This window comes from Megalobrama amblycephala, linkage group LG18, assembly GCF_018812025.1.
Source record: "Megalobrama amblycephala isolate DHTTF-2021 linkage group LG18, ASM1881202v1, whole genome shotgun sequence".
NCBI classification, from domain to species: Eukaryota; Metazoa; Chordata; class Actinopteri; order Cypriniformes; family Xenocyprididae; genus Megalobrama; species Megalobrama amblycephala.
Genome location: NC_063061.1, coordinates 23527584 through 23599423, shown reverse-complemented (window position 1 = coordinate 23599423; position 71840 = coordinate 23527584). Strand labels below are relative to the sequence as shown.

The following is a 71840-nucleotide window of genomic DNA, read 5'->3' as shown; positions in this document are numbered from 1 at the left end:
ATAATGGTCAATCATCACTCAATTAATCACTTATTTATCTCATTAACTTTAACACCGCTTCAGTGGGTGGAATAAAAATATGGCAGGACTTTTACTTTCTGACCCCTGGACTTTCCACCTCTGTTTGTATGAAGCATGTCACCATTGTTGAGATTCATACGCTGATTCTTGATGTCTGTGTGTGAATAAATCTTGCAGGTGTTTTGAAGTGTTTAGTGTACATTATATTTTCAGATGTATTATTTTGATCTGGTTTATTCAACTGTTTTGTTATTCTAGAAAAGCTCCAGCTCAAATTTAATAACACTTTTTCATATAAAATTCAGTCATTAGATCAGTAAATAAAGCCACTACATGATGACAATCACATTCTCATCACCAATCAGCTGACAACAGCTAAACATTCTGGTAATTCTCAATAACAACTTATGTAGATGTTTGTCAGAAATAAAGTCAATCTGGTTTGTAATGTGAAGCTGGTAATGCTGTTTTTGGAGTTGTTTAATGACACTGGAGCTTGACATCAAAACAATTTTGTGTTTAGACATCAACCTGATTTTCATTTTCAATCAAAGTTTGACATCTATGGGTGATGTTGAAGTCCACATCCAGCGCCCGATGGGAAACTTCCCTCTTAAAACTTTATAAGAACGTTAGGGGATAATGTTCTAACAATGTTATCATTAAACATTTTTTTTAAATAATGTTATCCTACCTTTTTAGGAGAATATTCTGGTAACAAAAATAAAACTTGCCACTGAAAACATTACCAGAACATAGCATAATGTTCTCAAAACATTCTTATAACAATCACATTTCTAGCTGGATTAGCATCATTTTAACTTTGTACGGAGGTTCAATGAACGTCTATATCGGACATGCAGAAGACGTCAAAAAAATACGTCTTAAAAACTTTTATTCTGGCTCCTCAGTGGACGTCTGTTCAACGTCTGACTTTTGTGACAAAGACATTGAAAAGATGTCTTCTGGACATAGCTTTGTTCAGTGGGACATCATCCATTCTAGGCCAAAATACAAAAAAGTCCAAATAAAAGTGGGGGGAATAGGATGGAATAAAGAATAGAGACAAAAAAGTATGTCCTACAACAGTACAACACCCCATATCCATAATGGAAAGAAAAATGATGGAAGTAAAAGATTTTCCTTTTCTCTCTTCAACCAACAGGACAATTAGTATCTATACCAACAGGGCTGCGATCAAAGCAGGTGTGGAGATGCTGAAGAGGATGTTCACATGCTTCATATGCTCATATGCACAATAATGTGTGATAGGTGTGGGTTATTGGGTCAGTGGGTTTTGCTTAGTGGCCCATGGGAAATAGTGACCACAGCACATGGCTTTCTTACTTAATACATGGGATTTTATATCTATATTCTTTGCCCATCCTTGGGCTCTGAGTGGTATATGTATATTTATACAGTACTGTGCACCATTAGATTTTAACAATGATATAATGACAATATACCAAACTGACTGTCATTGAGATCTTGTAACTGAACAAAACCGATCGAACTCTTAACGGAACTAAACAAGACGTCAGTAAGATCTCGTCACCGAACTAAGCAGGCTGTCAGTAGATCTCGTCAAAAAACAAAACCAGCAGCCTGTACAATCTTGTAAAGAAAACATCTTTGAGAACCGAAACCATCTTTGAAATCTAATGACAGAACAGCCACTTAATACTGACTGCCCGTAAGATCTCGTAAACTGAACTAAACAAGCTGTCAATATGATCTCGTCACTGAACTAAACAGGCTGTCAGTGAAATCTCATCAAGGAACAAAAACGCATTTGCAATCTTGTAAAGAAAACCATCTTTGAGAAACATGGCCATCTTTGAAGTCACATGACAGAACAGATCTATCAGCCACTGAACGCTGAATGCCTGTAAGATCTCGTAATCGAACTAAACTGGCCGTCAATGAAATCTTGTCAAGGAACAAAACCAACCGCCTTTGCAATCTCATAAAAAAAAAAAACATCTTTGAAAAACATGGTTATGTTTAAAATCTAATGACAGAACAGGGCCGAGAGCCACTGAATGGTGACCGCCCGTGAGATCTCGTAATGGAACTAAACTGACTGCCTTTACAATCTCGTAAAGAAAACCATCTTTGAGAAACATAGCCGTCTTTGAAATCTAATGACAGAACAACCACTGAACCCTGACTGCCATGAGATCTTGTAATTGAACTAAACTGGCTGTCAGTGAGATCTCATGAAGTAACAAAACTGCCTTTGCAATTCTGTAAAGACAACCAAAAACAACCGTCTTTGAAATCAAATGACAGAGCAGAGCTGACAGTCAAAGAATGCTCACAGCCCATGTGATCTTGTAACAGAACTAAACCGGCTGTCAGTGAAATCTTTTCAAGGAACAAAACCAGTCGCCCATGTGATCTTGTAACGGAACTAAACCGGCTGTCAAGGAACAAAACCATCCTCCTTTGAAATCTTGTAAAAAAAAACATCTTTGAGAACGTGGCAGTCTTTGAAATCACATGACAGAACAGATCCCACAGCCACTGAACGCAGACTGCCCGTAAGATCTTGTAACCGAACTAAACAAGCCATCAGTAAGATCTCATCACTGAACTAAACAGGCCGTCATTAAGATCTCGTCAAGGAACAAAATCGGCCGCTTTTGCAATCTTGTAAAGAAAACCATTTTTGAGAACCATAGTCGTCAGTGAAATCTAATGACAGAACAGCCACTGGACGCCAACTGCCCGTAAGAACTCGTAACCGAACTAAACAGGCCATTGGTGAAATCTCGTCAAGGAGCAAAAATGTCCGCCTTTACAATCTTGTAAAGAAAACCATCTTTGAGAATCATAGCCATCTTTGAAATCTAATGACAGAAAAGAACCAATAGCCTCTGAATGCTGATTGCCCATGAGCTCTTGTAATTGAACTAAAGCAGCTGTCAGTAAAATCTCATCAAGGAACAAAACCAGCCGCTTTTTCAATCTTGTAAAGAAAACCATCTTTGAGAACCATAGTCGTCATTGAAATCTAATGATAAAACAGAGCTGACAACCACTGAACGCTCACTGCCCATCAGATCTCGTAATCTAACTAAACTGGCCATCAGTAAAATCTCGTCACAAAACAAAACTGGCTGCCTTTGCAATCTTGTAAAGAAAACCATCTTTGAGAACCATAGTCGTCTTTGAAATCTAATGACAGAACAGCCATTGAAGGCTGGCTGCCCGTGAGATCTCGTAATTGAACTAAACCGGTCGTCAGTGAGATTTCGTGAAAGAACAAAACTAGATGCCTTTGAAATCTCGTAAAGAGAACCAAAAATGACCGTCTTTGAAATCACATGACAGAACAGAGCGGACAGCCAAAGAATGCTGACCGCCCATGTGATCTCGTAACTGAACTAAACCGCCCGTCAGTGAAATCTCGTCGAGGAACAAAAACCGGCCGCCTTTGCAATCTTGTAAAGAAAACCATTTTTGAGAACCATAGCCTTCTTTGAAATCTAATGACAGAACAGCAACTGAATGTCGACCGCCTGTAAGATCTCGTAACCAAACTAAACAAACCGTCAATATGATCTCATCACTGAACTAAACCGGCCGTCAGTGAAATCTTGTCGAGGAACTAAACCGGCCGCCTTTGGAATCTTGTAAAAAAAAAAGACATCTTTAAGAACCATAGCAGTCTTTGAAATCACATGACAGAACTGATCCCACAGCCACTGAACGCAGACTGCCCGCAAGATCTCGTAACCGAACTGAACAAGCCATCAGTAAGATCTTGCCAGAGGTGGAAAGTCCAGGGGTCAGAAAGTAAAAGTCCTGCCATATTTTTATTCCACCCACTGAAGCGGTGTTAAAGTTAATGAGATAAATAAGTGTTTAATTGAGTGATGATTGACCATTATTGAAGACACCTGATGTTAACAAGCAGAATCGCCAAAGGAGAAAAATCACAATTTTTAAGACACCATCACAGAGATCAGGGTTTGCTTTAGTTGAGCTCTTGACCCTTGACTTTTTAATGTTAGAATTTGTTTGGGCTGTAATAAGTGAGTTATAACAGCCAGACAAGCAAAGAGAAAAGATGATCGGGTGGTGTTGGTTATGTTTTCACATAATCATTATTTGACCTGAATCACCAAACTCATTTAGAGCTCAATCTCTGAGTTAGATTTACATTATTGATTACAGCAGCACTGTGATTCTACAGCAGAATATCCAGTTTTTTCAAAATAATCCAAAGGTTTTATCAAAAATCACTCTTATTTAGACACACAGAGATCAAGAATCAGAGTATGAATCTCAACAGTGGTGACTGTCAAAAAGACTGTTGCAATGCATTCTGGGTGCCACCAATCAAAATTCATCCATGCCTCCCATCATGCATTGCTGCATGAATAAATTATGTGCTGAATTGTCTTAGTAATTTTCTTTATTTTCACTATTTTATTTTTTGCTGTTTTTATGTGACTTTTTAGTAGCTTGTTTTCTAATGTTCAGAGTAGATCTGTTTATCAGAATATGTTGCTTGTCACCATCGTTGAGATTCATACGCTGATATTCTTGATGTCTGAGTGTGCCTTAAAGAAGAATTTTTTTTATTTTTTTGGTCAGAACTTTAAGAAATCTTTTAGATTATATTGAAAAAGCTGATCTTCTGAATCACAATGCTGCTGTAATCAATAATGTAAATCTGACTCAGAGATTGAGCTCTAAATGAGTTTGGTGATTCAGGTCAAATAATGATTATGTGAAAACATAACCAACACCACCTGACCATCTTTTTTCTTTACTTGTCTGGTTATTTTCAATTATAACAGCCCAAACAAATTTTAACTTTAAAAAGTCAAGGGTCAAGGGTTTTTCTCCTTTGGTGATTCTGCTTGTTTTCATCAGGTGTCTTCAATAATGGTCAATCATCACTCACTTAAACACTTATTAATCTCATTAACTTTAACACCGCTTCAGTGGGTGGAATAAAAATATGGCAGGACTTTTACTTTCTGACCCCTGGACTTTCCACCTCTGGATCTCGCCAAGGAACAAAACCAGCCACCTTTGCAATCTTGTAAATAAAACCATCTTTGAGAATCATAGCCATCTTTGAAATCTAATGAAAGAACAGTGCCCATAACCTCTGAACGCTGATTGCCCATGAGATCTCATAATTGAATTAAATCGGCAGTTAGTGAAATCTCGTGAAGCAACAAAGTTGGCCATCTTTGCAATCTTGTAAAGAAAATCTTCTCTGTCAGACTGCCAACTGCCCGTAAGATCTTATAATCAAACTAAACCGGCGGTCAGAGAAATCTCATCAAGGAACAAAACCGGCTGCCTTTGCGATCTCGTAAAGAAAAACATCTTTGAGAACCATAGCCGTCTTTGAAATCTAATGACAAAACAGATCTGACAGCCACTGAACGCCGACCACCCGTAAGATCTTGTAACCGAAATAAACCAGCAGTCAGTGAAATCTTGTGACACATCAAAACCGGACACCTTTGCAATCTCGTAAAGAGAACCAAAAACGACCATCTTTGAAAACACGACAGAACAGCCAAAGAACACTGACCACCCATGTGATCTTGTAACCGAACTAAACTGGCCGTCAGTGAAATCTCGTCGAGGAACAAAACCGGCCGCCTTTGCAATCTTGTAAAGAAAACCATTTGTGAGAACCATAGCCTTCTTTGAAATCAAATGATAGAACAGCCACTGAATGCTGACCGCCCCGTATGATCTCGTAACCGAACTAAACAAGCCGTCAGTATGATCTCGTCACCTAACTAAACTGGCCGTTAGTGAAATCTTATCAAAGAACAAAAACGTCCGCCTTTGCAATCTTGTAAAGGAAACCATCTTTGAGAATCATAGCCATCTTTGAAATCTAATGACAGAACAGAGCTGATAGTCTCTGAATGCTGATTACCTGTGAGATCTCAAAATTGAACTAAACCGGCAGTCAGTGAAATCTTGTAAATTAACAAAACCAGCCGCCTTTGCAATCCCGTAAAGAAAACCATCTTTGAGAACCGTGGTCGTCTTTGAAATCACATGACAGAACAGATCTGACAGCCATTGACTACCAACCTCCCATAAGATCTTGTAACTGAACTAAACTGGCTGTCAGTGAAATCTTGTCAAGGAACAAAACGGCCACCTTTGCAATCTTGTAAAGAAAACTTTGAGAAACATGGTTATATTTAAAATGTAGTGACAGAACAGAGCCAAGAGCCACTGAACGCTGACCGCCCGTGAGATCAAAGATAAAATGCTGATTCATTCAGGAAGAATATAAGTAACCATTGTCTTTATGAATAAATCACTGATTTATATGACCGAGTTGTTCAAAAATCCTGATTTATTCAGGCACAAAACAATTGAATTAGTGAATCTTTGCATCATTAGTTCAAAACAATGATTCACTGAGGAATAAAACAAGTGATCTTTATGAGCAATTCAGAATTCCAACTTTCCAACATACTGAAATCTCACAATCCAGTCCACAAATAATTAATAATGGTACAAGTTCATATATTACATTCCATTTCCTTTATTGCTGATGATGGCATTGAGAATGACCGAAGCTAATATTTGCCAAAGGTAATATTAATTAAAACTCCAGCAGTCACTCCAATAGATTAGTGCCTCAAGGCAAACAGCCGTGATTGCATACATTTCAGGATACATTAAAAACCGAGAAAAAAAATGGTGCACATTTAAAATAGACTACTGACATTTAAAGAGGGGCAAAACATTTGTATATCTTCAAACAGGCCAACTATTCCATGTAGGAAATCTCACTTGGATGCCAATCAGTTGCTCCGCCTCATGCTGTATCAGCGTGATTTCTGAGCCAATTAAGAATAATGAACAACACCTATCTCACATTGCACCATATGATGCCTGTTTTAACAGCACAAATTTACAGAGGAAATACAACACAAAGTAATATTTCTAAATTGAAATTGTGCTTGTCCCCTGTTGCTCCACATGTTCTGTTCATCTTCCATTGTACAATTGTCATGGTCTCTGGTTGCAGGACAAAGAAAAATTGTCAGGATCTTGATGCAGCTTCTTTTATTAAAAAAAACTCAAAACCTTTACAAAAGACTCTTGGGAACAGAACAACCAACATATCAATGACAAGGACAGACAGAGAACTGAAAGAAACACAGGGTTTAAATACAAGGGCAAACAGAGGAACTGATTAGCTAATTAATGAAACACACCTGAACTAAATTAACACAATCAGTGTCCATGGAAACGAACTGACCTGATCTAATAAACAGATTAGAAGATAACAGAAACTCAAACATGAACGGAACTCAAAACGTGACAACAGTTCACCAGCACAAAGATGAATCGGATATTGGTATTATAAGCTAGTTATACAAGTTATAAAATGTGGAGGTGAATTTCAGACAAAAAGAAAACATTCAGTCAAAGTCCCCTGACTGAAAGAAACATTCAGTCCCAGCCTGTGCTTTCAGAAGTCCATCAAAAGTAATCTCAAAAGCACCACATCAAAGCGGCAATGAATCTCACCTTGGATGAAATAAGTATAGCTTGATGTGAACTGTGAATGCTTGCAAAGTGTCAGAGTAACTTACAGTTCCTGTGTAAATGTGATGGCTATAAAGGCTTTTAAATACATCCCCAGCTGCTCAGATACAAAGTCAACTCTGCAGCTGACATCCTTGTAATTAAGTGATAGTGTGACGGATATTTCAAAATGCTCTCTGATGGTTCACTAAACAAAACATATTCCCCTTGTTCCCTGTGATTAGCAATTTTCAGAATAAATGACTAGTGATTACTGTTCTTCGACATGTCAAACAAAAATACATACTGAGACAGAAAAAAACTAAATTGTATGTATAACAATTGCTTTTGATTTGCAATTTACTTCTGAATAATCATGCCCCTCTTTGTATAAATAATAGATTATTATTCATCATATTCAACAACCCACGTATATATTCTATCTCAGATATTTTTTTATTCAACCGAGTTATTTGAACAGTTATCAAGGCAAATATTAAATCTCTAAAATTGGTTTTCAAACATTGGTAATAGGAAATAGAACTGAAGTGTTAAAGGTGCCCTAGAACTTTTTTTTAAAAGATGTAATATAAGTCTAAGGTGTCCCCTGAATGTGTCTGTGAAGTTTCAGCTCAAAATACCCCATAGATTTTTTTTAATTCATTTTTTTAACTGCCTATTTTGGGGCATAATTAGAAATGAGCCGATTCAGGGTGTGTGGCCCTTAATTCTCATGCTCCACGCCCCAAGAGCTCGCGCTTGCCTTAAACAACATAAAAAAGTTCAAACAGCTAATATAACCCTCAAAATGGATCTTTACAAAGTGTTCGTCATGCAGCATGTCTAATCGCGTATGTACAGTGTTTATTTTGATGTTTACATTGATTCTGAATGAGTTTAAGGCTATGCTCCGTGGCTAACGGCTAATGCTACACTGTTGGAGAGATTTATAAAGAATGAAGTTGTGTTTATGCATTATACAGACTGCAAGTGTTTAAAAATGAAAATAGCGACGGCTCTCTTGTCTCCGTGAATACAGTAAGAAACGATGGTAAATTTAACCACATTTAACAGTACATTAGCAACATGCTAACGAAACATTTAGAAAGACAATTTACAAATATCACTAAAAATATCATGTTATCATGAATCATGTCAGTTATTATTGCTCCATCTGCCATTTTTTGCTATTGTCCTTGCTTGCTTACCTAGTCTGATGATTCACCTGTGCACATCCAGACGTTCTGCCCTTGTCTAATGCCTTTCATTATGTTTAGAACATGGGCTGGCATATGCAAATATTGGGGGCGTACACCCCGACTGTTACGTAACAGTCGGAGTTATGTTGAGATTCGCCTGTTCTTCTGAGGTCTTTTAAACAAATGAGATTTATATAAGTAATTTCCATGTACTGAACTCTTGTTATTTAACTATGCCGAGGTAAATTCAATTTTTGAATCTAGGGCACCTTTAATCAATTAAAATAATTATTAATGCGGTGTAACCATGAAGTTTCAAAAACTATGTTTTTAATTAAAATAAGTAATATGACATCAGTACATGTTGTACACTTTGATATTAAGCTGTCTGAATTACATTCAATTATTTTAATATCTAAATAATTCAACAATTAAGTCTCATTTGGTCTTCTTTAGAAGGCCAACTAGTGCGCCCCATGCAAACCCCTGCTTTAGATCTCTCCCTTGGTTTCTGACTAAAAATATATGATAAGTAGTGTATTTTCAAGTCAGTGTTTGTGAAGGAACATGATATTTCATCTGTCTCTGAGATAAACAGCACTTCTGACTATGTTCATTCTGCACAATTTCAATTTATTTTGCTGTTACCATGACAATTTAAAGCAGCCATCAGGCTGTAGACCTCAAAACTATTTATATCGGCTAAATGAACTCAAAATATTTAAGCTACAAGAAGAGCTTAAAATAATACAAACCCTATTCCAAAAAAGTTGGGACACTGTACAAATTGTGAATAAAAACAGAATGCAATGATGTGGAAGTTTCAAATTTCAATATTTTATTCAAGAATACAACATAGATTACATATCAAATGTTTAAACTGAGAAAATGTATCATTTTAAGGGAAAAATAATGGCATCAACACATCTCAAAAAAGTTGGGACAAGGCCATGTTTACCACTGTGGCATCCCCTCTTCTTTTTATAACAGTCTGTAAACGTCTGGGGACTGAGGAGACAAGTTGCTCAAATTTAGGAATAGGAATGTTGTTCCATTCTTGTCTAATACAGGCTTCTAGTTGCTCAACTGTCTTAGGTCTTCTTTGTCGCACCTTCCTCTTTAAGATGCGCCAAATGTTTTCTATGGGTGAAAGATCTGGACTGCAGGCTGGCCATTTCAGTACCCAGATCCTTCTTCTACGCAGCCATGATGTTGTAATTGATGCAGTATGTGGCCTGGCATTGTCCTGTTGGAAAATGCAAGGTCTTCCCTGAAAGAGACGACGTCTGGATTGGAGCAAGTGTTGTTCTAGAACTTGGATATACCTTTCAGCATTGATGGTGCCTTTCCAGATGTGTAAGCTGCCCATGCCACACGCACTCACGCAACCCCATACCATCAGAGATGCAGGCTTCTGAACTGAGCGCTGATAACAACTTGGGTTGTCCTTGTCCTCTTTAGTCCGGATGACATGGCGTCCCAGTTTTCCAAAAAGAACTTCAAATTTTGATTAGTCTGACCACAGAACAGTTTTCCACTTTGCCACAGTCCATTTAAAATGAGCCTTGGCCCAGAGAAAACGCCTGCGCTTCTGGATCACGTTTAGATATGGCTTCTTTTTTGACCTATAGAGTTTTAGGCGAATGGCACGGTGGATTGTGTTCACCGACAATGTTTTCTGGAAGTATTCCTGAGCCCATGTTGTGATTTCCATTACAGTAGCATTCCTGTATGTGATGCAGTGCCGTCTAAGGGCCCGAAGATCACAGGCATCCTGTATGGTTTTCCCGGCCTTGACCCTTACGCACAGAGATTGTTCCAGATTCTCTGAATCTTTGGATGATATTATGCACTGTAGATGATGATAACTTCAAACTCTTTGCAGTTTTTCTCTGAGAAACTCCTTTCTGATATTGCTCCACTATTTTTCGCCACAGCATTGGTGAATTGGTGATCCTCTGCCCATCTTGACTTCTGAGAGACACTGCCACTCTAAAAGGCTCTTTTTATACCCAATCATGTTGCCAATTGACCTAATAAGTTGCAAATTGGTCCTCCAGCTGTTCCTTATATGTACATTTAACTTTTCCGGCGTCTTATTACTACCTGTCCCAACTTTTTTGGAATGTGTAGCTCTCATGAAATCCAAAATGAGCCAATATTTGGCATGACATTTCAAAATGTCTCACTTTCAACATTTGATATGTTATCTATATTCTATTGTGAATAAAATATAAGTTTATGAGATTTGTATATTATTGCATTCCTTTTTTATTCACAATTTGTACAGTGTCCCAACTTTTTTGGAATTGGGCTTGTATGTATTTTAAATGTTTATTTATTTACATTTATATTTAAAATTTGGTATTTTTAATAAAGACCGCATCATCACTTGGTGGATCATGATTGAGCCTTGTCTGTTTTTTTTTTTTTTTTTTTAAATCTTTTTTGGTAGTTTAATATTAAATCATCCTCAAACAGACTCCATTTAAAATTGTTTCACATCATTGCCTAAAAATAACAGCTATTTCAGATAACCTTGACATTCACTGGTTTTTTTATTTAACCCTCCATTACCGTATTGATCACTTGTTATTGTAGAAGGGAATTGCTTCTACAGTCACCTCTTGCTCTATCTTTGCCCTAATATAAGGTGTGTGAGTCATGCTGACAATCCCATATACTGTTACACACTAGAAGCATGAGAAGGAATGAAACATCATTCACCTTTAAGACCATGTCAAGATCAGTTCAAAAGACCTTGAGAATAATATAAAGAACCAGGTTTAAACCACACAATTTAGAGTCTGCCAAATGGACCAGATCCCTATTCACTGGGTCAAAGCATGGTCAATTTCTCAAAGCCACCTGCTACAAGAGCAATCTTGAGTTCTGGTCAAGCTCTCCACAACTTTCTGGCAAAAAGCAGATGGACTTCCAGCTGTGCTATGATTATGAAAGTGGTAATGAGGTGTGAATGAAAGAATTGCACCAGTTCCCCTAGAGAAACACAAGAGCAATAAGAGACGTTTCTGACCCTCAGGGTAACACAAGTTTAAGTGTAGGAGTAAGTGAGAACAAAGGAAAGATTACACATTTGTTAATTAGCTTGCACAAGAACTTCTCTTGTTGTCCTGTAGATGGCAGTGTATTCTCTTTAAAAATGACAAGGAGTCAATTTAAATTTAAAATTTAAAGCAGCGGTTCACCCAAAAATTAACATTCTGTCATTTTTTAATTGGCTTTTTACCTTCATGCCATTTCAAACCTGTATGACTTTGTTTCTTCAGTGGAACACAAGAGGTTCATTTCCAGCAGTCTTTTCAACAGAGTGCTGCAGTGATGACGTAGGTAAACCCAGAAGTTAATATCATCCTGGCTCCCTTGACAAAAAACCCAATAGGATTTTCTATTGGCTTTTGGATTATTGCAGAAAATATGTTCTGTGACCAACAAAAGCTTATTATGTTTACACGTTTTGTTCATCAAGAATAAAAAAATGATACAACTTTTAAGAATTTTGAACCCAAAAATACAATCAGAATTAAAAAGCTAAACATGCGCTAAAAACAAAGTACACCACGGTCACATGACTTCAGCCTCACCAATCACCATCACTAAGCTTCCACTGTAAATGTGGACTAGTGTGTAAATGAGTTTACCTGTTGTTTGGCGCGATGACATTTGTGTTCCTGACAACCTCTGTAGTCCCATTTAGCCACTTGTTAGCAAAAGCCTTTTATAAGTATGTTAAAAAAAAAAAATCACAAGAGGGTTTTACTGATGTATTTTATGCCATAGAACAGTGGTTCCCAAACGGGGATACGTGAGGTGACAAAAGGGGGTACGCGAAAAAAAATGCTGAGTAGTTCATTTAATTCTACCTTAAAATAATATTAAAACCGAGCATGTTTTTCTAACTGCCAAAATGCCGTAAATCCAGTACATTTAATCAAATTACCTCATAATTTGCAGTCAAAAATGACTGTATCCACATATGATAGATTGCGTGCAGTCTGCTGCCTTAAATCGCGCTAAATTACTGCCGTTCTCGACAATGCACCTTTGTAAAAGTGGGAACTTAGTGCTCAAATGAAGAACAAATAGACACATATAGTGGATTAATTTCGATTTAAGACTCGAACTTTCTCCGATACAAAAACATACCTTGTTGTGCGAGTTCTTGTATTTAATGATGATAACGAGCAAGAACGAAATTGTATATCCACATGACTGCAAACGTGACATTATTATACAACAGGCCAAAAATCAACAGGCCAAAAAAACAAAACATACATTATTAAACACAGTACTGTCAGTATTTGCTCTATTTTACAATGAAATAATAGCTCTAACGAAAACCACAGCAGAACTACAACACACGTTTGTGTTTCGCGAACAATTCTGCGGCTTTGAACGAATCGTGAGAGTCAATGATTCAATGATTCATTCACAGACACTTGCTTCGTTACTGAATGAATGACTCGATGACTCACTCATAAAAACAGTGACTTGCTGCCACCTACTGGCGGTTTTAGTTTAATATTTAAAAGTTTTATTTAGTTCCATCATTGCATATTTCTTTATTGAACATTTTTATTTAAAACATTATTTATTTTATAGTTATTCATAAAGGTAAAAATATGCACTGGAAAATCAATTTAGGGGGCAAATATTGTCCCTTAATGGTAAAGGTGTGACTGCAGTCTAAGTGGAAGAGAGGGGGTACGCAGAAGGATGGTAATCCCTTAAGGGGGTAGGCTACTCCAAGCTAAAAAGTTTGGGAACCACTGCCATAGAATAAAACATTTAAGAGATTTAACCAAAAAAACCAATTGGCTGCATCTGAAATCGCATACTCTCGAGTTTATTTTGAAAAATTACTTCACAACGGCTAAAAAAACAGTGTTCTGTATAGTATGAGTGTGTGTAGTATGAACATAATCCGGATGTACTACATTCGCTATGTTTTCATTATCACGTGACCTACCAGCATCAGTTGCATCGCTTCACTGCCATACACAAATCGTTTCCTGTGGCCTCATGGGATAGTAAAGCGTCCTTCCTATGTAGCAGGTAATAGTAGGTCATCCGGGTACTTTTTGCTTACTCTTTTATCAGTACTGCGAATTCAGACAGATATCTTTTTTCACATACTGTTTTTCACATATATATACAGTAGTAGAGAAGTATGCGATTTTGGATGCAACCATTGACTACAGGGCAAAGGAACCGTGTAAGTGCTAAAATGCTGACTTGTTTCAGGGTTTTGGCCTACAAAAATATGTCATCCTGCAGCACTTTATATGAAATTGAATTAAACTCCAAAATCCCAAAAGCAATATTTAAAGTCTTATGAAGCAATTAATTAGCTTAATTAAATCATTAGTCACTGAACATCTAGTTCAATTAAAAGCTATTCATAAGAATTGATTTTTTTTTTACTTCAAAAGCAGTCGAGTGATTCATTCACAAATTGGGCTAATTCTCGAGTTCAACTAACTGTCTCACTGATGAAGATATCATATGGCTTCAGAATACCTAGAAAAAAAGGTGAGATCAGAGTGATCTCTTATCCCCTGCAAAACGAGTGTTGTATCGGTTACCTATTTCATTCACTTTGAGACACGCCTTCCTTTTTCATTTCCTGCTGAATGAAACATTCGTCACAGGTCATTGCTACGCTAGTGGAACAGAAGGCCTCAGATCATATGATCTATCACAGCCTTTATATCTTGCAACAAAAATACTTTAAAATATCTGTAGCTTCATGCTTGAAATCAGTGCATATTGTTGTCTTGGTTAAGCGATGTTCTGTTGAAACCTGACACAGCTCTGATAAATATCATGGAAAACATCTGCCTCACAAGATCCTACCAACTGAGGTGCTGCATTCCTGTCGTTCTCCAATCACTGACATGAGGCCAAGACGGGCTATTTATGGCTGTGCTGAAACACGAGGTCTGCCCGTGCTGGTCACACCGGCCAGTTTCTATTGGCATCAGCACAGACTGAGGCTTCAAAAACGTACGAGTAATAAAAGTTCTTAAGACAAGGCGGCTCTTCAAAGCTTTATCTATAATGATAACGGTTAAATAATCCCTCAGACTGGATGTTTGAGGGCAGCCGTAACTAGGGCGAAAAACAAACAATAAAGCAGACGGAACATTTCTTGGAAGCAGGGTTGGTAGATAGTTTATTCTAACTAAGCACCTTTGCACATTCCATGGACATTTTCCACCTTGGTGTGAAAAATAATCAGCTTATGTGCCATATTCACCGTGTTTACAGAACATAATGCAAGCATTTTCATATCACAAAAATCCATCTCTTAAAACCCATGAAAATCAAACTTTCTTGTGTAATATAACATTAAAGAAATAAAAATACTCACATGAATTACTTTATAAAGACATTGTATGGTATAAAGTAAATACAGCTTTGCATTTAAAGAAAATCTCAAAAACGTTAAGTACTTACAATATAAATCTGAACAGCATGTGCAACATACATCTAACTTTACACCATCAACAAATTAAATCTTTCCAAACTGTACTTAACAAAACACAAATATATAAAGTTATTCTAATTTTTCATAAAAAAAAAAAAATGTTTGTTGTCACTAAATATTTTTGACCAAACATATGATTGCAAAACATTATTTGTTTATTTATTATGGCTAATACTTCTCTGTCAAAAAAGCTCAATAAAGAAAACAAAAATACATTATACATGGTAATTTTTCTCCAAAATGTACTTAATATATTCTTTTAAAATCAAAGAAAGCAAACCTTTTCTATTTACATGTTAATAAATAAATCAATGTTAAGAGTAGATTTTGGTCCGTCAATGTCAGGAGAACTACTTCCAGAAACAGTTGAAACTGTCAATATGACAATTTATTATTTAATTTTCACTTTATTATTATACAGAAACTTTTTTCAATATTCTGTGCTTCATATGCAATACAAATAGGCCTATATCTAAACCAACATGGATAGGCTTTGTTTGCATTCAGCATATTGCACGGCACCTTTTAATATATTTGAATTATGATACACTTTGTCATTGTAGCCACTCTGAAGGCATATTTGTTCAGTTCATCTACACTTTTTCTTACAAAGTGTGAAAATCATTTGTGGCATGAAGAATGAGGTAAACAGTAGCACACAGAATGGCAAAGGTTGCCTGGCATACCATATCTCCCAAATTCTTTTAAAGTACACGCAGGATTGCTGTAAAACACTGCTATCATCACTCGGCAAGTCCACGTTTCCTGGCCATTACCAACCCTGGCAGGATCACTTCACTGTTTTAATGAAACAAAAAGATCATTAGACCCATCTCTTAGCAACCTAGCAACCAAGGTCTGAACACTGTCACAATAGCTACACATTTCAAACAAGCATTTAGCTTATGTTGTCTATACTTTTCTTTAAACAGCTTGCTGCACACTTCTAAAATGCTTTTAGCATGAACTAAGAGAGGATGACGACAAGTCAATGTCCTTGGATGGTATGGAAAAACTGTCATGCAGTTTTATAGAGTTTGGTTGAGATCAATTTCTGATTGGAGCAAATATTTAATTTAATTTCAATCAGAGGAGAAGTGGTTATAATGGCAAGTCAAAAGCAAGAGAAAAAAATATATATATATATTCAGTAATTAAATGGAGAAAACTGACGTCAACACTCGTGCATCCAAATTAGATTTTTTTAATATCAAATCAGATATCTTCTTTTATGGTCATAAATTCATAAACAACATAAAGGAGTGTAAATGATAGAATTTTCATTTTTTGGGGTGCACTATCTCTTTAATAGTGGCAAGACAAATTGATCAACTGCTAATATAGACATCCTAAAAAACAATGAACAAAACTATGCCAGATAAAAGAAAGGCACTAAGTAAGCAAATAGTGATAGATTCTATTTACACTGTACAAAGCAATTAGATGCTATTTACACTAAGTGAAAATAGCATATTTTCTTAGCGATCGATGTCATTTACACTAAGTGCAAAAAGCAATATATTCTATTTACACTAAGTGACAATAGCAGCATTTTCTTAGTGATTTTTTTAAATAAATGCGAGCTCGCCAAAAAGCATATTCGTGTCGATCATGTTAATAGCCAGGTCTGTGAGCCTTACTCGCTACTGTTGCCCACTGAAGACATTGACTTCAGCGCATCATTTTTAAAACTTGAGTGGTCCAAGCAGACATTGGTGGGCGGAGCTAGTGTAAATAGCATTTGCCAACAAGGGACGCTATTTGCACTTAGTGTTAATAGACACTCCGTAAAAGAAAATATGACACAGATTTCATTAACCATCTGGGCCTATTTGGGCATAAATGAACAAAAAAAAAAAGAATGTTTTGAAATTTTTGTTTTGTTTTTGCGGACAAAAAGTATTCTCGTTGCTTCATAAAATTAAAGGTGCCCTAGAATCAAAAATTGAATTTACCTCGGCATAGTTGAATAACAAGAGTTCAGTACATGGAAAAGACATACATTAGGTTTCAAACTCCATTGCTTCCTCCTTCTTATATAAATCTCATTTGTTTAAAAGACCTCAGAAGAACAGGCGAATCTCAACATAACACCGTCTGTTACGTAACAGTCGGGATCATTAATATGTATGACCCCAATATTTGCATATGCCAGCCCATGTTCAAGGTATTACACAAGGGCAGCCAGTATTAACGTCTGGATCTGTGCACAGCTGAATCATCAGACTAGGTAAGCAAGCAAGAACAATAGCGAAAAATGGCGCATGGAGCGATAATAACTGACATGATCCATGATTACATGATATTTTTAGTGATATTTGTAGATTGTCTTTCTAAATGTTTCGTTAGCATGTTGCTAATGTACTGTTAAATGTGGTTAAAGTTACCATCGTTTCTTACTGTATTCACAGAGACAAGAGAGCCGTCGCTATTTTCATTTTTAAACACGTGCAGTCTGTATAATGCATAAACACATCTTCATTCTTTATAAATCTCTTCAACAGTGTGTAATGTTAGCTTTAGCCACAAAGCACTATCAAACTCATTCATAACCAAATGTAAACATCCAAATAAATACTATACTCACATGATCTGAAGCATGCATGCAGCATGCATGACGAACATCTTGTAAAGATCCATTTGAGGGTTATATTAGCTGTGTGAACTTTGTTTATGCACTGTAATAGTCGAGAGCCCGGGGGGGCAGGGAGCGCGAGATTTAAAGGGGTCGCGCAGCCTGAATCGGTGTATAGTTAATGATGCCTCAAAATAGGCAGTTAAAAAAATTATTTAAAAAAATCTATGGGGTATTTTGAGCTGAAACTTCACAGACACATTCAGGGGACACCTTAGACTTATATTACATCTTGTGAAGGAATTCGAGTTCTGAAGAGTTTATTTGAGTTCTGAAGATGAACGAAGGTCTTACGGGTGTGGGACGACGTGAGGGTGAGTAATTAATGACAACTGCAACTGCAGTCCTAAACTATTTGAGAACCACTGGTTTACATGATCTGAACATTAAGTGGCCCTAATGCAATATGCTGTTAATGTAAAATGAATAAGGCAGGAGAAGAAAACTCACTTCATACAGCATTAGTGTCAGATGTGTCAACTGGTGCAGCTGAAGCTTCGTGTGTGTTTAGTGAACTGAGTTTCGCCTCTTCATCACTTGTTTCCTTTTTCCTCTTCTTCTTTCTACATGGTTTATATCGTTTACTGTGAAACAAAATAGGAAGATGGTAAAAAAAAAAAAAAAAAAAACAACATTAAAGATTAAATAAACACTGAAGACCAACAATTTTAAGCTTGAACAAGTTTGAATCATAATAGCGTAACACATCACTCACTGTGTACAGACACATATGAAGACGATGAGCAGAATCAGAAAGACCAATCCTGCGACCACACATGCGATGACTATTTTTCTTCGTTCTCCCACATGAAAACCAAGATCAAGATATTCACACCTAGTCCCAATATATCCTGTTTCACATCTGTGCAAATGTATTTAACATTATTTTTATTTAAAAATTTCTATAAAAATTATTTAACATTTACTTGAGCTCTGATTGGTTGAGTTATGGACAGGTCAAAGTCTCACCTGCATGAAGGAGTGTTCTGCTCCTTCACAAAACGGCAAACGCCTTGGATACAGTAATGCTGGTATTCTTTTGGACACTTCGAGAAGTGCCCACCCCAAGTGTGGTCATCTTTTGAATCTGTATACATTTTAAGCATACATATCACATCACCATCAAACACATCCACAAATGTTCAAAAGCATAGGGTCGATGATTTTTTTGAAAGTTATGCTGTTATACCAAAGCTGCATTTATTTGGTCAAAATACAGAAATATTGTGAACTGTTTTCTAATGTAATATATATACATTCAGTCTTCAGTGTCATATGATTCTTCAGAAATCATTTTAATATGCTGATTTGGTGCTCAAGAAACACTTCTTATTTTTTATCAATGCTGAAAACAGTTGTGCTGCTTAAATACTTTTTTTCTGGATTCTTTGATTAATAAAAAGTTCAAAAGAACAACATTTATTTGCAATAGAAATCATCTGTAACATTATAATTGTCTTTACTGTCACTTTTGATCAATATATTTACATACTAATATTCTATCCAATACTTATTTTCATGTTATTATGGTTGATATTAAAATAAATATATTAAAAATACCATTAAAAAAAACTAAAATCAGTCACAAGAATTTAGGCATCACAACATTATAATGTACAGCATGAAAAAAAAAGATTGTTTAAAGAGCGTTAGCTAATGGCAAAGCTAATCCAAATGTAAAAATAACAGAAAATGTGAATGCACAATTAAATATCCATCAATGTAATACATTAAGAAGTATCTAAGTCAATAACTAATATCCTTAAAATACAGAGTAATTACCTAGACAGCAACATAGTGTGGCCCAGATCCGGCCCACATCAGGTACAGTTGTGGTCAGAATTATTGGCACCCTTGGTAAATATGATCAAAGATGACTATAAAAATAAATCTGCATTGTTTATCCTTTTGATCTTTAATTCATAAAATTAGCAAAAATCGAATCTTTCATTGAAGGAAAAGAATTGAAAGTGGGGGGAAAATCACATTATGAAATAAATGGTTTTCTCCAAAACACATTGGCCACAATTATTGGCACCCTTTTATTCAGTACTTTTTCCTCCTTTTGCCAAGATAACAGCTCTGAGTTTTCTCCTATAATGTCTGACGAGTTTGGAGAACACCTGACGAGATCAGAGACCATTCCTTCATACAGAATCTCTCCAGATCCTTCAGATTCCCAGCTCCATGTTGGATGCTTCTTCTCTTCAGTTCACCCCACTCATTTTCTTTAGGGTTCAGGTCAGGGGACTGGGATGGCCATGGCAGAAGCTTCATTTTGTGCTCAGAGACACATTTTTGTGTTGGTTTTGATGTTTGTTTTGGATCATTGTCCTGATGGAAGCTCCAACCACGGCCCATTATTGGATTTCTAGCAGAAGCGGCCAGGGTTTGATTTTTTTTATGTTGGTATTTGATAGAATCCATGATGCCATGTATCTGAACAAGATGTCCAGGACCTCCAGCAGAAAAATAGGCCCACAACATTAAAGATCCAACAGTATATTTAACCGTGGGCATGGGGTACTTTTTATCCATGTGTGAAAAATCCAAAAAGCTCTTTTTTTAGTTTCATCTGACCATAGAAGTCGGTCCCATTTGAAGTTCCAGTCTTGCCTAACAACTGAATATGCTGGAGAGCAGAGGATTTTTCTTGAAACCCTCCTGAACAACTTGTGGGGATGTAGGTGCTGTTTAATCATTTTTTTAGGCTTTCTGAGACTAAAGACTCAACTAATCTCTGCAATTCTTTATCTGTGATCCTTAGAGAGTCTTTGGCCACTCAAACTTTCCTTCTCACCACGCATTAGAACGATTTAGACACTCATCCTCTTCCAGGCAGATTTTTAACATCTTTAGTTAATTGGAACTTCTTAATTATTGCCCTGATGGTGGAAATGGGGATTTACAATGTTTTAGGTATTTTCTTACAGCCACTTTCTATTTTGTGAAGCTCAATGATCTTTTGCTGCACATCAGAACTATATTCTTTGGTTTTACTCATTGTGATGAATGATTAAGGGAATGTGGCCTTTGTGTTTCCTCATGCTTGTACTCCTGGAAGTCATGGCTGGACAATTTCATGTTCATGATCACCCTGGTGTGCTAAAAAATGGGAATATGAATGGGAATATACTTCAGAGATATTTTACTCATAAATATTCTAGGGGTGCCAATAATTGTGGCCAACGTGTTTTGGAGAAAACCATTTATTTCATCGGCCGGATCTGGGCCGATGCTATGTTGCTGTCAGGGTAGGGTTGTCATTTTACTCATTTACAGTATTTTGTGTATGTCATTATACAAGGCACTGTAAAGGCCAAACTCAGTTCAAAGGACTAAGCTAGAAAAAAGACCGGTCTACAGAAACTGAAACTTGAGCTCTGACTTCAGAATGAACTAAAAGTTGAATGGGAAAGGATCTAATTACAACCTCAAGCCACATGTAACATGATCTGAGTTCAGTCAGAGATGATTACCTGCTATACAGAGATGCTAAACTTGAGTTCGGAAGTGTTATAACTTCTTAAATAAAATTACAAGATTTGAAAGGGACTATAAAAAGCTGAGTTATTATCATAACAGTCCAATTTTCCTCAGTGAACAGATTATATATCATGTTAAGCAAATGCTTTGACAGAATTTTCTGATCAAATAACACCAAATTTTTCATGCTATAAAAATATAGTTTCATTTAATATCCCATTTATCTCTTCAGCAGGTGGTCATGCTATCAAGACTTTCATGTCATGCCAGGGGAAACCCTTTTTTAAAAATATATATATATATTTACAACACAGCGGGGGCAAACGCAGTGTTACATCTCACGTCTTTAAAGTCAGTGGTAGTCAAACCTCAGCACAGCTTCAAAATTCGCTTTCTGCATGAGGTGTGATCTTGAAAGCGGAGCATACGGAAGATATCTCAGGCTTGGCTTGCTCATTATTTGAGAAGAACAGGTTGGGGTGCCATTGATATTTACCTGTGCAGTTGCTGCTGTTGTCATGGTGACCGCAGGACACAGTCATATTCGCTGGTGCTTTTGTGGTATTCCATTCAGCCTGGGAATATTTGCATAGGACAACAGCTGAGGGCACACAACAAACAAATCACAGGTGGCATCATGCATATCTGGAGAACTGTGGCATTAGATTGCTTTGCAGGATTTTTCAGGCAAATGTTAAACTAGATTATATAGGCCTCTTGAATGTGGTTACACTTTAAAATCCCTCCCTCCATGATTAACCAATAGCAGGTCTTCTAATGAGCTAAACTGAATTCCAGTGCTAAAAATACAATAGTATAAAGTAAGTTAGACACTCAGCTAAAGCAATGACACTTGATGTCACGAGCACATTAATAAATACAAGTAAATAAGCAGCTATTTGTAGAAGGAAAAGTTGGCAAACGGGTACTTCTACAATCTATAGAGTGGTAAAATGTGCTTTGTAGACAAACAAAACACAGTTAAAGGCGTTGAATACAAACCAACAATGGTGAAACGTACCTGTTATTAATCCCAAAATGAACCTGCGCGTCCTGTCCATTTGGATTTCGCGTTGTGCGTCACACTGAAGACTTCAATCCACTGCTTCAGATTCAGACTTCATGTCGTTCATTTTTGAACTATTATTTTATTGAACGACTATAATAAGTTACTATTAACTTTTCAGCAGTCCTTTCAAAGTTTACCTTCGGGTCCTCAAGCTTAGAGCAGAGTGAAGGTTGGCTCAATAGAGGCGTGCGTGGGAGGTGCTAGTGTGTATTCTCCTCCTTTATGTTTGAATGAACATTCAGGCCTACTTTGGGCTTTTATTATTAGAGGTTCGGTAAGAAATTTTCACCAAACTTGTTATACTCAAGTATGAGCTCATTCTGTAGTCACAAGAAAAAATACGGGGCGATTCACCACTTGGTAGCGTTATAATGCGAATAAAACATGGAAACAGCTATAACAACCATTTGTCAAGGCTAAATACATGTAAGATAAAATAAGGATTTTTATTGAGTATTGAAAAATGAATGACCAGGCGTCACGCAATATAATCTTGAAGTGGATTACCTAACTCTGAAAAGAAATCTCAGAGGAAAAATGTAAAAGAAAAAGACAGAGATGGATATTTTTCAGATTATTAAAGGATTAGTTCACTTTCAAATTAAAATTTCCTGATAATTTACTCACCCCCATGTCATCCAAGATGTTCATGTCTTTCTTTCTTCAGTCAAAAAGATGAAAACATTCCAGGATTTTTCTCCATATAGTGGACTTCAATGGACTCCAAACGGTTGAAGGTCAGAATTACAGTTTCAGTGCAGCTTCAAAACATTCTTCACGATCAGACGAGAAATAAGGGTCTTATCTAGAGAAACCATTGCTCAAAAAAAAAAAAAAAAAAAAATTATATACGTTTTAACCATTAATGGTCATCTTGAACTAGCTCTCTTCTTCTTCTCTATTTGAATTCTGGCAGTGTAGACACTGCTAAGTGTATTACTGCCCTCCACAGGTCAAAGTTTGAACTAATTGTTATATACTTGCACTAGTATATTGTATATGACAATTTAGTTCAAACTTTGACCTGTGGAGGGCAGTAATACACTTAGCAGTGTCTACACTGCCAGAATTCAAATAGAGAAGAAGAAGAGAGCTAGTTCAAGATGAGCATTTATGGCTAAAACGTATTCATTTTTAAAAATTTTTTTAGAAAATGAGTGATAGTTTCTCTAGATAAGACCCTTATTTCTCATTTGGGATCGCTGTAAACTGTAATTTTGACCTTCAAACGTTTGGGCTCCATTGAAGTCCACTATATGGAGAAAAATCCTGGAATGTTTTCATCAAAAACCTTAATTTCTTTTCGACTGAAGAAAGAAAGACATAAACATCTTGGATGACATGGGGGTGAGTAAATTATCAGGAAAATTTTAATTTGAAAGTGAACTAATCCTTTAAACCACAAGGGGGCATTAATAAAACAAAAATAGAGAAAAAAAATACAAAATATATTTACAGCTGTTCATGTATTGAATGATATGTTTGTGATTTATTATCACATTTACAGAATTGTATAATCTTAATGTTTCATTTTCCATTATGTTTTTTAAAGACAAATGAAATTATGAGATTAATCACAATTCTTATTTCATTCCATTGACCGCCTTTTCAACAGTAAGTAATAAAAAAAATTGTTTTGTGAATAAAAACTGTGATTATAAAGACAACCAACACGTTTCCAAGAACAAGGAAAATTTAACACACATATATGTGTGTCCTTTGCTTCAAAGAATTTGAAACCCCCTGGTTCTCCGAGTCATTAGTGTATAGATTCTTCAGTCAGGGTAGACCAAGGAGAAGCCTGAGTCTCCTAAATCCCCTCATGTGTCCAGACGGCGCCTTAATAGAGCTGAGAGTGCCCTGTGGACACACCACGCTGCTGGAGTGAGGGCTTGTGTTCACTGATGGCCGTGGGATTTCTCTTGGGAGATGGAGAAGATTGTGTGACTGGCAGGGGTTGCTCTCCCCGTCGCACACAAGCCGCGTATTAACAAGCGCCACTGCAAACAACCACCCCTTCAGCAAATGCCATGCCCAATTTAGCACAGACACTGCATGGCAGATACAAGTCACTCGTTCATGAGAGATGCATGTAAACCATATTTTAAGTAAAATGTGCTCATATAATGGTACAGATTGATGGTATTTTATTTATGTATAATATAGGACTGAACAAGCAATACAATAGAGAACAGCAGCAGCAATAACAAAGATATCTTGTAGAACAATGAGGAATATTTTTGATTTTCACCAACTAATTATGTACGCCTATAGGCTACCCAAACTTTAAAAGTAAATTCAAAGGGTTTTATGATTTTGTAAATCATAATTATGACAACATAAGCCACTAAAAAAAGTCAAATTTATGACATATAAAGTCAAAATTAGGCGATAAAAAAATTAAATTGATAGAAACATTTAGTACAAAAAGTAAACATTGAGATTTTTAAAATAAAATTGGTCATAATATTTACCAGAATTTCAACTTTTTATCTCATAATTTTTACTTTCAGCCTCATACTTATGATTTCAGCCTCATACCAAAGCATGTTTTTTTATGTGTTAGAAATGGGCTTCCTGACATACAGAATATATCCTGCAGAGAATTGTCTGATGAGCCTCTTTAACCTTTAGTGCAAAAGGGTATGCCAAATAAAAGTTAAAGGTTTTAACCCAAACTAAAACTTCAATATCACCAACATTGAATAATGCCTGCTGTGGCCTTTATTCATACATGGACAGGCCACTGCAGGCATTATTCAATGTTGGTGATATTGAGGTTGTAGATTGGGTTAAAACCTTGTAATTCTCAACAGTAGTAAACATCGCCGCCTGGTGGGCAAAACCAGCCACTGCAGTTTTTTTAATCCACTAATTTTGATTCACAAATTAGACGTTTGAGTAATTTAAACTTTCCATAATTTTCTATTATTTGGAAATATCTGTAAAAAGAGTTTAAATACCCTTTAGTAAACCCACAGGTGGCTTGCGAATAAAACTACAGTCATTACCTAACAAGAATACCTTCCCTCTTTGGGAAAATCAATATGTTGGTTGTTTATTTTAGATGAGGTTATGTTCTTTCAATGCAATGCTCTTTAAATCTTCTTAAATGTTAAATGTTTACATGACAAAACTTGTCATATTGTAACAATCATTTAAATGAATTGAATTTGTTCACATTTACATAGGCATCCAGCATGTAGCAATCACAGTCGTAATATTTCTCCGTATTTATACCAGCTGTGTTCTCACTTAAGCCCAGATGTTTCAACCTCTGCAACAATCATCACCACACACAGAGTAACAAGTGCAACGAGAGCTCTTAAGTCTGCCTTTGGAAGAAGTCTTATATGTCTCGACCATCTAAATTTAGCTGAACGTAGCGCTTTGCACACACTGACGTGAATCACACAGACAGAAGATGACTAAGAATCAAAAGGCTTGATTGCTATAGTGCAGAGGCTGCCTGTCTGCATGGATACTGAATCACTTCGACATGTCAAACAAAATGTCCTGACAAATGAGTGCTTTGCTGAAAATCAGTTTATTTTAACAGATGTAAAATAGATTAAATCTAGTCCATGAAGTATTAAAAATGTTCTTGAGTGTCGATATTTATAATAAATATACATTTTCATAAACAAAACATGTTGATTTTATATTAAGAGACTGATTCATTTAATTCAAGTTTGAAGTTCCCTCACATAAATAATCTCACAGAAAGCAGTCTTTATCTGAGCTCATTTGCATACCGGAGCTCGTGCTTCAATCAGAACATAGAATGCAAATGAGAACCCAGGCAGCTTAATGTGTTCTCCAGGTTGCAGCCCATGTCCCTCCAATGGAGGAAGTGTTCGGTCATCCACCATCTTTAGCACTTCTCCATTCAATTTGACTGACCTAGAGAGGAACAAAAAAAGTGGGATTTAACAATCTCAGTGTTGTTACTGCGGTAGTTGAGTAAAAACTCAAAGCGTATAACTTTGACCTGGAGCTGGTCGAAATTTCTTTCTTCTGACTGTTTTCAGTCTTCAGTCTACTGCAATACTCTGTATTCTACTCTGTAGAATGTTCTCTATAGTAAAGTGTAGCATAGCGTTTCACACCACAAAAGGTGATTGTTGTGTGCTAGCAAACAGATTATACATTGCGAGACCTTGAGACATTACCTGGAATAAAGGCTGTGTTCACTGGCCTCAGCTGACTGTAGCACAAATGCTTCAATGGTGCCGTTGGCCAAATGGGCGGGCAGACTAATCGTGGCTTCATTTTTGTTTAGGTTTAAGGCAAATAAGGTCACAGCACCTTGTCTGTAATGTGTACTGGAAAGGACATATGATATGTTAAAAAGGGTTAACCACTGTTTCTTTAAAAAGATGATTGTAAGCAAGAGAATACATGTACCTTTTTCTGTTAGCGCAGTGGAGGTATACCCGTATTGCTTTCTTTGGTCCAGAATTCGTAAGAACTTCTGCTTTTAAGACCTCTGTGCCAACAAGTCGTTTGTATAGCAATGATAGCCAGTAATCCTGACATATGTATAAAGCAGTTTAAAAGTAAAGGAAGAACAGGATAATTGAATCATTCACATTCCTGAGCTGTTATGGAAGTTAAAGTTATAAGAAAGATCAAACACATAAGAAACACTTACTGGAAGGGGATCTAGATTATCATCCACTAAATGGTACGTGCCGGAACCAATTAACACCTGTCTGATAACAACATCCACACCAAGCTTAGCAGCAAGTCCCAGTTTGTCCAGCCACCTTTAATAAACAAAACAGATTGAAATATATTTTATTTATAATATGCATTTATTCAGCTAGGATGAATTACACGGATCAAAGGTGACATTAAAGACATTTATAATTGTACAAAAGATGTACATTTCAAATAAATGATGTTGTTTTTGTATTTTCTATTCATCAAAGAATCCTTAGAAATTGTGCCATGGTTTGCACAAAAATATTAAGCAGCACAACTGACTTCAACATTGATAATTATAATAAGAAATTTTCATTGAACATCAAATAAGCATATGATTTCTGAAGGATCATGTGACACTGAAGACTGGAGTAATGGCTGCTGAAAATTAAATCGTTTTAAAGGTGCCCTAGAATTGAAAATTGAATTTACCTTGGCATAGTTGAATAACAAGAGTTCAGTACATGGAAATGACATACAGTGAGTCTCAAACTCCATTGTTTCCTCCTTCTTATATAAATCTCATTTGTTTAAAAGACCTCCGAAGAACAGGCGAATCTCAACATAACACCGACTGTTACGTAACAGTCGGGATCATTAATATGTACGCCCCCAATATTTGCATATGCCAGCTCATGTTCAAGGCATTAGACAAGGGCAGGACGTCTGGATGTGCACAGCTGAATCATCAGACTAGGTAAGCAAGCAAGGACAACAGCGAAAAATGGCAGATGGAGCAATAATAACTGACATGATCCATGATATCATGATATTTTTAGTGATATTTGTAAATCGTCTTTCTAAATGTTTCGTTAGCATGTTGCTAATGTACTGTTAAATGTGGTTAAATTACCATTGTTTATTACTGTATTCGCAGAGACCAGCCATGTCGTTATTTTCATTATTAAACACTTGCAGTCTGTATAATTCATAAACACAACTTCATTCTTTATAAATCTCTCCAACAGTGTGTAATGTTAGCTTTAGCCACGGAGCACTATCAAACTCATTCAGAATCAAATGTAAACATCCATATAAATAAATGCATGACGAACATTTTGTAAAGATACATTTGAGGGTTATATTAGCTGTGTGAACTTCGTTTATGCACTTTTTTTTTTATAGTCGAGAGCTCGGGGGCAGGGAGCGCGAGGATTTAAAGGGGCCGCAGCCTGAATCAGTGCATATTTAATGATGCCCCAAAATAGGCAGTTAAAAAAATTTATTTAAAAAAATCTATGGGGTATTTTGAGCTGAAACTTCACAGACACATTCAGGGGACACCTTAGACTTATATTATATCTTGTGAAAAAACATTCTAGGGCACCTTTAAAATGTATTAAAAAAGAAAACAGCTATTTTAAATTGTAAGTATTACTGTGTTTACTGTACTTTTGATCCAATAAATGCACCCTTGATGAGCATAAAAAAATTCTAGCCCCAAACTTTTAAACGGTTGTGTCATTTTCTTGTATTTAAACTGTTAAACACACATTAAATAATCTTTACTTAAATGCAAAACCATTTCATTTTTTTAATTACAACAAATTGCATATTAACTGTATAAATAACTGAGTAGAACTGACATTTTTTCCATTTTCATTGCCATTTGTATAAACTGATTTTAAGGGTGCAGTAAGCAATTTCTGCGAAACTATTGAAATCAACCCAAACAAAAACATCCCTCCCATAATTGCACTGCCCCCAAAATGCACAAATACGCAACACAAGAGTGGATGTCTCTTTATCATAGCTGAAGCAAAGCATAATAATGTTTCACGAAAAATAATGCGAAGATGACGAACAAATGACAAGAACAAAAAAAAATGAACATACAGTACACAAAAGTATACATGCAAGAGTTGGTTGTTAGTCGGCAGCAGCCTGTTAGTTAGTCTCCAGACAAATGACACTCAAAACTGTCCTGTTACTATAGCTAACATTACAACAACAGCATATCTTGGTTCTATGAAACATAGTAAAACCAATATGACTCATGTATGGAGCAGAAACAATGCAACCTCGGTCTGTTTTCCCATAACCCTTCTTTTTCCAGTGATATTCCTCTGACCTTGTCTCTTTTGTAATGACTCTCAGACATCTCTCTTTCTACAGTCTTTCTTCAAATCTCATTCTTGCTCACTTTCTCTCCTCCCCCATCATAAGTGGACACGCCCCCTACTGCTGATTGGCTACAAGTGTGTTGTGGTGCTCAATCCGATCCACTTTCAACAGCACTTCTCAGAAATCACTTACTGCACCTTTTAAATGTACATTAAAATATATTGGAAGTTTTAATTTATTGATGAACTTTCAACAAAAACTGGTGTGAAGTGGAAAAAAAAAAAAACTTTGACTCACATAAAACCAGCTACAAATGTGTCTGATAGACCAACAGCGCCTCCACCATATGCCGAGCTCGTCTCTCCCAGCCAAATCTTCTTCCCAGGAGAAACAGATTCAACGGTCTAAAGGCAGAGTGTTTATCAGTTCACTTCAGTTAATTTATTCATCTGACATTTCTTACTGTAGAATATGAGAAATTAGAATGCCACGAGAGAGTTCCTATTTTAATGTATTATGCAGAATTACTCTTTTACCTCGAGGACCTCGTTAATTTTTGTTGCCAGAGTATCAAGCACATGAGGGTCAAGGAAATCCTCTAAAGATGTGTCTCTGCCATTCACATAATAGCTGTTAAGAAAGAAAATGGAAAGCAAATTCAGTACAAAGACTCAATTATGATTTATTTCTGATTTTGTGAAATGAAGTAAATCATATCTTACTGGTGCCAGGTGCATGCGGTAATGGCCTCTGCTCCAGTCTCCAAAAACCTATAAATGTGAATGTTCAACCAATACCCAAATCCATAAGTAAGATAAGAAGCTACTCTGAAAATATATTTATTTTCTCAGAACACTTACCCAGTTAACAAATCTTTGCGGTGATCTCGTGGCTGACTAATATCTGGTCCATATAGACCTGTTGAGTTGTAGATCATGGATTCCTGAAGGATTTGATGCAAATGGACAAAATCCTGACCGAGCTGGTACCCATCCACTCTGATTCCAGCTTTTTTCTCATAGCTGTTGGGTTCTAAAGCAAGAGATTTAATGATGAGAAATCAACTTAAATAATAACAAATAATCATATAAAAGTCAAGCCTAATCAAAAAGAAATATCCCAAAGCCTACCATTCCCCAGCTCCCAGGACATCACATACTGCCTGGACTCACAGTACTTCAACAGCAGTTCTGCATTCGAGCTGTCCCATGTGTTTTCACTGGTTCGGAGCAAAGCGTTCAAACCAAAGATGAGGTCCAAACCAGAGCAGTTTGCAAAGGCATACAGCAAGTCCACAGCATATTCTGCGAGAAAGACAGACACTTGACTTTCCATTTGATAGATATGATCGTAATATCACTGAAAATATGAATACATTACAGGGCTCAACAATAATGATGGCCCAGGGCCAGTCTGAGAGTTTCTGTCAGCTGATGGCCTCACAAATGTTTTTGTGAGGTACCGATCATGGTTGTTGAATGTTACTTAAGCAAACTTTACAACTAATATATAGCGGGTACTTCACTCTTTGTTATATTGCAGCCATTTGCTAAAATCATTTACGTTCATTTTTTTTCCTCATTAATGTACACATAGCACCCCATTATTGACAGAAAAACACAGAATTGTTGACATTTTTGCAGATTTATTAAAAAAGAAAAACTGAAATATCACATGGTCCTAAGTATTCAGACCCTTTGCTGTGACACTCATATATTTAACTCAGGTGCTGCCCATTTCTTCTGATCATCCTTGAGATGGTTCTACACCTTCATTTAAGTCCAGCTGTGTTTGATTATACTGATTGGACTTGATTAGGAAAGCCACACACCTGTCTATATAAGACCTTACAGCTCACAGTGCATGTCAGAGCAAATGAGAATCATGAGGTCAAAGGAACTGCCTGAAGAGCTCAGAGACAGAATTGTGGCAACGCACAGATCTGGCCAAGGTTACAAAAAAATTTCTGCTGCACTTAAGATTCCTAAGAGCACAAAAAAAATTCCTTAAATGGAAGACGTTTGGGATGACCAGAACCCTTCCTAGAGCTGGCCGTCCAGCCAAACTGAGCTATCGGGGGAGAAGAGCCTTGGTAAGAGAGGTAAAGAAGAACCCAAAGATCACTGTGGCTGAGCTCCAGAGATGCAGTCGGGAGATGGGAGAAAGTTATAGAAAGTCAACCATCACTGCAGCCCTCCACCAGTCGGGGCTTTATGGCAGAGTGGCCCAACGGAAGCCTCTCCTCAGTGCAAGACACATGAAAGCCCGCATGGAGTTTGCTAAAAAACACCTGAAGGACTCCAAGATGGTGAGAAATAAGATTCTCTGGTCTGATGAGGCCAAGATAGAACTTTTTGGCCTTAATTCTAAGCGATATGTGTGGAGAAAACCAGGCACTGCTCATCACCTGTCCAATACAGTCCCAACAGTGAAGCATGGTGGTGGCAGCATCATGCTGTAGGGGTGTTTTTCAGCTGCAGGGACAGGATGACTGGTTGCAATCGAGGGAAAGATAAATGCGGCCAAGTACAGGGATATCCTGGACGAAAACCTTCTCCAGAGTGCTCAGGACCTCAGACTGGGCCGAAGGTTTACCTTCCAACAAGACAATGACCCTAAGCACACAGCTAAAATAACGAAGGAGTGGCTTCACAACAACTCCGTGACTGTTCTTGAATGGCCCAGCCAGAGCCCTGACTTAAACCCAATTGAGCATCTCTGGAGAGACCTAAAAATGGCTGTCCACCAACGTTTACCATCCAACCTGACAGAAAATCTGTTTTCTGACACAGCTGGAAACTTGTAATTGTGGAGCCCTGACATGAAATTACATTGTTGCTAGAGAACATTGTTTTTTTTTTTAAATTCCCCATTAGGTAATCATTTAACAGAAGTGGAATTAAAACTTACCAGAGAATTTCGTCTTTTTGTATTTTCCCTCTAGTTCCTCCTGAAGTAATGTCTTTGACTGTAGGACCCATTCTTGCTTTAACCGATTTTCCAGCAATGGTGGCAATTCGAGTCTCTTACATACATTTCCTGACAGAATGACATCAGATGTGCTGATTAAAAAAATCCAATTATAATAATAATAATATAAAAAAACACAAAAAATAATAAATATTTTAAGTGCAGTCTACAGTTGCTAAAGAGTTTATACATACACACACACACATTATAATATATATGTCAAACCAAAATGTATTTTTTTTTGGTAAAATTTCACACATTATCAGTTTATTTGCTATATATATACATATATATATATATATATATATATATATATATATATATATATATATATATACATATACATATATATATATATATATATATATATATATATATATATATATATATATATATATATATACATATATATATATATACATATACATATATATACATATACATATATATATATATATATATATATATATACATATATATATATATATTTATTTTTTTTTTTTGACTTTGACTTTGACTTTGATAGAATATGACAAGAACTCAGAGTTAAACTGTGTCATAAATAAATAAATCATCTGCCATAAATAATTTTAATTATGTCAGATAACACTTAAAAAAAACATGGTCAGGTCAAAGTGTCTGAATCATTTTTGGTCCCAAATTTATCAATTTTACTGGTAGTCCACTGTATGAAGAATTTTTGTATATATCACAGTTTACTTTATTTTGCTATCCTCACTTACATAAATAAAACGATAGTGTCCTGCACCCACTAGTAAAAAATATATTTTCTGAATAGTTTTTGGGTTGACTGTATATATACACTGTATATGTCTGGTTGTCAGATGTGGAACATGCATAGGTACGTGTTGTACCTGTGGTTACTTTAATGAACATTATGTTCAGGGTGTTTAGTATGAATCAGTTTACTGTTCCCAAATTAAAGCAAAACTGGAATCATGCTGTTAAAGTCAGATGACAACACATCACAGTCAGCCTTCTCGACTGGAGGATGTGGTTAACGCACTCATGTACTGATGCTAAGTAAAAGAAGTTACCTAGAACAGATGTGCTGCTGTTTTCTCTTGCTTGAAAATATCTTCCACGTGGGTTGAATTTCATAAAATCTTGTTTGGTACCTCCAAATCGCAGAAACGCTGGGATCAAGGCTTTGGCAAGGGTTCTTAACTTTGGTGAACTACATAAACATATCATCGCTTCTTTTAAAGTTACATCACAACTTTATTTATTTGAGCTCTGCTTTAAGATAACTTTTGAAGGACTTACTTCAGTAGGTTCATGAACTTCTCCTCGGCTATTAAACTCGCATCTATAGCCACGGAGAGAAACCTTTCATCCACCTTTCGGGCCACATTGGACAGATCCAGATCAACGCGAACGGACTGAACATCATCGACAGATATCACTGTTTTGGCGTCGCCACACAATGCGCGAAACAAAACAAGAGCGACAATCGTGGAAACTGCTGTGGCTGCAGACTTCATCTGTTCAATCTACCGGTTTTCTCATTCAATAGTTGATTGCATCGGTTTCACGCGCTCATCCAAAACACACAGGCGAAAAATATATTTTTGACACCATAAAAGACCTACTTCCTTCTTTCTTGTTTGACTGTAGAGAAGGAACCAGTTCATGACTAATTATTTGAAATATCTCACGACAGTGACTCCTGGGCGTGGCTTCAGCGCATTCATTTATTTGCATACCTTACCTGATTGGCTGGAACTCACAACATAAAGGCAGTGCTGGAACAAGCTGTTTGTGGCTGAGTGGTGATTGTAAAATCGTTGAGATATAAAATAACACATGATGATGATGGTAATAAGTAACAGAGATGTTACAAAATCCGGGGTTACTCCCATTTTTATTTCAGCCAGACATAGGCACAATATAGTTTACATAATACCAGATAGATTAAATAATATACATACTATTTACATCATATAAATAAAAAATAAACATAAGAATTTACAACGATGGGAGATCAGATGGCAGCATAAGCAGATCATCCACCTCCTCCTGCAAGGCCTCCGCTTTCTCTTTTATTAACATCTGAAAATGAACAGAGAAAGTTAATATGATGAATACACAAGGGTGTTTTCTTTTATACATCACCCAAAAATGTAAAGGGTTAGTTCATCCAAAAATGAAAATAATGTCATTTATTACTCACCCTCATGCTGTTCCACACCCATAAGACCTTCGTTCATCTTCGGAACACAAATTAAGATATTTTTGTTGAAATCCGATGGCTCAGTGAGGCCTGCATAGCCAGCAATGACATTTCCTCTCTCAAGATCCATAAAGGTACTTTATGTGCAGTGTTTTGAAATCAGCCATCACTATACAAGTCGTTTTGTTTTTTTGGTGCACCAAAAATATTCTCGTCGCTTTATAATATTAATATTGAACCACTGTACTCACATGATCTGATTTAAATATGTTTTTAGTACATTAATGGATCTTGAGAGAGGAAATGTCATTGCTGGCTTTGCAGGCCTCACTGAGCCATCGGATTTCACCAAAAAAATCTTTGCGTTTCGAAGATTAACAAAGGTCTTACAGGTGTGGAACGGCATGAGGGTGAGTAATAAATGACAGAATTTTCATTTTTGGGTGAACCCTTGAATTCCTTTACTCACCCTGATGTTGTTTCAAATCTGTATGACTTTCTTTCTGATGTAGAAGGAGAAATTTCCTGAATGTCATGGGCTACGTTTCTCAAATGCATCATGAGATAAGTTGAACATAGAGACCATTGGTGACAATGATTCTACGATCTACTTAGGCTGACAATGCTTCTAAAGGGATAGTTCACCCAAAAATGAAAATTCTGTCATCATTTACTCATCCTCAAGTAGTTCTGAACCTGTATGAATTTCTTTGTTCTGCTGAACACAAAGGAAGATATTTGTAAGAATGTCAGTAACCAAACAGATCTTGCCCCCCATTTACTACCATAGTAGGAAAAATAAATACTAACGCAGTCAATGGGGGGCAAGATCTGTTTTGTTACTGACATTATTCCAAATATCTTCCTTTGTGTTCAGCAGAACAAAGAAATTCATGCAGGTTTTTGGGTGAACTATCCCTTTAAGAAACACAGCCCTGGGTAGCGTTTCCCAAAAGCATCGTAAGCCTAACTTAAGCTTACGATGCTTTTGGGAAACGCTGCCCTGGTCAGTATTTTGCATGCAATGACAAAAAATTAGGAAAGAATATGTCTAGCCTCAAAAAGTCTTCTTGAGTCATATGATTGCGATCATTTGAGGAAATACTTTGATATTGCCTCTATGATGATTTTGCATATTTTTTGAGGGCTGACATCAATATTTGTTGCCAATGCATTTTTGTGTGTTCCACAGAAGAAATAAAGTCATGTAGGTTTGGCTTCAGGATGAATAAATGATGACAATTTTTATTTTGGATAGATTTGTAAAATTTTGCATGTAAAAAAGCTAATATGTAAATAAAATGTTGCCATATAGTGCGATATTGTACTTACTTTTGCTGATGCAATAATTTGATTGGCTTGTCTCTTGAAGAGGTTTTCAATAGTTCTGACCAGAATTTGTGGATCTGCGTTGGCAAGATGCGCCAGTGTCTTGTAACCAGCGTTATATAGCTGCTTAGCACGATGCTAAATCAAAAGAGAATGAAGAAGAATAAAACAAAAGCACACAAACTGAGCTTTTAAGCTAATAACTATTCTAGAGAAACTGAGCAGCAAGAACACACACCTCCATGACTCCAGCCACCTCCATGAGTGGAATGAGCTCAGCCTGCACACAGTAAGTCAATCTACGGGTCAGCTCTGAGAGAAGAGACTTGTAGGCCCAAAACTCCTCCAGCTCCTGAAATGGACAGACAGATCTCATAGCATTATAATCAATTATTTATTGAGAGATAGGAACAGATGTAGACAATATGTAGGATGAAACTGTATGTTTTAGGGCGTTTTCACACCTGGCTCATTTGGAGACTTTTTTTTTAACCTGACGCTTTTTCCCCCTTAGTTCGATTCGCTTAAGAATATATGAACACAGAAATCACACTCAGATTGGTCGAAAAAAACAACAACTCTGGAGCGGTTCGCCTGTGGTGAGAGTGCAATCTAACCCAATGGACCAACAAACCAAGCTGTATCATAATTCATCATGGGAAATAAGTTACATAAAATGCAGCAGTGTCTGATGAGGTGAGCACATTAGTTATCGCAGCTGAAAACCAAAGAGCGCCTCTTCATCTTAAAATGTTGTCTAATTGCTCTTCACCACAACAGGTGCACTGCAAGAATGCTTTGATTCCCATGACAGCTATGCAGATAAAGCCACAATATAAGCCTACAGAGCTAACTTGTCAATCCATCTTGATGGATGATGCTATGAGGAACATAAACAGGTGTAATCTGAGCAATAGGAGGATAGTTTCACTCACATGTGACTTGCATTGCATAAACACATTTTGGCAAGCTCTGAAATATTGCCTTGAGAAAGCGAACCAAACCTAGAAGAAACTGCCACATTGTAACAGTCTCTATTTCAAAACAAAGCAAACAATCTACAGGTCTGAAAACGCCCTTAAATTCTGCCTAGATGTGCCCTAACCTCAGTGAAGTGCAGCACAGAGGACCCAAAGGCAGAAGCTGAGCTGAGGAGAGACTGAACAAAGCCTCTAGTCAGCTGGAACCTATCGGACACGTTCCACAGGTTTGTCTCCTTCAGTAGGGAGTACAGCACTAGGGCCAGATACAACCTATTCACTACCACAATGTCCACAGACTGAGACACAGGTAGAAGAAAACAAGAACAAAATCCATTGTGAAATATATATATATAACTTGTTCCCCTCAGAATGCAGATTTGGCATTAATACTCTACAAATATTTTAAGAGAATAAAGATTTAAGTGGTAATATATTCAATTCACTTATATATAAATATATTTATTTTTAAAACATTCTCAGCTAATGATATCTTTCTACTGCACTCTTTGGCTTATTTTACCTAGGTTGTTTAATCTGAAACAAAAAAGGGTTGTGAATCGCTCGTATGGTACTTTAAAGCATGAGAGGAATGCTGTTTTTTACTAACCTTCCTCACGCTCTGTCCTGCTGCCTTTCTAGCCACAAAACTTTCAGGCACTCCGACTGCAGTGGCCATCTTCTGCTCAGCAGCTGACAAATTTGTAAACTGGTGCAATGAAAAATTCATATTCAGTATGAATAAACATTCAGTTGAGACTAAGGAAAAGCATATTACTAGCTAACAGACGATATTCAAAATACAAGCAGTGTTGCACATTATTTTTTTATGAAAGAAATTAACACTTCTATTCAACAAGAATGCATTGAAATGATGAATAATGACAGTAAAGACATTATAATGTTACAAAAACATTCTACTTCAAAGTAAATGCTGTTCTTTTGAACTTTCTATAAATCAAACAATCCTGAAAAATGCATCACGGTTTTCCAGAAAAATATTAAGCAGCGTTATTAAATATTAACTGTTTTCAACATTGATAATAAGAAAAGTTTCTTGCACACCAAATCAGAATATTACATTCTCTAAAGGATCATGTGACACTGAAAACTGGAGTAATGGCTTTGCCATCACAAAAATAAATTACATTTTAAAATATATAAAAATAGACAATTAAAATTTAACTGTATATTTGATCAAATAAATGGAGACTTGGTAAGCATAAACATTAAAAATCATACCAACCCCAAACAAATCCCACCTGTCTGAAGTAGATCATCCAATCCGGCTTGCATTGATTCACCATGTCATATGGAGTAACCAGATAGACTAAGTGAAGAAAACTATTGAGGAGTAAACCCTCCAGCCCCTTCGATAAGTCTCGGTAGAGCAGATCACAGTAGTTTAGGTCCACTGAACCTGAAATGACAAGCAATAATTTAAAAGGAAAAAATTACAAAAGGGAGGCTCTGAAAAAACTGATAAATAATAAAAATAGACAGTAGACAAGAACTGACTGATCTCTAAACAAGGTCATGTTGCCACCCTGTGGTAAATGCATCAAATTATGAATCCTAATGCCACACTCTGTTTTACCTTTGAATGTTGCTCTTCCAAGCCTGGTGATTTGGAGAATGGTTTCATTATGTACATCAGCAGAGGCTTCAATGAGGCTCTTCTTCTTCAGTGTCTCTATAGATTCAACTGTAAGATCCCACAGACTCCTCTCTGGACTGACCTGAGCCTCCTGCACACTAAGCAGCGTGCCTTTCATGAAATCCCTCACTTGTTCTACAGTTGTAGTTATCTGAAATCAAAGGAAACAGTTTAGTGTTTGCAATTGTAGACCAGACATAATTTCTCATTAATCATTACATCGAAACATTTCACATACTTTCAGGCCAATGAGTGACAGGACGAGACTGAGAAGGCCCCTCCCTCCATCGTGCAGCAGGTTACTATAACACTTCTCCATTGGTGCAGACAATAGATTTTTGGCCTAGGTAGGAAACATAAATAAAATAAAATAAAATAAAATAATGCTGTCAAATGCATAATCGCATCCAAAATAAAAGTTTGTTTTTACATAATATGTGTGTACTGTGTATAATTATTATGTATATGTACATACACACATGCATGTATATATTCAAGAAATTTGTTATACTTTATATATATATATATATATATATATATATATATATATATGTGTGTGCAAATATTTCTTAAATATATACAATACAGTCCAAAAGTTTGGAACCACTAAGATTTTTAATGTTTTTAAAAGAAGTTTCGTCTGCTCACCAAGGCTACATTTATTTAATTAAAAATACAGTAAAAAACAGTAATATTGTGAAATATTATTACAATTTAAATTTTTTTTTAATTAAATAAATGTAGCCTTGGTGAGCAGACGAAACTTCTTTTAAAAACATAAAAAATCTTAGTGGTTCCAAACCTTTGGACTGTACTGTACATGTGTGTGTATTTATATATACATAATTATACACAGTACACACATATATTATGGAAAAACAAATGTTTATTTTGGATGCGATTAATCGTTTGACAGCACTCTCTCTCTCTCTCTCTGTCTCTCTCTCTCTCTCTCACACACACACACACACACACATATACACATATATATATATATATATATATATATATATATATATATATATATATATATATATATATATATATATTTTTTTTTTTTTTTTTAATATATACATGCATGTGTGTATTTTTACATACATAGTAAATATACACAGTAGACACACACACACACACACATATATATATTTTGTAGACAATTTTTTATTTTGGATGCAACTAATTGCAATTAATTGTTTGACAATAATATAATATAATATAATATAATATAATATAATATAACCGTGTTCTTTACCATATTTATATCTTTGTCCTGCAGGATCAGGATACTCTCTCCCATGACATCGATACCTGCTCGTCCTGCTCTGCCAACCATCTGTTTGTATTGACTTCTCTTTAAAAACTCTGCAGCTACATATGGGGACCTCAGAATAACCCTAGGAAGAAGCACATGCTCATGATTAAGAATACCCTTTCAATTCTTAAACGTTTTTTTAAATCTCCTATAGTCCAGGTTTGAGAACGATTTAATCTGGGACCACATGGGTTCGAGTTGGTCCTAGACAAACCTTCGTGCAGGGAGGTTGATGCCAGCAGCAAGAGTAGAGGTGCATGTGAGGAGGCAGAGCACCCCTGAGGAATAGGCTTCTTCCACCAGCTTCCTCTCATCACTAGTCAGGCCACTGTGGTGGTAGGCCAGGCCAAAGGGCACAGTCTTCTGCAGCACAGGACACAAGGATCCATTCCCACTGCTCTTCAGTTCACCCAGAAGTGTGTCTTTCTCTGCCTTCTTGTGTTTTAGAAACTCCCTGAAAAAATGCAGAAGTCTCATTTCATGTCAATGACACAAAAAATGTAAAAGTCATTTAAGGACTCTAAAGGTCTACGCACTTATTTAAATACTTGCAGATCATTCCAGCTAGATTCTCGCAGTTCTTCTTGGTGGCACAGAAAATGAGGCAGGACTGCTGTGGGATGACTTCAGTTGCCAGAGCTATGATGTGGTCAGGGTCCATCTTCTGCATTCCACTGGAGTACTGTGAAAAGTCCATTGCACAAAAGTTCAATGAGCTCAGCAGATCGATATCTTATTGATTTCAAAAAAGGCTTTGAAAAATACCTTGAAATCCAGGAGACGTGAGAAACTGAAGCATGTCTCTTCCTTTGGATCAACTTCATATATGCTATCCTTTATTTTTACATACTCTTTCAGCTCAACCTAGAGAAAAAAGTTATTTATTTGAATTGAGTTTATCAAATTTAAATCACAGTCACACAGAGATCATTCTTACAGGTCTAAAGTCATTGGAGTAGTTTTCAGCATTCAGGAAGGTCTGAAGATCTCTCACGTTGCCTAGAGTAGCACTCATACCGATAATTTGAGTTGATTCTGTGGGGAAACAACAACGGGCTATCAGAATCTGTAGGGAATTACCATTACAGAGGTGAACTATACTGCATATGTGAGTTTTAGTATACTCACTGCTCATATACAGAATCTTTGACAAAGTCATTTCAAGAATTGCCCCCCTGCTCCCATCACCAAGCATATGGAGCTGAAAATAAAGTTGGAGGTCAGTAAGTTTTTTTTTTTTTTTTAGGAAATTAATACATTTTATAAGCAAGGATGCTTTACACTGATCAAAAATGGCAGTAAAGGTTACAAAACAAATGCTGCTGAATCATGTAAAAAAGTATTATGGTTTACACAGAATTATTAAGCAGCACAACTATTTTCAACATTGATTATGATAATAAATGTTTCTTGAGCAGCAAATCAGCATATTAGAATGATTTCTAAAGGATCATGTGACACTCAAGCCTGGAGTAATGATGCTGAAAATTCAGGTTTGTTATCACAGGAATAAATTACATTTTAAATCATATTAAAATAGAAAATAATTTCTTAAAGGGATAGTTCACCCATAAATGAAAACTCTTGTAAACAGCTTGTTCCAAACCTGTATAAATTTGAACACAAAGGAAGTTATTTGACTTCCATAGTATTTTTTTTTCCTACTATGGAAGTCAATATTTTTTCTTAAAAATATCTTCCTTTGTGTATAGCAGAACAAAGAAATTTATACAGATTTGGAACAACTTTAGGGTGAGTAAATGATGACAGAATTTTCATTTTTGGGTGAACTATCCCTTTATATTTTAATAATACTTCACAATATAACTGTTTTTTACTACATTTTTGATCAAATAAATGCAACCTTGGTGAGTATAAGCATTAAAAACCTTATTAAATTGAACAGCAGTGTATCAAAACTAAACCAAAACACAATTTTAAAATATATATACTTTATTAATAATAATTTGTGATACACACCTCATCCACAACAAGCAGGCCGATATTGTCTATACGGTCATTTTCAATTAGTGAATTGACAAGACTGTGTCCCTTCTCAATGGTAGTGATGTACAGAGTGTTTTTATTTCTTCTCTTGACTGGAGGAAACTTCCCTTTACTGCCAGCATACTCCTCGACCATGAAGTCCAACTCAATTCCAAAGCTAGACAACCCTCGAACCTAAAGGCAAATCAGTGCATCTATCATTCTTTAATAATGCAGTAATAATTATTCAAAACTGCTTGCATCCAATTGTCAAACTGCTTAGATAATACAAAAATTATACATAAATACAACGCATACCTTTTCCTGAACCAAGGATATGTATGGCAAAATAAGCAGGGCATCTTTCTTTCTACACAAGAGCTCTTTAAATATAAGAATCTCTGCTACTAGAGTCTTCCCTCCACTTGTTGGTAAAGAATAAATGAGATTTCTCCTTTGTTGCACCGAATCCAGACTCAAACATGTTTTCTGCCAATCTGATAGCAGAAGAGAATAGAAAGTAATGATAGAATTAAAACACAGATTTACTAGTTTCTGACAAGGATAAATCCGAAATGAGAAAAAAAAATGTTAAAATACTTACCATACAAGTCCTGGATTCCCTTTAACCTCAAAATAAGGTCTTTAACTTTGGATGGGAGACCAAAAAAAGGGCCCAGGTCCCCCTCAGCTGATATGGACTCCATGGCCTGCATGGCAAAACTCATTTCTTCAGTCATCACAGCTTCCTTTTGTTGTACAGTCTTGGAGACGGTGCTGGATGCTGCTGCATTATCTATCAGTACTTTCTTAAGATGATCTTTCATGCTTCTTCTGGCTTTTGAGGGTGGCTTTTTAACATTGAGATCTGCATGATTGACAGCTGGCCTGGGATTCATCAAATCAGGAGTAGAGGTGTTATATGCACCCCTGGAAAGGCTTTTGTGTGGGGTTGTGACAGCTTTTTGAAATTCAATTTGAGAGCTTGGCAAAGCTCTCGGTGGTGAGTCTCTGAAATCCTCTGCTAAGATAGAGTCTGAAAGATCATCCTCACAGGGGTTTGGAGTCTGCTGATCATGACACTGCCTCATCTGGAGCTCTACATCTTCAAGCTTAGCCAGAAAGGAGCTGTCACCCACAATGCTGTCATAACCCTCAAATAAGTCCTCATTGTCACTGCAGCACTGGACAAGAACAGAAAACCATCATCATGCTTGAAACCAACGTATATCTTTCAATGAAAAGAAAGAAGAGGCTGCTTACCAGCTCTGTGCCTTTATTCTCAGTCATGTCTTCAGCATAAGTGTGTCCTTCACCGGAAGTGCATTTTGTTGACGTGAAACTGGACCGCTTCTTGGCTGGAGTGATGTGACTTCTTATGCCATCCCTTGATCTTTTTCTTGAGGACGAAGTGTTGCGTTTTACCACAATGTCGTGTATGTGGTTGTCAGTATACATTTCTACAGTAAAGATACTCCACACTGAGATTAAAGCATTGTGTTATATTACTGACGCAAAGTCATCAACTGACAACAGCAACAGAGCCAAAGCTGTGTTTACAAAAAACGAGGACTTTCGAAAAGATGAATAATGGAGATGGCCAATGGAAGTTCGTTTTTAGACCACGTGACTGTTAAAGCGTCGATACGAGAAAAAGCAGAACAAAAGTCCCTTCAGAATGAGAGAAATATTAAAAACTTATTATTGTACTATTTTCTTTTTTTTTTTAAAAAAGGCCAGGGTTCAAAGACAGGGTTTAGAGCCAGGATATTTTAAGATAAGATACGCAAGTTGCTTTAAGTTAAAACAGCTCAAACATGCATTTTATTCTGGGACTAGGTTTATTTTCCATTAATTCTTTATCCTTCATATTGCTTTATTGTTTATTGCCCCAATGCATTTAAACGCCCTCTGTCAAAAAAAAAGAGAGTTAAAAGTTTAGTGCAAGTCTTTCAAGAATGCAAAATGTATAAAACTATTAAAGCTTTCATACAAATGTTCTATTATTTTATTTTATTCATTTATATTATTTTCCATTGCACGTTTATCATTTATATTGTACATCAATTATGTCTCAATAATATGTAAAGGCCCTATTTATTTCAATAATTTATATTATATATTTATCAATTTCCATTTTGAAACATAGATCACTTACTCCGATCCTGTAGATGGCAGTAGACCCCAAACACCTATACTTTATAGCGCTAAACAACTCTGCAGAAGAAGAAAGCAGAAACTGTCATGGTGGCCTCCTGAACAGACCGAGGAATGTTTGCCCTTTCTTTTAGTCGCCTGTTATTACAGGCTCTTCCCAAGCAACCAGTCACACCTAGGGCTACAGGTATGTTTGTAACTTTTTTTTCAATCTTTTTATATGCCAAATGTTTTCCAGGACAGCTAGTTATTCTCTTACCCAGATGACAAGTACATTTTCGTAAGCACGCTTATGAGAATCACACAGCTTCTTTATCAACAATAGACCAATCTAATAATGTGATTAACATAGACGTTAAGGCTAGACATAAGATGCTGATCGTTTTAACCGAATTTAATATATGACCGCCTGATGGAATAATTCATTTAATCTGTTCCAGCACAATGCATCAGAAGTCTGACAACATCTCAACAAGATCCGCCTAAGAAAGATGATATGGCAAGCGTTTTACATGTTTCTGTCTGAGAGTTTGTGTTCTATTTTTCTGGAATCATTTGAATAATTATTTGCATTAATATTGCAAAATGATGTCTTATGCAGCCCATCAAAATGGAAAACCCTTACAAACAACCCCCTAAAACCTGCATCCTGTGCAATGTAACTGTAGACTTCAAAAACGTTCAGGTTGGTAAAATTAACAATAATATGTATATTAAATAGAGAATATTTTTATTGTCAAAATAACAAAAGCATTCTTTTGGAAAACTTTCTCCAGCTGTTGTCTCAGTTCATTTCACCACACACAGGCAGAGTATACGGCAGACACATAACAGGTGAGAGGATTATGGGTTCAAATATTCACTTTAATATTTTTATAAACGTGATAAATGTGACACTGTAACTCTTGCTCACAGGCTTGTGTGGTCGAAAGCAGAAGGAGGTATCGAAGGCAATAAAAAAAGCTCGTTCAATGGGTACGAATTTATAGCTATTTGTAGATTATCCCTTTTTAAAACTTTGACAATTAAATATGCCTGTGCTTTCAGTAAAATATCCATGTATGTACAGTAAAACCAGGATAATTGACTAACAAATTTCTTTGTCCTATCCACAGGTTTTATGTCAGTCACTCTGAAGGACCCACAGTTTATGAAAGACCCTGATATTGTTGGTATCAAACACTTTGAATAGTTTCTGTATGAAGACTGTGACTCTGTAGGCCATCTTTGTGTTGTTGTTTCTGTAAATCTGTGGTTTGTACAAACATACAAAATGGTATAAAAAAAAAAAAAAAAGTGCAACATAATTGGAATAATATGATAAACCAGAAATGTACTACTATAATGAAAACTTAAATAAAATCCATCAGTTAAATAAGAACACCACATATGTGGATTAAATTTTTAATTTTTCACAGTAACGTTTACAAACAAAGTTAAAAAAAAAAAAAAAAAGATATTAAACAAAATAGAGCAACCTTAGTTGAGCACGCATATCAAGATAAAGGCAACCTCCAGGTATAAAATGTGTAATGCTTTCCAGTCATGGCTAGATTTCTGTAGAAATAAAAACAAGCTCAGTTTTATTCTTTAAAAGACAGGAGAGTTACTTCTGCTCTGTCCATTCATCTCAATCTCTGTATCTGACCCGCTCTCAGAGGCTGACTTGCTGATATCATTCGATTTCCTCTTCCTTTTAAGTCTCTGAGGAAAACCAGCAGCGAGGCATTTTTTCCTGAGTCTGGGGGCTACGTCCTTCCTCCTGGTATATTGATTCTCCAGAATCAGAGGCAGCTTAGTGGGAATATCAATGTTATGGTCAGAATTACAGCACAGTTCTAATACGGGGAAGCCCTGAACAGTGAGGGTTTGTGTCCGTAAAGAGGGCGCATCGGGGAAGAGAGTTCTCAGAGCTGAGCACAGAGGTATGTTCTCTTTGGGTTCTTCTGGAGAGGCACATTTTTGGGCTGAAATACAATGTTATTCAGTTATTCACAAGGTTACGATCCGTGATGACAAGCTTCAGTTCATAGTGTGTGATTGTCCTTGGAGGCATCAATATAAAGTGCACTAGAAACAATAGATCTTACTTTCATTTTTCTCTGAGGATTTCTTCTGTTTTCTGATCGCCTCCTTTAGTTGCGCGATGTCTTCTTGAAGTTTCTCAACTGCTCTTTCACCCTTCTCCACTTCCTCACACACTTTCTGTATAAAAAGATGGATGTGAAAGTTCATATGATTACAGATATTCAGACCACACCGGAAAAACTTTTGTAACTAACGTGAAATGTAGTTACTAACCTGCATTTCTGCTAATAAAGCATCATTCATGTCGCTGACATTTCTGACCTCTTTTAAGTCATCCCCTGAGCAGAAGAATTTGGTCCTGACAGATAATAAAAAACGATTTATCAGTTATAAAGAAAGAAAAAACAAAAAGAATCCTGCACACTATCTACTTGCAAAACCATATAGAAAAAAAATATTAGCAATGTTTCGATCGCATGATCTCCATCAGACATCAACATACAGTATTATTCAAACTCCATTGTATTTAAAGGTGCCCTAGAATCAAAAATTGAATTTACCTTGGCATAGTTGAATAACAAGAGTTCAGTACATGGAAACGTCATTGAGTTTCAACCTCCATTGCTTCCTCCTTATATAAATCTCATTTGTTTAAAAGACCTCAGAAGAACAGGCGAATCTCAACATAACACAGACAGTTACATAACAGTCGGGATCATTAATATGTATGACCCCAATATTTGCATATGCCAGCCCATGTTCAAGGCATTACACTAGGGCAGGCAGTATTAACGTCTGGATCTGTGCATAGCTGAATCAACAGACTAGGTAAGCAAGCAAGAACAATAGCGAACAATAGCGAAAAATGGCAGATGGAGCAATAATAACTGACATGATCCATGATTACGTGATATTTTTAGTGATATTTGTAAATTGTCTTTCTAAATGTTTCGTTACCATGTTGCTAATGTACTGTTAAATGTGTTTAAAGTTACCATCGTTTCTTACTGTATTCGTGGAGACAAGAGCTGTCGTTATTTTCATTATTAAACACTTGCAGTCTGTATAATGCATAAACACAACTTCATTCTTTATAAATCTCTTCAACAGTGTGTAATGTGAGCTTTAGCCACGGAGCACTATCAAACTCATTCAGAATCAAATGTAAACATCCAAATAAATACTATACTCACATGATCCAACGCATGCATGCAGTATGCATGAGGAACAATTTGTAAAGTTCCATTTGAGGGTTATATTAGCTGTGTGAACTTTGTTTATGCACTGTATTATAGTCGAGAGCTCGGGGGCAGGGAGCGATTTAAAGGGGCCGCAGCCTGAATCGGTGCATAGTTAATGATGCCCCAAAATAGGCAGTTAAAAAAATTAATTAAAAAAAGTCTGAGGTATTTTGAGCTGAAACTTCACAGACACATTCAGGGGACACCTTAGACTTATATTACATCTTGTGAAAGAACGTTCTAGGGCACCTTTAAAATAATAACATGACCAATCACAGTGAAGAATCATCCATTTCCAATCAAGCTGAATGACTGAATACCTCACATAGTTAGATCCACAATCATATACTGTAAATGATTTTTTTTTTTTTTTTTTTTTTTTTCTAAAGAAAAAAAAAAGATTTTTGTATTTTCTGAAGAAATTGGGAGTGGTGCTTGCCTGTGCAAAACTTTTTGTTATGTGGTTAGCCAATGTTTTTACTGCATTTGCTATGTGGTTTCAAGGCTAGTTGCCCATGGTCCTCCAGATCTCTTTGATACTTTAATCTCTCAATGTAGATATGTCTAAGGCCCCTCCTTAAATACAAGTCTATGGGATGCTTTTGCCATTTTATCATCTACCAGGCAAAAATGTACATAAAGTACCTGTCAAAAATTTGGAAACAAATGTATGTTTTTTGGAAGAAGTCTCTTATGCTCACCAAGCCTGCATTTATCTGAACAAAAATACAAAATTGATGAATAAAAGTATATATTTCTCTCTCTTTTTTTAATATTACCAATTCAGAATATTAGAATGATTCTAGAGGATCATGTGACACCGAAGACTGGAGTAATGATGCTGAAAATTCAGCTTTGTCATGCCAGGAATAAATTACATTTGAAAATATATTATTAGTAATATCAGTATATTAAGAGAAATCAACTATTTAAATTTGTAATTATATTTCATAATTATATTTCACAATATTGCTGTTTTTACTTTGGTGAGCATATTAAAATAGAAAACAATTATTTTAATTGTAATAATAATAATAATAATAATTCACAATATTACTGTACTTTTGATTAAATAAATGCAGCCTTGGTGAGCATAAAGGTGATGATACACGTGGCAACTTTTTGAGCAATGTTGCTTGGGCACTTTCCCATTGAAAATGGGCAACAAATTTCGATCTAAAGTATCCAGATAGAAATTTGTTGCCCATTCTTAATGGGAAAGTGCCCATGCAACATTGCTCAAAAAGTTGCCATGTGTATCATCACCTTATAGACTTCTTTCAAAAACATTAATGTTTCCCAACTTTGGACAGCTACTATACATGTGTGAGTGTTTGAACGAGACTTGAATTTATTTTAAACTTGTTTTCTGAATGTACCTGTGTTGATTTACAGCTTGACTCTGTCCTAAAGATGGACATGTGCCTGACACTCTCCAGTAGTCTTGTTGTTCAAGGTTTCCCAGGTTGCTCACCAAGATGGGGATATTGTTGTACTGGCTGCATGGAGATATTAAACACATTCAAATACATTAGTTCTCTAAGCTTCAAAAGTCTGATTTATGTTTGTGCCAGAGTTGAGCGTATCTCACTTGCTGTGCCATAAGAAAGCTGAGAACTCGAGGCGATGTGTGGAGCCTGAAGCTGTTGCCTGAGAGGGTGTGAGCAGCAAGAAAACAAGTTCCTGATTGGACAGAATCTTTCTCATATTCTGATGAATCACTTGTTCCATGAAGGTCATTTGCTGTCTGGTGTTTCTTCGTTGTCTGTACCACCCAATCACATTCTCCTTGACACGACGAGTGAATGTGTAAGAAGAAAAACACCATTTGTTAATGCAAAACATGTTTGCATTTATTCAGCAGTATAAAAAATAACCAAATGTATTTAGAAAGTGGAAAATACCTTTTTGTAATCGGACAAAATTTGTCTTATTTTCTGCTCGCTTACATCGCCAACATTACTGTAGAAGCTTTCAAGAGGATTGAGGCAATGATTAAAAAAAGAAAGAAAGAAAAACCCCTCTATATCAGTGATTCTCAACCAATGTGGCCAAAAATAAATAAACTGCTAAATGCAAATAGTAAAATACTGTATACATGTGTCATTATTTATTTTGCAGTTCATGGCAATATTCATAAATTACAATATTTGATCATTATTCAGTACATATTTAATCAAGTCTGTATTATAAACAATCTTGTACTGAATTGGCTAACCACTTGATGTCCAAATGTAAAATCGAGGCCCTAAAGTAAAACCAGTTGGGAACTACTGCTTTATATGAAAAGAGGTTCGTGGAAAAATCCTAAACAATTCACTTACCTATGCAGTTTGTGACAAGGGATGTGTTTTTGAATATCTGAAAAAGAGAAAACATCATGACACTAGTGATTTGTTGATATGGCTGTCATGAGATATTTGTTCCTTCTGATCACACTTCGACTTGTATTATGTGAAAATATGTAATAAGTAGAGTCAACTTACTTATAGTGTGCTCAAACTGTATGTGATCAATTTGTGAGTCTGTGATCCTACAGTTCTCCTCTCCTACACTCTCTCCAAGAATAAGACCTTCCTTTAAACATAGTACAAATGTAACACAAGTTATGGGTCTGAGGGAATGCTTAGCGGACGAATCTGACTTCTTAGTTTGCTATTTAATGCAAACCCAGCCATATGGTCACAACAGGACCTTTGCCACTTACCACATCCGCATCACTGTTCAAATGATGAAACATCAGTGAACTCAACACGAAACCCGATATACGGACAGTTGTGTTGAATTCCTCCATGCTTTTGGACTGAACCGTGAGTTAATTATCGCGACGTCATAGTTTTTTTAGGTTAGAGTTACTAGGCTACATGTATAAACTTTCTGCGCTTGTAGGTTTCGTTTAGTTATTCTCTGCTCTCGAGACTGCAGTTTACAGCTAGACACTTGCTTATGCTGCCACCATGAGGCGCGGAGGAAATACGAGTTCTGTGATAGAAAGCAGCCTTGACATGATGTGTTTTTCTTTTCTTTTTTTACTTCCTTGAAAGTGTTTATTTGAAACTACTACAAAGTACATTTTTAGGGGAATTTTGGAAAAACAAAGCAAATTTGAACGCTGGCATTTGTACTTCCCAGTAAGTTAGAAGGCTTATTTTGAGTTAGGTATACATTATTAACTGAAACTACACAGAATACGACTTTTTAAGAAAAACATTTTGTTTGTTTAATTTTAATATTTTATGTGTTACATAAAATGGGCAATTCTGGTGTCTTTTTATAGATTAACTTATCATTTAACAAGAAATTTCCACCTTAGCGTGTTTTAGTGCTGTAAACACGATTATGATCAAGCATTTTGAAACGTGACACTTTTGTTTTTTTACCACAAGGAGGCGCTAGTGCATCATTTCTGACCGTATGTGTCCGAACTTTGTAACCAGTCACACGAGAACTTCTTCGGACATAATTTGGGGATTTGTGACATACGGTATTATGAAACATCAACTTCAGACGTCTGGAATGAAGAATTGAATGTTGTCCTGGTATTGTGAAGGTGTGTGTGCTGATTCTTAATCCTTTTTGGTTGTTGTTTTACTGCTCATGTGATGCAGTTGTTTCTCTCTTATGGCACGGTGGTTATCTTATAACGGAAAAGGAACAGACGGACAACTCAAGTCTTAAAGTTTTCGATATTTACTTTATTTGTGCCATTATAGTTCGTAAAACTCATCTAGCAGAAGTGTAATAGGTAATATGCATTTCTGAAAACCTTTTAGGAAGAGTGTCTCAACTTAAGGGAGATTAATGCATTATAGAGACCCTTAAGTACTGCGTTTCCGCCGAAATGCCATTGTTACTATATCGATATTTTATATATCTATACTATATAGATATATTAGACACAAATGTCATTAATAATAATAAAAAAATACCACAGTTACTACAACTAGAAATCACAAATGTCATAACAAATAATAAAAAAATACCATAACAGCTATTAGCCACAAATGTCATTAAATAAAATTACATAAAATTACCATATCTACTATAAATATACTATAATTTAAAATACTATAGTTGATACAACTAAAAAAAATTCAATAGTTACTACAGCTAGCCACAAATGTCATGAAATAAATAAAAAATACTAGTTAATACAGTTGATAGCCACAAATGTCATATGTCATAAATAATAAATAGAAAATACCAGTTACTACAGCTAGCAAACAAATGTCATGAAATAACATATATATATTATATAAGACATTTGTGACTAACAGTTGTATTAGCTATATATATATATATATATATATATATATATATATATATATATATATATATATATATATATATATAAATAAATAAATAAATAAGAAAGTAATATGAAATGACAAAAATATTCAGAAAGGTTTTTATAAGCTGTGTGAATTTACATTATATATATATATATATATATATATATATATATATATATATATATATATATATAATACTAATTATTAATTTACATAATGTAACATTATTATTATTGATTGTCATTAAGTTCGAAATGGTTGCAAAAATACAATTAACATATTGGCACCCCTTAGATTTTTTTAATAAAACAACAATTCACATTTCTCACTTGAGGTTTTCAAAAATGATTACAGTGTATTTTGTTAAAGTGAACTCTGCAAAATCTGGTCAGGCACTGTAGAGTAATACAGAAACAGGCCAACCACAATAATAAATAAAAAAAATAAAAAAATCCCCAGAGACAGTACTAGCACATTGATTACGACATGGCCTTTTAAACAAGCACCACCTCTGTTTTGGCTTTTACCTTCACCCGTTTGAGCAGATGGCCTGAGCCCAGAGCCCATAGACTGACAGGAAGGAAAGCAGAGAAGATGGAAGGTGTTTGGGACGTCGCATTTGTGCTCTTCCAGGTGTGGCTGTCCATAGTAGTGGGGCTCATCGTGTTACCTGCCATGTTTGGTGTGTCCCTGGGGTTCACAGATATCTACATCAAGGTGCTGGTTAAGATACTAGAGGTAAAGGCCATAAATCATATCTAATTTTTAAAGACATTTGCCTATTAATTGCTTTCCATGCCTGATAATTAATTGTAGTTGCAAACTTTTTTACTTCCTTTATACATAACAGAAGTTGATAATGCCAAGACAAACTTGTAAAAGAGGGTCAAAAGGCATGACATTAAAATAAATTTCATTATCAGGCATTTCGTTTTTAGTATTAATTTCAGAGGAAGACATATTGCACTTTGACTTGTGCATGTAGGAAGCATTGTGTCAAAGGTTACCTGAAAATAAACCTCTGTTCTGTGTTTAGTGGGCGACTCTCAGGATCCAAAGAGGACAGAAGGAACAGCCAACACTGCCATCACAGTCAGCCAACGGTGAGTGGGGGTGTTTGTCCATGAAAAATATTTATGAGTACGAGACATCATGTGCATAAAACACAAGCATTCAGTTTCAAGATAATGTCATGTGGAGCCACAGCTTCCTCTTTAGTGTTATTAAAGATGCATATTACACAATGATCAAAAAGTTTGCTTTAATTTGCTGCCTTTTTTTTTCTTTTCATTTTAATTTTTAGTCTTAGTTTAATTTAACACTTTATATAAGGAAATAATGTTTTAGATGCTTTTATTATTGGCCTTATGCCTGCCAGTAATGGTCAGTCTGTTGAACATACTGTATTTGGTATTGCATCAAGTGACGGATTTCAAAATTTCAGTTGATCCTATTTATGAACTTTACCCAGCTTCAGACAGGGTGTTTTTAGCTGATGGACTGTATGATCCCAATCTCAGGAGGACACACATGAAATTATACTTACATCAGAAATACTTGCTCCAGAAAACAAAGAAATTCAATTATATAGAGGCAATTGGGTCTCAAAAGCATTGTGCAGTGTTGTTTACTCATGTTGGATCCTGAAGAATAGAACTCACTTCAAACTTTAATGTCTTCTCAGGGATAATCGAAAAAGATGACGGCTCTATGGCGGAGGAGATCGGAGAGCTGCGACGGTCCCATCCCAAAAATCTGGCTGGGGGAGACTTTACTCTGTGTGATGTCTTCTATTTTTGTAAGAAAGGCATTGAGAACATTGTTGAGGATCAGGTGACTCAGCGCTTCACGTCGGAGGAACTGGCTTCCTGGAATCTCCTCACGCGAACCAACAACAACTTTCGCTACATCAGCGTGCGGCTCACCATCATATGGGGCCTGGGAGTTTTTATACGTTACTGTATTTTAATGCCTCTCAGGTGAGATTAGACTGATATTTCATTCATTAAGTGACATTAATTCATCAAGGATGCATTAAAATGTCAAAAAAGACATTTGCTTTGTTAAAAAAAAGTTATTTTGACCTTTCTGTTCATCAAACAATCCTGAACAAAAATTATGGTTCCCACAAAAATGTTAAGCAGCATAACATTTTTCAGCAAAAATTATAATAATATAATGTTAATAATAAGAAATGTTTCTTAAGCATATTAGAGCATATTATATTAGAATGACTTATAAAAGATTGTGTGACACTGAAGACTGGAGTAATGGCTGCTATAAATCCAGCTTTGCCATTATAGGAAGAAATTACATTTTAACAATATATTAAATATTGCAAGAAACTTCAAAACATAAGAATATATATATATATATATATATATATATATATATATATATATATATATATATACACAGTACAGTCCAAAAGTTTGGAACCACTAAGATTTTTTATGTTTTTAAAAGAAGTTTCGTCTGCTCACCAAGGCTACATTTATTTAATTAAAAATACAGTAAAAAACAGTAATATTGTGAAATATTATTACAATTTAAAATAACTGTTTTCTATTTGAATATATTTCACAAAGTAATTTATTCCTGTGATGCAAAGCTGAATTTTCAGCATCATTACTCCAGTCTTCAGTGTCACATGATCCTTCAGAAATCATTCTAATATGCTGATCTGCTGCTCAAGAAACATTTAATGTGTACAATTGTACAAAATATTTGTGTACAATATTTTTTTTCAGGATTATTTGATGAATAGAAAGTTCAAAAGAACAGTATTTATCTGAAATCTAATCTTTTTTATAACAATGTATTTATTTACTGCCACTTTTGATTGATTTAATGCATCCTTGCTGAATAAAAGTATTAATTTCTTTAATTTCTTTTCAAAAAAATAAAAATAAAAATTCTTACTGACCCCAAACTTTTGAACGGTAGTGTATAATGCTACAGAAGCTTTGTATTTCAGATAAATGCTGTTCTTTTGAACTTTCTATTCATCAAGGAATCCTGAAAAAAAAAGTACACAACTGTTTTCAACATTGAAAATAATCATAAATGTTTCTTGAGCAGCAAATCAGCATATTAGAATGATTTCTGAAGGATCATGTGATACTGAAGACTGGAGTAACGATGCTGAAAATTCAGCTTTGCATCACAGGAATAAATTACTTTGTCAAATATATTTAAATAGTGCACAGTTATTTTAAATTGTAATAATATTTCACAATATTACTGTTTTTTACTGTATTTTAATTAAATAAATGTAGCCTTGGTGAGCAGACGAAACTTCTTTTAAAAACATTAAAAATCTTAGTGGTTCCAAACTTTTGGACTGTACTGTATATATATATATATATATATATATTTATTTATTTTTTCCTCATTATTGTGACCTGGAAATGTGACCAGGCTGTGTTTTTTTTGTGATTCACCCACATGTATATTTAATCATATATTGTTCTTTGTCATAGGATCACTTTAGCTGCTATCGGATTGAGCTGGTTGGTGATAGGAACTACTATTGTTGGATTGCTTCCTAACAGCAAGTAATTAACATTGCATGCCATAATTAATTATATTATATTCTTTTGTCCTCCATTTATGGACTGGATAAGATATATTAAACTTGAACAAAAATGTTTTCAAATATGTTTGTTATATATGGATGAAATGATATTTTGACTTTGAGAGTTTGAAGAAGCATTTCCTAAAGGGAAGGGTCTGTGTCTCTTTCAGTGCGAAGAACTGGCTCAGTGATTTGGTTCATATTACATGCTACAGAATATGTGCCAGAGGCCTGTCTGCTACCATCCGCTATCATAATAAGTGAGCCACTGCTTCTTTTTTTATCCCAGTCGTTCCACTTTGATCGTTGTCTCTCTGTCTTCAGTTTCCGTCTGCTTTTCAGTGTTTCCAACCTTCTCCCTAGCAGGCAAACATAAAACACATACACAAACTGGTCACAAAAACAGTGGCATATGTCAGTTATCATTCACTGTAGACTTTTGCTATTTGCTATTGCTATGGATCTGTTTTTGTATATTGCATCCTTTGCAGCACTTTCCACTTTTATAGTTTTTTTTTTTTTTTACACTCTAAGTAAAATATAAAATAACTATACTTTGCCTAAACTATATTTTGCCAACCATCATACTTATCATCAACAAGATAAAACAGTTTTAGTTAGTATCTCTAGAAATTACAGTGGCTTACAAGATGGAGAAAGGTTGTTATTATGTCTCATTGTCATTCTCGGCCATGCATACACATCTTTTTCTTTTTTAACACTCCTTAATATAGTTAAATGACTGATGTTTCTCATATTTGTCTCAGAGAGAATCGGCCAAAAAAAGGAGGCATCTGTGTTGCCAACCACACCTCCCCAATTGACATTGTCATTCTTGCGAACGATGGATGTTATGCTATGGTGAGTCACGCTGACTGTATCAGATGTGTGACATTGTGTGTCTCTAGAAGGTCTCAGGTGTCTTAAACTCGGTTTCATTCTCCCCAGGTAGGTCAAATTCATGGAGGTCTCATGGGGGTCATCCAGAGGTCAATGGTGAGGTCCTGTCCTCATGTGTGGTTTGAGAGATCCGAGATGAAAGATCGCCATGCGGTTGCCAAAAGGTGACAAAGTGTGTATTTATTAGTCATGTGGAGTATATTGTGTCCTCACTTAGAACATAAAGCCTCAGCTTTGCTTTTTCCGCAGATTGAAAGACCATATTGCTGATAAAACTAAGCTGCCAATTCTGATCTTCCCAGAGGGTAAAAGTTAAATTCATGTAATTATGTCCTCATGAAAATTAAATTTACTATAAAAGAAAGTATAAAAAAATAATATATATATATATATATATATATATATATATATATATATATATATACACACACACACACACACACACACACATTTATTTGAATAAATCTCTATGTCATTTGTTATCCTATTCCCAAAGTCCCTATGGTCTGTCTTTGTGTTGATTTTAGGAACTTGCATTAATAATACATCAGTCATGATGTTCAAGAAGGGAAGCTTTGAAATTGGTGGAACTATATACCCAGTTGCAATCAAGGTATCGAGTGCCAACAAGCCAGCTTTTCCTATGGCAGTATTACGGTTACCCTCTGAATGGGACACACCTCATGTACTTCTCTCTTTCAGTATGACCCTCAGTTTGGAGATGCCTTCTGGAACAGTGCCAAGTACAACATGGTGAGCTACCTCCTCAGAATGATGACAAGCTGGGCCATTGTGTGCAACGTGTGGTACCTCCCACCAATGACCCTACAGGTAAGCAGAAACATCCATCCATCCCTCTCTTCCTATGTAAGGTAGAGCTGCACAATTCTGGATAAAATCACGATTTTTTTGTTTCAAATAGAGATAGCGATTCTCCCACGATTCTAAACAGACAAGTAAATAAAATAACACAAATTACTATTTACAATTTGTCTATTTCAAAATGTTTAATTAATAAGAGTGAATTATTTTAAAAAAATGGTTTGAATGAATGATTCAATGACTCACTCACAGACTTCACTCGTTTCATTACTGGATGAATCAGCATTTTTGAACAAATCTCTTGAATCAATGATTCAATGACAAATACATTTTTGTTAAAAGTCACTTGTCGCCACCTGGTGACGTATCAATATAATCTATACAATCGTTGTTTGAAGCGTCAAAAGGTGATTTGCTATATTTTTTTGATCACTACCATACACATCAGTGTTTATATCAGAACTTTTATCCCAGTACTTCTGTGATAATTTGAGACAGGAATGTAAGACAGGAATAATGTGTAGCTGAAAAGACTGTTTGTGAAGCTGTTTCATACCTATACTGGATCACCGGCAGCAAGAACACAGATCTTAATGTTCAGTTCCGGTATGATTTTGTCAAAGGTTTAATAGACACGGGCGTTGTCATGTAGAATTAAGATCGTGTGGGTGTTTGAATCGAGATCGCAATCTTTTAACGATGAATAGTGCAGCTTTAGTTTCAGGAATGCTGGAACCTAAGCCGAAACAAGAATTGGGCTTGAGGGGAAAAAACATTAAGCATAAAAAGATAAATTGTATACAAATAAATTAAACATTTGTCTACCAGTCAAAAAATTGAAATGCAAGTCACTGATCTAAGTCACTTTGATCTTAGAATTTAATGTCTAAAAGCTTGAAATTATATTTGTAGACTGTAAAAATTGTGCCTTTCTATAATTTGTGAATTACTTTACAAAACAATAATTTTATTCATTCATTCATTTATATATATATATATATATATATATATATATATATATATATATATATATATATATATATATTTTTTTTTTTTTTTTTACTTGGAAACCCCTTCAAACCCCTGTTTAAAAGTATCCCAGAATACATCAGAGCATGCAAAACCACAGTAAAGCATAGGGTGACTACATAATTCTCCACATTCATTTGTGTTATTTCTTAGTCTCAATTACCTTTATGGGCATTTCAGGTGTATCTAAACTTTTAACCGGTGGAGTCTTGGTTCCATTATTTCATTATATCTGAATATGCATTTTGTAGGACGGAGAGGATGCTGTTCATTTTGCTAACAGAGTGAAATCAGCAATTGCCAATCAGGGTGGACTGGTGGATTTGTCCTGGTAAGAATAAACTTATTGTTTAAAAATATACATATATTTACACTCACATGTTTTTTTTTTTTTTTTTTATAAATTGCATATGTATATATTATGTATACATTTTTTATTAAGCAATTTATTTTTGCTTTCTCTGGAGAAAACATTATTGATTATTTATTCAGAATATTTAAATGTGCATTAAAGTTTTAGTACTAATGGATGATAAATATGAGTGGCAATAACTATTAGCCTGGCAAGTCACAAATTGTTAGGTGTTAGATTAAAGTGTTATTATGTTGCAGGGATGGAGGACTGAAGAGAGAAAAGGTCAAGGAGTCATACAAGGAGGAGCAACAGAAGATGTACAGCAGTATGATCGTAGGCGCGGACTGTCACGAAGCCTCCGTTGGTCCCGCGTAACTTTCAGCCCACGCTATTTATGAACTTGATCTGAAAGTGAGAAACACTAGCTCAGCCGCTGGACACAATCAATCAGCACCCATCAGCACAGTCCCGCTGCTGGGCAATGTTGCTCTTTTTGATTCATCAACTGGAAAATATATTCTTGAGATCTAAACTTTTCCGTGTACATAAATCTTAACAAATTGTCATGATACATAGTTACATTACATGCGTCACTTTGTTCTCGATCGTCGTTGGGTGCTAGTATGTCCAGTCCACCCACAATACAGTGTATAGATTTGCATGTTAAAATATTCACTTTGTGCATGCTCATATTTTATTCCTGTTACATGATTTCGTAAAGCTCTTACAGAATGTGAGCTGCACACACTTTTCTCAGGTCCAGTGGGCTGTTTCTGTGTGGACACTAGAGGTCACTGTTACCAAACATTTGAGTTACCACATCAGACGGCTCACCATCATGATTGCCTTTCCTAATAAAATAATGAAATTAAACCATAATCTCTCAAAGCATTAATCATTACGATATTGCAATAGAATCACTCCTATTTTCAAAGTACATAACGTGAGCAAAACCTGCGTAGTATGTAACAAGCACATAAAATGCACAATAATTACATTAAGCCTGTGGCCTCTTTTCAGGCAGCCCTCTGCGAAAAGGCAAATCTGTCTCCCTTGTGTCAATTAGTGATGGGTGATGCACAAAGCACCATTGAGCTCTTGATTGCAGGAGCACCAGCTCATTTTACTTAGAGCTCCATTGAAACGCCTGCCATTATAAAGTCATTAGGCGCTAAGATTTTGCTGCGGAAAGTCGACAGAAAGTTTCCCGGCACGGGAAAAGGAGAGGGTGCAGTCACGGTAAATTCAAAGAGGAGACGGTGAGCAATATGTGCTTACTGCGATGGCAGTTTAATAAAGAAAGCATAGAGTGTGAAATAGAACATAGTTATTCTCTGGCACAGAGGGCTGAAGCAGGCTTAGCTATCCCTCGCTCTCTCTCTCTTTCTCTCCGTCTCTGACCGCAGCACATCCCCAGACGATCCTCCAGCCCCCGCGAAAGGCAGCAGCGGGCTTTAATAACAGTCCTGCAACTTAAATTGCTTGAACAGAAATGTTTGTTCTCCCCTAACAGGATTGTAAATTATTAATCGGATCTGAAGCCGATTTTATAACCTGATTGTTGAGGTGGGATTCTCCACGAGCAGTGCTCTGGCACACCATTTACTGTGATGTATGTGTCTGCACATCTTTATATCCAATTTAATGTGATTCGGATAGATTTCAAAGCGACATCATAAAAAGCATGGAAGTGACCCCGGCAGAGCCTCGAATGTAGACTCCGTGCGACAGGCGGCCACGTCTCTGTATTTTGATTCGATTTTCCCGATTTCTGTTTTTACCCAGATGTGATCTATACAAATGTAATGCCAGTACACTCAGTAAATATGAATAAATCACTAAATTAGATCATTTTCCTGGAGAATGTAGTTCAAGCTGGACATCATTTTAAATCACAGTTTGCCTGGAACTGACTGGCTTACCTAATCAGAAGGGTAAATGACCTCGCTTCTGCCGAGGACCTGCCATTAGTTAGAGCCGAATGTTTTTTAAATACATTGTTCTACCATCGTTTCTGAGACTCGAGTGGACCTCCTACACTAATGCATGAGATCTTGAGGTACAATACGTCTCTGAGGGGAAAATCAATAGAGGAATAGCCTACTGGAAGAAGTCTCTGCAGACTCTCTTTTCTCGAAAAGCTTGGCACCTCACAAGGAGTTTTGGTGTTTGAATGTGTTCAAACACAACCCTATTAAATATAGTCAGCTTTATGATAAACATGGACGAATAAAACATTACTCAAGGTTTGAAAGCATCTGCTAATATATAGTGGCTGCTTGCGCCTTTCTTTACAGTTTAATTGTAGTTTTAATCTTTCCTGTTTACATGTTATATTTTTTTGTTTATTTGGTCAGTGCACTTAACAATTGCTTCCTTCTTTGCTTGTTTCCAGCCAGACCTGACTGGTAAAAAATTGGATTACCCAAAACATATGAAAAGGCTGGCGGGTGTCTGAGGAGAGGCAAAATAATACAATGAAAGAAGTGTGCTCGGCTTTTGTCGCTGGACATGTCCTTTCCTCGACCATAGCTGGAACCAAAGGATGTGCATGATGTTTTAACATGGTACACTGTGAATCCAGCAAAAAGAAAAAGAAGAAAAAAAAAAGCTTGTTGCATGTTGCTTTGATTTTATAACTTTATAACATAACTTTAAAATCAAAGTAACATGATATTCAACAGGTGGGTTAATATGCACTTGATCAGTCCAGCAGATGTCAATATGTTTCATCAACACTGTCTACTGTATATCGGCAGTGTACAAGAAGAGAAATCATAGGCCCAACTCATTTGCAATTCTACCTGATTAACATACCTTAATGAAATAGGCTATAATTGGACCACATTGATTTTTTTTTCCCTTTTTGATTGAGCTAAAATGGAGTCTGAAGTTCTTTGAGCCTCAGGGCTTGATTGATCTGTGGCGAGATTCAAGACTATTCAGTTTGAAAAATAATTAAGTTCTTATAATCAGCTGAAATTTTTATACAGCTTATATTTTACTTGCTTAATTTGGATCATAAGTTTCTAAACGAAGACATGCAAGCAGGTAACGCATTACAAATAACACAAGTTACGTTATCTGATTATTTTTCAATTTACTACACTGTAAAAAGAAGAATTGTTGGTTTAACTTAAAAAATTAAGTTACCTGGTTGCCTTAAAATTGTAAGTTAATTGAAATTAAAAAATTTGAGTTAATACAATGAAGGTAATTGGTTTAATCAACAGAAACTCAAAATATTATGTTATCTGAACCAATTAATTATAAGTTGATTTGACAAAAGAAAAAAATGTGAATACAAATCATGAAAATATCTTTTTACAGTGAGCATTACTGATAAATTAGCGTCAAAATATCTGAGCTACTTTTTCAATTAAGTAACTCAAGTTATTGTTTTTCCATTTATTGACTGACACTTCTCCTGTTGCCATGTTGTAAGAAATTGGCCGTAATGTGCAGAGGTGTAAACATGACGGTTAGTGTAATGCGTTACTTTAAAAAGTTACTTTCCCCAACACTGGAACCGAAGCTTAGGAATCAAACAAAACAGATTAAATGAAATAGTATGACTTTAGATGCCATAGTACATTATTTGGCACGAGGGGTTAAGTATTCATTTGAATTAGTTTTAATATTATGTGTCAGTACTGAGTATTGAAAATAACTTTTAGGGCTTTCACAGAAACCAGACGGTTTGAAAAGATCCAGCTCAAGTAACAAGATCATAAATTGTTTGCTTTCTGTGCGTATGCATGTTTCTCTTTTTATGGAGAGGGAGACAGAATTTCACCTTGAATGCGAGAGCTGTCGCGGTTCAACGTTCCAGGCGTTTTACCCTTTACTGTGATTGCTTTTGTTTTTCGGGTCAGCTCTCATCTATGCCTGCAACTTTTCCAATTTATCAGGACTTGTTATATGAAGACAAAAGCTACAGTCGGACGGCAGAGCAGGCAGATTGTGCACAGAGCCATTTAAGAAACAGCAACAAAGATCCGGAGTGGCACACGTTCATGCTTGGTGAGCAGTGCTTATAATCACACCTCCGTGAAACACACTGTGCAAGTTCATCAAATGAATAATGAAATAATGGTTGTGGTCCATTAATAGAAAATTATCCTGCCTCATGATTAATTGCATTAAACTTATGAAAGTGTGTTTTTTGTACAAATCAAAGGGAGGAAATGATGGATGATGAGGAGGCATGATGAATGAAGAAAGGCTGTGAACTAAATTGAAAGTGTACTCATCCGTTCTCCGCTCAAAACTAATGATGAATTGACCGTGTCACATTGAACAATACACATTGAGCTTTAAACATAATCCCTGTTTGAAAGCAGACGCGGCCACAGCGGGCTCAGAGCTTGAATCGCAGTTGTACTGGACGGCACGCGGAAAAAAAATTCTGATTATTGATGTTATTTTTATTTAATTTCCATTTAAAGTCAGCAGGCAGCAGGATAGGACTGATTGAACGTTTTAATATGAATGATATATTAATATATGACTATTACAGATTTTCAAGTCTGAATGCATTCAAAAATATTGTGCATGCCAAATATAAATATAGTAAAGCTTGAAATTACCATGCATTTTGGGGCACAGACTATAGTTCCTGCAAATTGCTCAAAAACATACTAAATAATGTTTTAATGAAAGTCTAAAAACACAAAAAGAGTTTAGGGTTAAAAAATAAATATGAACTCAAGTCAATGGAAATGATGTTCAAAAGGGGTTGTGGGTGGTTAATGATCACCTTGAATGGCCATACTTTAGTTATCAAGTTACATAATGGAAAAAAAAATCTGTTTTCTTAAATTATAATTTTCTTTAATTTGGCTGTTATGATATTAATAACCTTTGTTTCACACTTTTTATATTATACTTATCTTTTTTGATTACCCTTTGTCTCATTCCCTAAATTTGACTCTTTATTACTTTTCTTTAATCTGGTCGTTATGATATTAATAACCCCTGTTTCAAACTTTTTATATTATTATATTATTATCTCATTTGATTACCCTTTATCTCATTCCCTAAATCTGACTCTTTGTGTCGGTTTACAAAGGAAGTTGGGACAGGCAAAAGAAAGCATTCTTTTTCATATTGCAAAACATTGACTAATTGACAAACTGCCAAAGCTACAGAAGATCAAATCCATATTAAGACAGCATCTGGACTGGCTCCAAGCAGCATTGTGTATTGTAAATAATATTGCCATCTGTGAGGTGCCGACAGTTGGGAATTAAGAAACTACATGATTGTAATTAATGTCGAGAAGATAAAAGACGTAGAGTGTGCATAAAAGTTCCTCTCCTCTGTTTGGTTGATTGCCTGAACGTCATGTGACCAATCCAGAGCCATTCTCAAACTTTGAACAAACATTAGGGAACACATATTCACTATTAACTATGACTTTTCCCTCAATAAACTCCTAATTTACTGCTTATTAATAGTTAGTAAGGTAGTTGTTATGCTTAGGTATTGGGTAGGATTAAGAATGTAGAATAAAGTCATACAGAATAAGGCATTAATATGTGACAGCCAATATTCTAGTAATAATCCTAGTTAAAAGACCCTAAATTACAGTGTTACCAAACATTCAATACGAAATTAAATACTTGACATTAAAGGGGCTTTAAAAGTAAGTGCAAACTAAGCATCAGCACTATGTATTTAAATATTAAATATTTTTTTCAATATACACTATACCCTTTAAAAGTTTGTTTGGTAAGATTTTAAAATGTTTCTGAAAGAAGTCTCTTATGCTCACCAAATATTGAGAAATATTATTGCAATTTATTCCTGTGATGGCAAAGCTGAATTTTCAGCATCATTACTCCAGTCTTCAGTGTCACATGATCCTTCAGAAATCATTCTAATATGCTGATTTAGGGATCAAGAAACATTTCTTATTATGATCAGTGTTGAAAACAGCTGTGCTGCTTATGTTTTCATTCATTTATGCTATTTTATTTAGAATGTATTCACACCGCAATGATGTGTTTTTCCATTTCCCATCCAAACACAAAGGCCCTCGTTAGGTCACAGAGAGACAATGATGGCAGTCACACTATGTACTTCCCGCACCAGGCCCAACAGCCGGAGTGCTGCTGATATTCAAATGCACTGCTTCAATTTCATTTCCAAAGAGAGAGAAAAAAATGAAAACTATATCAGCTCAGTGAAGCTGCACACTGCAAGTTCACACAGAAATGAATATTCTCTTTAATTTGTTGGGCTGCGACGGGTTTGGAGCCCCCAAGACAATGTTGATGGATGATGTTTTAATGCTGCTGAATGTTATTTTTACCGAACAGGGAAAACGATGAATTTTTACTTCATTGGCAATGATCGTGCCCTACACATAAAAGTGTGGCAGGCGAGCGTCGCCCATGAATAAGCACCTCTCGCAGCAGATGTTACTTCGCTGAAAGCAATTCTTCAGATAAGATTTGCAGAAGATTAATTGTGTACAGCTGTTTCATGGCCCGGTGCAATCTTAATACATTTATGATAAGTTTAAAAGCTCACTAGACGCAGCAGACGCTCCCAAGTGAGACTGCACGGAGAAAGGCGAGCTTTATTCCCACATCTGGATTCATATCCTCCATCATATTCATTATTGCCTTTGTGCCAGCCGCCGACGGCAGCGCGGCTTATTATTGTGCAAAGTGCAACAGCGCTCGAGTCCTCTACCCGATTCCTTTATCGTCTCTTTCTTTCTCCTCGCCCCATATTTTCTTTTTTTTTCAAGGGGGCAAATTATTCAAATCTGTGCAAATGAGTTGTTTCCATTTCTCGCCCCTCTGGGTGGAAATTGAAAGTGACCCGGGTTGACCCTCCTCCATTAATCGTGGCAAATTGCAGCAAGTGCACAATCCGGATCATAGTAATGGTACAGGGTCCCCCAATGACTCATTAATGAGAGAGATATGACCCAGCTGGATTCTCTCACTCGCACTAGTTAAGAACAATCGTGGTGTTATGACCCAAACCAGGGGTCTTATGAAGTAGCTTTTCATTTTTCCGAGGACGAATAATCGGTCTGCTCGGCCTGGTCTGTATGTCAAATGTTCCACATAAGAAGCCAGTTATTCAAAAGAGGCTTTTGAGGTCCCCGAGTCAAAAGAATCATGGTGAGAGGATGTGATCTGGCAAATGTTTAACCTGGAAAGATGGCAGATCCCCTGAGGATCGCGGGGATTTTATTTCACCTTGCATAATAAAGACTGGAAAAACGAACTCAGATGTATCGTAATAATGCCATTTTCTGTCTGTCTTCAAACAAATGTAAGCCAAAGCAAACCGCAAAAAAAGTGAAACTGGATTCTGTGTTGCACTGCCATATAAATGCACTCATTTCAATTATTATTTCCAATAAAGGTGAAATGATTTATAATTATTTTCACATTGGAACAGGTAACTGAACTAAAACCATAAAAAAAACATTACTTGAAACAAAAAATATATGTTAACTGAAAAAAAAAAAAAAAAAATAAATAAATATATATATATAAAGGTCATTCGGTTTAACTGTCCAAAGGCCAGTACAGCCATTTCATTTGTGATTAAATATCTTAAAATGTAATAAATGTAAATATTTTTTATTCTGGCATGATTTTATAACATCATATATCAACATAGTGCAAAATGGTTTTAAAATTCTGTGTAAAAGTTGTTGCTTTGTTATGAGAAAGAATGTCCGAAAAAAAAAATTTCATTGATGTCATTTGAAGTAACCAATATAAAGGGACCATTTTGGATCAAGTAATGCGGTCAATATCATGTGACAGGATGTGACATCATTCAGATACCTGCAAAGGACCACATGGTCATGAAGCAAAGTAACTAACTCTCTCTTGACTATTTGAAAAATTCATAAAACATGGAAAATGTTGTAATATTTTAAAAACTGATAGTCCTTTTGCTAGCTAGCTAGATATCAGCCTAGTTTGCATATGAAAATATCATCATTCGGTATAACCAAAAAGTGTATAAAAAAGTATAACCGAAATTTTGGTTAAACCAAATGACTTTTTTGTGACAAATTTTGTCCATCTTGTCAAAAAATGACAAAAGCAGTGCTAATTGATTATAAAAACCACATAATCTCATTGTTAACAGTTAATAAAACTTCAAAATTAATTTTATCTCCATTATGTTTTTTTTTTTACACTTTTAAAAACCTTATTCATCAATGACGAATGTGTATATATATATATATATATATATATATATATATATATATATATATAAACAGGCTGAACTAAAACAATATATACTGTATATATATATATATATATATACACACACATATATATAAATGTTACTTAAAATAAGAAAATTAAAATAGAAAAATGACTAAAATAAATAAATTAAAATGAAAAATATTAAAATAAAAACTAAATTTAAAAACAAAATATTAATAAAAAACTATAAGTATCTCTCAATGATAAAAATAATAAAATGATACCATAAAATAAAATCAAGAAATAAATAATAAAATAAAATAACACCATCAGAGAATTGTAGAAAATTATTTAATGACCCATGGGTCTTTAAGACCGCAAAGTAACAGACCATAAAGGTTAAAAATGAGATAGATCTATGTATAGTGCACAGCTCTAAGACTAATCAGTCTCAGATAGCACTGGATATGCCCTGCTGTCCAACACATCTGTGCCATCATCACCCTCATAACTGTGCTTCATATTATTACTTCCTTGCACATTAAAGTGCAATAAAAGCCAGTTGAGTATTAACTGACAGATACGTCATAAATAACACGGACTAACCTTGAGTAATGTCTCACTTCACAGCCACCTTGTGCATCGAACATGACTTAATATGGTGCAATAAAATGAAACCTTCACTTCATAAATTTGCATGATTTATATGGGAGGTATTAAATTAATTTAACGCTATGAATATGCAACAACATGAAACTGATGTAGCCGCATAATGTTCATTTTTTCCCAATATGATGAGGGGAGAACTTAATTAGTGATTGGTTGCTATTTCCTTCTCCTTTTTGCTCAGGAGGAAAAAATAATTAACTTAATGAACTTAATTACTCGCCTCCACCAATGCAGTTTGCATCTCATTTCACTTGCTGGGGCGAAACTTCATTTTATAAATATGTGGAATTATTCAGTCCAGATGTATGTGACTTACTACGCTTTTATGGTGACCCAAGATGTATGAACAGGAAGCCAGAACACATTCAGCAAGATATTTGCGATGTACATCTGGAGAGGCTACCGAACCATTCTATGCCATCAGTGTTAAATGATGATCCAGTTTAGGATGTAAAATGTGTCAGACTGCATCGCCAGCAACCAGCTACCAATAAATTCTCCTTCCTCTATAAATACACATGGCCAGAGGGGCTGTGAGACTCTGCATCCGCCGTCCCTAATCTGACATCATCATTCTGCTCCACCTCCCATCCCACCTGCACACCTTCACTCAGATAACTGTCACATATGAAAAATAGGATGCCTCCTTAGCAAATGCCTCATTCTCTGCAGATTATTTACTTTTAATGGGCGGGGAATGAGAAAAGCACTTAATATGTGGTCACTAAAGACGTGATTTATGGGGTCAGGGGAGCGATAGTGGCACCCTCCGTTTTTGCTCTTTTGTTATAAATCTATCAAAGCCCAGGGATTTTTATAACAAATTGTGTTACAAACATTCCTTCTAGAGACAAATCGACAGAAAATTTGATTATCTATTTCTATTTCTACTGTTTTGTTGTACAGATAGGATAGACCTGCTTAATAAAGTTATTTAGAATGAATAGGCGTCATTTACTGTATTAAAATGAAATGCTCAGAAATCAAATTTTATATGAGAGCATGTTATCTATTTGACAGTGGAAAGCAATGACTGAATAGTACAACCAACGTTTCCTGCAAGCGCCGCGGCTGAATTTTCAGCGTCATGGCAAACAAAATCATATTTTGCTTTGTTGTGAATGCTGTGAGTTCACAGTCTGCATTGAATGTGATGCAATAAAAACATTGAGCATTGTGAAATAATGGTAAGAAACGCCTTTCTATTGAGTTGTCCTCACAGCCTGCATGCAAACAAATATATCACTGCGACCAAATTCACAAATAAATGACTCTTCACAACTGGCTTTTATTAGTGAATCAAATAAATTAAAGGTTTAGTTCACCCAAAAATTCTGTCATTAAGTACTCACCCTCATGTCGTTCCACAACCGTAAGACCTTTTGTTCATCTTTAAAACACAAATTAAGATATTTTTGATGAAATCCGATGGCTCAGTGAGACAAGATAATTATTTAAAACAGTTCATGTGACTACAGTGGTTCAACCTTAATGTTATGAAGCGACAAGAGTACTTTTTGTCTTCCAAAAAAACCAAAATAACGACTTTATTTAACAATATCTAGCGATGGGCGATTTCAAAACACTGCTTCATGAAGCTTCGAAGCTTTACGAATCTTTTGTTTCGAATCAGTGGTTCAGAACGAGGCTTCGAAACACTTATAACATAACAAAACCTCATTCTGAACCACTGATTCAGCAGTGTTTTGAAATTGCCCATCACTAGATATTGTTGAATAAAGTCGTTATTTTGTTTTTTTGGCACACAAAAAGTATTCTCATCACTTCATAACATCAAGGTTGAACCACTATAGTCACATGAACTGTTTTAAATATGTCTTTAGTATCTTTCTGGGCATATGAAAGTGTTAATTGCCTTGCTGTCAATGCAGGCCTCACTGAGCCACCGAATTTCATCAAAAATATCTTAATTTGTTTTCCGAAGATGAACAAAGGTCTTACGGGTATGGAACGACATGAGGGTAAATAATTAATGACAGAATTTTCATTTTTGGGTGAACTAACCCTTTAAGTCTAACCAGTGTAGTTCGAATCACAAACAAATGAATCTGATGAACTGCTTCTTTTTAGAAATTCAAAACTTTCAGCACAATCAGAGTAGTCCAATTGACTAACAAATGAGCTGCTTTCTTTTAGTGAAGTCTGATTACCAAACAAACAAGTTGGTTGGACTAAATAATGAATAGTTCAAATAAGACCAATTTCAGAATCCTTCAATAAACTGAATCCATCAGTGCAGTTACCAAATCAACATGTGGCTTATTTACTGAACTGCAAGTTCAAAGATGTCCATATTGAAATGTTCATGTCAGTATAATTGCTGGCTGATTTTCAACGTTGTTAAAGATAAACTAAACTAAAAGTAGCGAACTGAACAGAATTCTGTAGTAGGAACCATAATACCATTACATGGTATTGCCATTCAGCCCATCAAATGCATCTGACTGCTTTAAATGTATTCAGCTTTCAAATGATTGGATGATTGACTGTATGAGAATTCATAATTCTATTATTAATATCCTGTATAGTGATAAAAGAAATATTAGCTTATAAATCCTATTTAAACACAGTGAGATGACTTCTATCATTTGTCTTATTTAAATATCAAATGATATCACTTCATGAAATGATTAATTTTCTAGACTTTTCTAAGTGTTAAATAATCGCAGCAATTTTACAAAACCTTAATCAAAACTAGAAAAAAAAGTCATCAATCTTCTTAAAAAGCTCTATAGGGTCATTTGAAATTTAAATTCATTCCCTTTGGATTATGACCCATATTTTAGACGGGAATAATTCATCACAGACAAGGAAGATCTAATTGCATTGTGCCATATCAAAGTTGAAGAGAAGTTCAATTAAATGCATGTTTTGTATCTCCTCCCCATGTTTAATAGTCACTCGTGAAATCTCGCTTTTTCTCCGCATTTCTTGTGCAAAGCCTTGTAAAATTCCCTCCCGTCGGGCTATGTCCTGATAAGAGTCACTTTAGGAGAAAAGGACAGCTTGTAAACTGACACTCAGATCAAGGCTTTGATCAAGCCAAGGTCTAAATCATCTTCAGACAAGCGCCATCTGACAAGAGGAGGGACCTCAGTGCTTTCAAAAGTCTTATTATTTGTGTGCAGAGAGAATATTTGCTATATAGCTCAACATAGATTGAATTTCTTCACGCCTAGTTATAACCTTCATAAAGCCGATCAATTGAAATGCATCAGCGGTTGCTGAAGCGAGTACAGGATCCCTGTGTAGTAAGTGGACTGAGAATGTGATGTGACTAATGTTTGTGTTTAGAAGGTGAAATGGACAGGGTAGCTCATTATTGGGGACTTGAGCCCACTGCCACTTGTTGATGGGCAGGGCGAAGATGAATCACTAGATTATCTCAAGGCCGCGCTCTCAGAAGATGAGAAAAAGGGCATTTGCCTGCCCATGTGGCTGCATTCTCATCATCCTTTTAATAACCTGTAATATTGTAGCGGGAGATTTTTCTCACCATGAATGTGATTGATGGCCTTTAACCGTGAAACATCACAGCGGCAAAGTAAATTGACCAAACAGCTAAACATACAAATGATTAAAAAAGGCGGGGGTCCGCTTCAGACCTTTTATTTAAGATCACGCCATTTCCAAGAGCAATTTATAGTCTATTGACTCGAGACAGTTGCTTTTCAGCTGCGGAAATTGTGTTACATTGCAGATGAGATGCTGGCGCTGAAATCACGGGCATTGCAAGAGCAAACATCGCATTAAATATCCAGGAAGGGGAGAGATGATATCTGGCGAAAAGTGTTGTTCGGGTCACGCCGTAGACCATTTTAGCCCCAGCGGCAAACAAAACCAGCACTTGATCCCCGCCTGACCACACCAAGTCAAACATTTAAGCTGATCAGGAGAGAAAGAGAACAGCACGTTCCTCGCAAAGCCGATTCAGTCGGGAAAATTTTCGAGTGCCGTTTCTCATTATCTCCCAGCCGCTGACGTCTTGACAGGAGAAGATCCTTCTCTGCCACTCAAGTCTATCAATGTCAGAAGAAGGCTTAGCAACAGACTCATACATTTGGATTAAACAGTCAAAGTCATTATACGGAATGTAATTGACCTTTTAAGATACAGCAGTAATAGCTTTCCTCTCCTCTCGCCTTGTCGGCCTTAAATGGCAGTTTTCTTATGAAGTCCCAACAGGATTTTCTCTCAAATTAGAATGAGATTTTTCAGCTAGGAATGTCAGTGCACCATGAGAAAAACTATGAATTGTACAAACAATTAGGATTACAGGAAAGATCTCTAATTTTACGGCAGCTTGCTGTGCAGATCTGGCAGTTTACGCGACGCTAGCACGGCATAAGTGACGTGCTCATGTGGAAAATCAAAAGAGGAGATGCTACTACGACAGCACATTATTTACCTCACCATCGCTTTCAGTGATATTTTGCGCCACAAGTGAGTAGGCTGTCAACATTTAGTATTTCCAAAGACCCTCAAAGACCTCTCTGCAGCAATATTCAGTACGATACTTTAAGTTTTGGGACTCGCGATCGGCAAAGACTCTCTCGCCTGTCTGCTATCAAAGCCGAGCCAGTTATTCACCATCTCATCAGCACTTGCCTTTTTTCAATTTCGGGTCCAAGGAAGCTACAGCTCTTTGTACAAGCGGCTGGCGTAATTGAATTTGCCGCAGAAATGGCAGGCTCGAAAATTTCATTTTCTGCGCGTATGAGTGTCGGAGAGGCCCGAGCAGACAGGCGGCCCCTCTCTCTAAACTTATCTCCCCTCTCGCCCATCCTCCCATTACGTTCTGCACTAGACTGAGTTCCACCGCTTGTGTTTTTCTCGCGCTCGCCCTCCCTCAATCCCTCTCTCTGTCTGCAGGGCACGTTATGCTGGCGAGGGACAGA

At 35.9% G+C, this 71840-nt stretch overlaps 6 protein-coding genes across 6 annotated transcripts; 2 read left to right on the top strand and 4 right to left on the bottom strand.

Moving 5' to 3' along the window:
- Positions 1-14928: 14928 nt before the first annotated feature.
- Positions 14929-22727, bottom strand: btc (betacellulin, epidermal growth factor family member). Its single transcript, XM_048167164.1, has 6 exons — positions 22410-22727; positions 21885-21989; positions 18872-18989; positions 18618-18764; positions 18353-18486; positions 14929-16065 (listed from the first exon to the last, which is right to left on the bottom strand). Exons 1-5 carry the CDS (start codon positions 22447-22449, stop codon positions 18354-18356), a joined length of 543 nt encoding a protein of 180 aa, XP_048023121.1. The 5' UTR covers positions 22450-22727; the 3' UTR covers positions 14929-16065; position 18353.
- A 3258-nt stretch (positions 22728-25985) lies between these two features.
- Positions 25986-33905, bottom strand: hpse (heparanase). The gene is made up of 12 exons (XM_048166333.1): positions 33486-33905; positions 33257-33396; positions 32139-32267; positions 30359-30532; positions 30089-30260; positions 29951-29998; positions 29765-29858; positions 29526-29632; positions 27112-27226; positions 26865-26989; positions 26630-26782; positions 25986-26360 (listed from the first exon to the last, which is right to left on the bottom strand). Exons 1-12 carry the CDS (start codon positions 33701-33703, stop codon positions 26201-26203), a joined length of 1635 nt encoding a protein of 544 aa, XP_048022290.1. The 5' UTR covers positions 33704-33905; the 3' UTR covers positions 25986-26200.
- Positions 33906-34064: 159 nt separating this feature from the next.
- helq (helicase, POLQ like) lies at positions 34065-43279 on the bottom strand. Its single transcript, XM_048166332.1, has 18 exons — positions 42920-43279; positions 42261-42840; positions 41975-42153; positions 41651-41851; positions 40799-40871; positions 40608-40705; positions 40436-40534; positions 40207-40352; positions 39885-40124; positions 39611-39752; positions 38597-38701; positions 38299-38509; positions 37964-38121; positions 37312-37410; positions 36827-37000; positions 35960-36073; positions 35725-35859; positions 34065-34271 (listed from the first exon to the last, which is right to left on the bottom strand). Exons 1-18 carry the CDS (start codon positions 43112-43114, stop codon positions 34188-34190), a joined length of 3033 nt encoding a protein of 1010 aa, XP_048022289.1. The 5' UTR covers positions 43115-43279; the 3' UTR covers positions 34065-34187.
- A 567-nt stretch (positions 43280-43846) lies between these two features.
- Positions 43847-45196, top strand: mrps18c (mitochondrial ribosomal protein S18C). The gene is made up of 6 exons (XM_048165678.1): positions 43847-44000; positions 44254-44312; positions 44415-44498; positions 44590-44647; positions 44729-44788; positions 44929-45196. The coding sequence occupies exons 1-6, from the start codon at positions 43928-43930 to the stop codon at positions 45003-45005; spliced, it is 411 nt and encodes a 136-aa protein (XP_048021635.1). The 5' UTR covers positions 43847-43927; the 3' UTR covers positions 45006-45196.
- Positions 45197-45203: 7 nt separating this feature from the next.
- Positions 45204-50045, bottom strand: abraxas1 (abraxas 1, BRCA1 A complex subunit). The gene is made up of 9 exons (XM_048165677.1): positions 49790-50045; positions 49569-49659; positions 49407-49443; positions 48987-49053; positions 48674-48870; positions 48462-48581; positions 46115-46199; positions 45904-46018; positions 45204-45780 (listed from the first exon to the last, which is right to left on the bottom strand). The coding sequence occupies exons 1-9, from the start codon at positions 49874-49876 to the stop codon at positions 45404-45406; spliced, it is 1176 nt and encodes a 391-aa protein (XP_048021634.1). The 5' UTR covers positions 49877-50045; the 3' UTR covers positions 45204-45403.
- A 15-nt stretch (positions 50046-50060) lies between these two features.
- Positions 50061-58930, top strand: gpat3 (glycerol-3-phosphate acyltransferase 3). Its single transcript, XM_048165676.1, has 14 exons — positions 50061-50213; positions 50469-50632; positions 51920-52112; positions 52411-52477; positions 53059-53353; positions 54857-54931; positions 55122-55211; positions 55719-55812; positions 55900-56015; positions 56101-56156; positions 56379-56464; positions 56554-56682; positions 57954-58033; positions 58315-58930. The coding sequence occupies exons 3-14, from the start codon at positions 51969-51971 to the stop codon at positions 58430-58432; spliced, it is 1350 nt and encodes a 449-aa protein (XP_048021633.1). The 5' UTR covers positions 50061-50213; positions 50469-50632; positions 51920-51968; the 3' UTR covers positions 58433-58930.
- Positions 58931-71840: the final 12910 nt, after the last annotated feature.

Coding starts and splice junctions, on each gene's coding strand:
- abraxas1 (XM_048165677.1), bottom strand. CDS start 49,876: ATGGAGGAATTCAACACAACTGTCCGTATATCGGGTTTCGTGTTGAGT. Junction 49,444..49,568: donor ACAGTTTGAGCACACTATAA/GTAAGTTGACTC, acceptor TCTCTTTTTCAG/ATATTCAAAAACACATCCCT. Junction 48,582..48,673: donor GCTTTCTTATGGCACAGCAA/GTGAGATACGCT, acceptor ATCTCCATGCAG/CCAGTACAACAATATCCCCA.
- btc (XM_048167164.1), bottom strand. CDS start 22,449: ATGGACAGGACGCGCAGGTTCATTTTGGGATTAATAACAG. Junction 21,990..22,409: donor CATTTTGGGATTAATAACAG/GTACGTTTCACC, acceptor GTGTGCCCTCAG/CTGTTGTCCTATGCAAATAT. Junction 18,765..18,871: donor CAGAACACTCCTTCATGCAG/GTGAGACTTTGA, acceptor ACATTTGCACAG/ATGTGAAACAGGATATATTG.
- hpse (XM_048166333.1), bottom strand. CDS start 33,703: ATGAAGTCTGCAGCCACAGCAGTTTCCACGATTGTCGCTCTTGTTTTG. Junction 30,261..30,358: donor GTCCTGGGAGCTGGGGAATG/GTAGGCTTTGGG, acceptor CTCTTGCTTTAG/AACCCAACAGCTATGAGAAA. Junction 26,783..26,864: donor CACTGCGCTAACAGAAAAAG/GTACATGTATTC, acceptor TGTCCTTTCCAG/TACACATTACAGACAAGGTG.
- helq (XM_048166332.1), bottom strand. CDS start 43,114: ATGTATACTGACAACCACATACACGACATTGTGGTAAAACGCAACACT. Junction 38,510..38,596: donor TGTCACTCATTGGCCTGAAA/GTATGTGAAATG, acceptor CTTTGATTTCAG/ATAACTACAACTGTAGAACA. Junction 34,272..35,724: donor AAATTATTGCATCAGCAAAA/GTAAGTACAATA, acceptor GTTCATTTTCAG/ATGTTAATAAAAGAGAAAGC.
- gpat3 (XM_048165676.1), top strand. CDS start 51,969: ATGGAAGGTGTTTGGGACGTCGCATTTGTGCTCTTCCAGGTGTGGCTG. Junction 56,157..56,378: donor AATTCTGATCTTCCCAGAGG/GTAAAAGTTAAA, acceptor TGTTGATTTTAG/GAACTTGCATTAATAATACA. Junction 58,034..58,314: donor GGACTGGTGGATTTGTCCTG/GTAAGAATAAAC, acceptor ATTATGTTGCAG/GGATGGAGGACTGAAGAGAG.
- mrps18c (XM_048165678.1), top strand. CDS start 43,928: ATGTTTGCCCTTTCTTTTAGTCGCCTGTTATTACAGGCTCTTCCCAAG. Junction 44,499..44,589: donor TAGACTTCAAAAACGTTCAG/GTTGGTAAAATT, acceptor AACTTTCTCCAG/CTGTTGTCTCAGTTCATTTC. Junction 44,648..44,728: donor ATACGGCAGACACATAACAG/GTGAGAGGATTA, acceptor TCTTGCTCACAG/GCTTGTGTGGTCGAAAGCAG.